Below are 72089 nucleotides of genomic sequence, written 5' to 3' on the forward strand. Positions count from 1 at the left end.
TGGATGTGTACATGGCTTTGTAGTCTAGGTGGGCAATTATATCTTACTAATTGGATCAGAGGTTATTGTGTTGTGTGTTCTTTAATGTGGCAATTTAAGTTCAAGAGAGTATGTGGTGGCTGGAGACACTAGGCTGCCATGGAATTGGAACGTATATGTCTGGCATGGTGGCAACCTGCCTTGGGAACTAGATGAGTAGAGAGATTGTTGCCAGGTTCAGAGAGTAACCATCAGCAGTGTGATTTGGGATAGAGCAAAGAGGGTGAGAGGCTTTGCTGACTGAGATGAAGATGTCTACCAGATATCTTGGGGCACTGCAGTGCTGGACCTAGTGCAGGGTAAAAGACACCATTTTTTATAATTTTACAGCTACAAGACACCATGACCTCATCCTTTCTTATAAAGGAAAGCATTTAACTGGGGCTTCTATATAGCGTCAGTGGTAACAGGGGAAAGTGTTTCCAACAAAGAATCAATGCCCAGACTGTTTAAAAAGAAGTCATTGGCAGAGGGAGAGTTGGGGATGGAAAGGAGGAAGAGACCAGAAACAGCAACAACGAGGACAACAAAACCTTAAAACAACAATTTTAACAAGCAATGGATCTAAACATGACTGGAAAAATGAAAAGCATTCAACATCAGGAATCACTAGCAGACACACATCATCAAATTCTCAATGAGCTATCGCCTCTAGTAAGAATCAGTATTTTTTTTTTTTAAGAAAGAAATGTTGATGAGGATGGAGAGAATCGGAACTCTTGAGCATGGTTGGTGGAAATGTAAATTACTAGAGCCACTATAAGAAAAAAGGTGTGAGAATTACTCAAAACACCAAAATTAGAATAAGCAAATGATATAATGAAGCTGCTGCTGAGTACAGTAGTACCCAAGGCCAGGAAGTGACTATGTCAAAGAGATTTATGCATCCTATGATTACTGCCACCGTAGTCATGGTAACCAAGAAACAGAAACACCCTACTCTTCTACTACCCAAAGAATGGGTCAAGGAAATGTGGCAAATACAGACTACAAAACACTATTCCTCTATAAAGAAGAATAAAATCCTGTCATTTGAGACAACATGACCAAAAGTAGAGATGATTACATTAAGTAGCCTAGGCACAAAGAGAGACAGTGCACAGTGTCACTGTGGAGGCTAACAGTTATTTCACGGTAGCTGAGAGGAGAGTCATGGTTAGCAGAGGAGAGTAGAGAAGAGAGGAGAGGCAAGGAAGGTGTCTTGGTGTTTTGTTCCACAGAAACACAGCTTCCTCGCATGTTTGTTACTTGAGTTACTACACGAGCAGATGAATTAAAGACATCTAGCCACTAGAATAAATAAACGTGTAGATTTAACATGTCCTTACGCAAGAATGATTTGTTAGTAGGTCAAAAAGAGTCAACCTGTGGTGAAGAGACAAGCTCAATTGGTAAATTGTTTGTCATACAAGCATAAGGACCCGAATTTGATTTCGAGACCTGATGGAAGAGGCCAGCGTTTGAAACTCCAGTGCTGGGGAAACAGAGACAGGAGGCTCCCTGAAGCTCACTGGCCTGATTGCCTAGTCTATTCATGAGTCTCAGCTCTTAGTGAGACTTTGCCTCAAAACGCTATGTGGATAACATATGAGGAACTAACACCCTCTTTATATGTGTGTATATGTTTGTGTGTCTGCACAACCTAAGCACAATTAATTGTCATTTTATTTTGTAATGATGCACTCATGAACATGCTTTTACTTTTTAATAAAGAATAACTGCACTGGAAAATCACATCCAAAGTTGTTAGAATTGAAAGTAATGTGTATAAAGGGTTTGTACAAAATTGCAAGTGAAATTCTTTTCTATTGGGATTGCAGTAATTTTCATTTGCAGTCCCCTTGGAACTTTCTAAATATATGCTTGGTTATGATCCTGTGCTGGGTAAGGACAATGGTTTTATTACTGCTTAACTGTTATGAACCATTGAATTGTAAAATGTCAGTCCTGTGATATATTTGCTTACAAATAGCTACACACTGTGCGGGATGTTGCAGTTGAATGGCTTAGTTCTCTAACGATTAACGGAGTGCAAAGCATTATTTAAGATAGTTTAGAGTAACTGCCAACAGTAAGTATTTGAACACACATGCATTATCATCAGAGAAATATGACCAGACCTTGTAGAAATTATGAAGGACTAAATTTTGATATAAAGGCCATCCAAGGACATAAAAGTTAGAGTTACAGAGCCAGATTAGATCAATGGCTCTGAAGCAGAGCTGTTTTAACATTGTTTTAATTTTTGAAGGATAAATTTCAAATAGTGCTGAGTGAGGTACTTCAGAAGTCTACAGAATCTAAAAGAAATAACAAAAAAATGTGGAGATCATTTAAGGTCATTAAGAGACTTAACAAAACTTTGACAAAATATATCCATTATAATCCAATGAATGAACATACTTAATGATCGTCAATCTATTAAAGTATCTTATAGATTTAGCGAGATCTGTAAAAGCAAATCAGAATTATTATTCTTCTCTTCTCAAAGCTGAAAAAGTTCAAACACTGCCTCATTCTAAAAATAAATTTATATAGTGTTATCAGTCAGGACCGCAGACACAAAAATCATGCTAAAGATGATAAATAAGGCTAAAAACCTATCTCATGGGGCTGTGGTTAAGAGTGCTGGCTGAATTTACAAAGGGCTGAAGTTCAGGTTCCAGCACCCACACCAGGCAGCTCTCATCTATCTCTAGTTCTAGGAGATAAGACACTGCTCCTGGACTCTGCAGGCAACTTCATTGTATCAGCACAGATACAGAGACACAAACTTACAGATACACACACATGGACATGCGTGTGCACACACACACACACAGACACACACATAGATACACACACAGATACACACACACACACAGACATACAGAACACACAGACACACACACACAGATACACACACAGATACACGAATACACAGACACACATGCAGACACACACACACACAGATACACACACAGACACACACACAGACATACACACCCAGACACACAGACACATACACACACAGACACAGATACAGACACACACACCCAGACACACACACAGATACACAGACAGATACACACACAGACAGATAACAGACAGACAGACAGACACAGACACACACACACACAGCCACACACACAGACACACACACACACACACACACCAGACACACACACAGATACACACAGATACACACACAGACACACATACAGACATACACACACAGACACACAGATACACACACAGACACACACACAGATACACACACAGGCACACATATAGACATACAGACACAGACACAGACAGACAGACAGACAGACAGACACACACACACACACACACTCTTAAAAATTCATCTGTTCTTAAATTTTCTCCCCTTAAGAAACAACAAACTGTTGGTACCTTACTATAAATGATGTAAGATGTCTAAATTTAACAAACATTTTTTTACTGTTAGGACCTATGCAACAGTAAAAACAGTTGGCCAGATTTTCTTTTGTATTTTGAGTAATTTTTTAAAGTTTTTCACATCTAAATATTCTGTGTCTGTAGTTTATTCTTAGATATTTTATCTTTATCTTTTGTTACTATAAATGGGATGTTTATTATAAATGCTTCAAGTTTCTTTCCCAATATACTTGCATTTGTAGACTTAAAGCCTCTCATCCATTGTGTATTATATATTTTAATATGCTACTGTATTTATTCTGTTGTTGATACTTTTAGAATATTTTCATAAAGTATATTTATAAACATGGTACGCACTGTGCATCAGGTGGTTTTTTAGAGAGCATAAAATTCATTGCTCCTTCAAAGGGTAACTGGATTTTCTGGGCCCTGTGACCATGGTAATGGAAGCAGCAATATGGGACCTATGCCAAGGTACAGAACCAGCACATTTCATCACATACCTATTTCTCTACAAAGGGGTTTCTGTATCATTTAATATTAATTTTATGCTAAAGTGAAAACCTTCAAGAGAGAAGATAAAAGTTAAAATACCTATGCAGCTATTATAGTCAGAGACTGCATTTAAAATTATAAACCACGAAACAAACGAACAATCTTCCATATTCTCTAAAAGAAAATCATTTTGTTATCAGGAATCAAACCTGAAACCTGTTTTTTCTCCAGAAGGAGTCAAGATCCTATCTAATACACCAACTGCAAGGAAGAAGAAAACAGAGGCAGTTCTAACAAGGGGTCAGAGAATAGCAAGCTATTTTATTGTGATGACATCATTCCTGGCCAATGGCTAACTGACAAAAATATTTGCAGAGTAAGTAATATTAAATGTTATTGTAGCGATTTCGTGGCATTAGTTACCACAGATTTTAAGGGAATAATAGTTTTTATGTATATTCTTTGAGTATTCTAAAATTAAAACGTGTGTATTTTCAAGCTGGACATGGTGGCACAGGACCTTAATCCCAGCACCTGGGAGGCAAAGGCAAACAGTTTGAGGTCAGCGTGGTGTACAAAGTGAGTTCTAGGGCATCTAGGGCTAGGCAGAGAAATCCTGTCTCAATAACAAAGCAATAAAAGTCTTGATGTAAAGAAGTAACGATTTAAATTCATAAAATGCTAAGAAGTTTAAAAAGAAATGTATAGGCATCATAGAGGAGCGGGAGAGACGGAGACAGAGACAAAGAGAATGAGAGAGACTATGAATATCATTCTTTCTCTGCTCTTGCTGTTATAGAAATTGATATGGAGGTTTCTCAGAAGGGTAAAATCAGAACTATCATGTGATCCACCTAAATCACTTTTGGGCACATACCCAAGGAATCTGTCTTTCCACAGAGATAGTTGTGTATCCATGTGAATTTGTCCTCTATTCAAAGTAACAGGGAAATAGTCAGTCTACACATTAACAGATTAATGGATGACATGTTTCTATAAGCACAATGGAATTTTATTCCACTGCAAAAAATAATAAAATTTGTAGGGAAATGAATGGTTGTGAAAATTATCTCAAGCATGGCTTTCTAGACTCCTGAAAACAAATAATACATGTTCTCTCTCCTATGCAAGTTGCATCTCCTAACTTTTTTTTAAAAAGGATTTATTCATTTATTATATATAAGTACACTGTAGCTGTCTTTAGATACACCAGAAGAGGGCATGGGATCTCTTTACAGATGGTTGTGAGTCACCATGTGGTTGCTGGGAATTGAACTCATGACCTCTGGAAGAGCAGTCAGGTGCTCTTAACCGCTGAGCCATCTCTCCAGCCTGCATCTCCTAACTTTTATATGTGCATATTATGTGAAAGTGAATATAGGAAGAAATCATAAAGCTAGAAAAGAGACCACCAGGAGGTAAAAATGGGTTTTCAGGAGAGTAATGGAGTTCATGTCATGATAGAGTGGAACGGGAACTACTTAAGGCAGAAGGGACAGACGTGGGAAGGAAGTAGGGCAAGAGGATTTGCTAAAACAAAGCAGTATGGATATAAACACCATGATGAAATCTGTTCCTTTCTATGCTACATTTAGAGAAAAAAATAAATAAAAGCCAGGCAATAAAATACTCATGAATGTTTAGGAAGAAATGAGGTAACATGTTGAAGTGCATTTTGTGATGAGTGAAAGAAAACTAGGCAATGGGCCTGAGCCATAATTCTCACAGACAGGTTTGCATTGCTATAACAGGTTTGCATTGCTATAACAAACGACCCAAGACTGGGTAATCTATAATGAAAATTATTTTATTTCTGTACTGTTCTCGGTCCTAGAAGCAGCAACAGGGTAAGCTACTAAGTGGCTCACCTACACTTCTGAAAAGGCATTTTGAACCTGTCATCCTTTAGAAGGGAGCAATACTAGATCCCCACATGTCAGAAGGCAAAAGTTCAAGAAATACACCATGACTCATTTTAATATAGCTTCCTATAATATAATGGGAAAGATCAGAATAAAATGTAAGGATAATTTTTTTTTTTTTTTTGTCTTTTCTTTTTCCTCCATCTTATTAACTTGGGTATTTCTTATTTACTTCAACGTTATTCCCTTTCCTGCTCTAGGCCAACATCACCTAACCCCTCCCCTCCTTCTGTAAGTGGAATGTTCCTCCCCATCCTAACACCTCCATGCTTCTCACCCCTTCCCCCTTAACAATCTACTGGGGGTTCAGCTCCCAGGACCTGGGTCTTCCTTCCACTGGTGCTCTTACTAGAATATCTATTGTTACCTATGAGGTTGGGTTTGGTGTCAGTCTTGGTGCATAGTGTTTGGGTAGTGGCTTAAACCCTGAAGTTCTTGGTTGTTGGCATATTTTTTATTTTTATTGATAATTTTACTATACTAAATGTTACCCCTTCCTGGTTTCCATCCATAAACCCCCCCTATCCCATCCCTCTCCCCTTTCTTCTGTGATGCTCCCCCACCCAACTACCCACCTTCCCACCTCTCTCCACCCCTGACAATCCCCACTTGGGGGTTCAATCTTATGCAGGACCAAAGACTCTTTCCCATTGGTAGCCAACAAGGCCATAAGAGGATATGAAAATTTTATTTACTCACAAATATTCCCTCTTCCACAAATATCAATGTTATTATTGAAATTCCCAAAGGTTTTCTAGAAATTAATGCATTCAGAAGCTTCACCTGCTGACACACTGGGCATTAAAGGACAAGTCACTGTGAAAGCTCACTCAAATCGAGCAGTTTTCTAAGCCTTGTTAAAGTATTTCATTTCATGTCAGAGTAGGAGCAAATCGCGTATTATGAAACAGTTCCTCAGTCCCAAAGAGTTTGCTTACAACGTGAGAAGTCTTATTGCTATCTTAAACACCATCCCATTAATTACCGCCTTCAAGTATTTGGTGTCAGCACATTCCTTCCCGAGTTCCAAGGACACTTCCAGATAAAACCATTTCGAGGAAGTTTCGGGCTGACTACTTTAGATGTTCTCAAACAGTGGGGCCAGGAAATCTCTTAGGGGAGAAAGCCTCCTACTGCACTTCTTATACTAAAATCCAATTTGCACCGAGAGAAGAGAGGGGCGGGTTAGATATCATGCTAGTTACATCTTTTAAGGGTCGTTCCCACCCTCCTTCCCCACTCCCAGAAAATCATGTAATTGAGGTTAAATTAAGCAAAACTTAAAAGTTTTTTTAAAGATTCCAACTCATAGAGTATAAAACCAGCACCAAATGATGTATTTCTAGCATCATGACCCTCTCTTACAGAGTGCATTCGCTTGCCTAAGAGCTGATAAATACTATCTGGGACTCTGATGGGTTTGCATATGTTATAAAAAAATCTTAAGTTCCATCTCTATGTTTAGAAAGGAACAAGGCAGGATATATGAGTGTGATCAGAGTTCCCTTTAAAGCAGCAACTGTGGATTGACCATTTCAGCTGAGCTTTGGGTCAGCTATCCAAACAATAAAAGCATTACACAAAGTGATAAGGCCTGCCTAAGGTGTTTCTCACGACCTCTGAAAATCTGTGTTCTTACACTTCTGTAGATCAACGTCCCATATGAATTTTCTGACCCTGCTTGCCCTTTTGCTCAATCAGCCCAATTTTATGAAATATTATTCAGCCTTTAGAGTTCCACACAAAGAACAAAATGCCATATACTCCTTGATGTGAGGAACGACTTTCCAAGGGAGAGGAGAACCAGTATGATCAAATAGCTGTATGAAAAATTTTAGTGAGAAAGAAATATCCTTCTTGGTGATTTCATATGCCACATAATCTTGAAACTTGAGCACATCTGTTAAACACCAGCTGTGAAGCGGGCATTCTGCTCACGAGAAGGGTTAAATCCTTCTAATTGCCTTCAAAGTTCAGTGGTTTTCCACCAGGGTTAGCCATCAGTGTCATTCTATAGGATCCTAAGTTCCTTCTTGGCAGACATAGCTTTATTTACCATTTTAATCTTCTAATGTTTAGCAGTTCCTTGCTTTGCATAAAACAGAAAGTCGGTGAACAGTACTGAGAGCCTCTTTTCCAGTGCTCATTCAGACTCGACAATACATTAGTCCTGAAAAGCATTTGCTACCATTTTATCAACGCCTCCCTGGGTGTTTGAAGTCCATGGCTGTTAGCTGCCTTTGGCAGGGCTGGATTTTTGTTGTTGTTGTTGTTGTTGTTGTTGTTGACTTTTGGAGCGTGATTATAACAGGTGCCTTGCAACTGCAATGCAGGTCTCCCTGCAGTTGTGCTTTTGACAGTTAACAGAACTTCTCCACTGAAGCAAAACTAAGAGGCCAAATTGTCTTCATGGATGGTGCAAGGGACAGAGAGAAAAATGTCCTACTTTAGAGGTCAAAGTGTCTTCAATTTCCTAAACATGGCTTTTTGGGGCTCATAATGATTGAGTTCCTATTTATATCACCAAGCGTTGGACACATGGTTCCTCTGTTTAGTCAACTCTCTGTCTCCTTTTCATTGCTCTTTTTCCCTACTTAGCTATTGGTCACAGCGACGTGTACTTTCATGTACCATGTAGACTAGACCACTGTGCTCAGATACTGGGCTAAATGTCACTCCAGATTTCTTTCTGAAGTTACCTTTAAACTAAAATTAACATTTAAAGAAGTCAATTGTCAGTAAGGAGGAATGCCCTCCATGGTCTGAGTGCATTTTGAATAAACAGTGGAAGAGCTCCCCAAAGTCTCCCCAAAGAGAAGAGAATTCTGCTAGAAAACTGTCCTAATGCAATTTTCGTCTATATTTCTTTCCTGGGCCTCTAGCCTGTTGATCGACTGTAAAGATTTTGGACTTCTAAGCCTTCATAATTACATGAACCAAATCCTTAAAATAAGTGTTTGTTCTGATTGTGCGTGTTTGTGTGTGTGTGCGTGTGTGTGTGTGTGTGTGTGTGTGTCTGCGCGTGCGCGCGTGCGAGTTGTGTGTGAAATATTTATATTAGTTCTCTTTCTCCAGAGAACCTTGGCTAATGAAGTCACCAGTTTATGTCTTCGGCCCTGAGCTCAGTGCCGAGGTGACATGGGAGATGGAATGAGAGTTGATTGCTCTGGGATAGCTTAAATCGATCTGACTTGCAGGAAAGAAAATATTTCAGAAATATTGTCAGGTCTTTTCTCTTAAGAGCCCACACTGCTGAAGCTATTATACTGTATTATACTATATGATTGATTTTTATTTGCCTTATGCTTCTTTTTTTTTTCTCTCTCTCTCTCTCTTCTGGTTCGGTGAAGACAGCTGAGAAAATGCAGGGCAAGGCAATTCCTGATCCAGTAATACTTCAGCCTCCGTCTGAGGACAAAATCTACTTTATCAATCACGGCCTTGCTGATCCAAGAGTCTTAAGTAAGAATAAGAGTCTATAAGAATTATAGGTCTATGAGGGAACGGTGCTACGCACTGGTCTTTGTGAGATTTCTCTGGGTTCCCAAGCTATTAGAAAGACCTAGACAAGGGACATTTTCTCAGATATCTCCAAACATCTTTGTCCTAGTAGCTTGAAATCTAAACTATTATTCGAAACTATAAAGCACTGGATACTTTCTAAAGTATCCAATGTGAAGGAAGAATTGACCTACCAAGATGCTTTTGTCAAACCATGGAAGTCCAGACTCTCCTAGAAAGAATACTGGGCAGTAACCACTTAGGGATGTGCCTGGACAGGTATGGACAACATAACTTCTGTTAGATCCCAGGGTTTAGTACAGATAATTTGATATTCTTCAAGTACTGAAGACATGAAGTCCACTGGTTCCAAATTTTAAGACTGTTGTTTTGAATGATTGTCTAGTTCTTCCTCTAGCATTGGTAAAAGAATAATCAAGATCTTAGTAAAAATACACAAAATTTAAAGCATCAGAGAATAAGAGATGACAGTAGAAAAGAAAAGTAAGGTTCCATGGTCACAAACCGTACAACCCACTCCTCTTCAAAATCGGTGCGGATGTTTTCCTAATAGATAACCTCGGTGTTGTTGATTCGTTTTTTTTTCTTTTGTTGGTTATTTTATTTATTTACATTTCAAATGGTATCCCCCTTCCTAGTTTTCACTCCACAAGGCCCCTATCCTTGCCTCCCTCCTGCTGACTCTATAAGGGTGCTCCCCCTGCCCCCTACTCCTGCCTCAGCAGCCCAGCATTCATTTCCCTATCCTGGGTCATCGGGCTTCCATAGGTCCAATGGGCTCCCCTCCCAGTAATGCCATTATTGATTATCAGCATTCTTTTTTTAATTTTTAAAAACCTGCCATTTTCTTTTTCTCTTTTCTTCCTTTCTTTCTTTCTTTCTTTCTTTCTTTCTTTCTTTCTTTCTTTCTTTCTTTCTTTCCTTCCTTCCTTCCTTTCTTTCTTTCTTTCTTTCTTTCTTTCTTTCTTTCTTTCTTTCTTTCTTTCTTAACATGTGTGATATTCTAATTGATCCTTTTTACACTCCAGATTCCTCTCAGTCCATCCTCCCTCCCCCGGTTTCCATCCCATACCTCCCCCCATCCCCTCCTTCCTTCCATCTCCACAAGGATGTCCCCACCCATCCACCCCACCAGACCTCTAAACTTCCTGGGGCCTCAGTCTCTTGAGGATTAGGTTGCATCTTCTCTGACTGAACCTTAGAACTGGTAGTCCTCTGCTGTCTATGTATTGGAGGCCCTCATATCAGGTGGTGTATGTTGCCTGGTTGATCCAGTGTCTACAAGAGAGATCTTGGAGGTCCAGGTTAATTGAGGCTGCTGGTCGCCTACTAGGTTGTCCTCTTCCTCAGCTTCTTCCCCTTTTCCCCTAATTCAACCACAGGGGTCAGCAGCTTCTGTTCATTGGTTGGGTGCACATATCTGCATCTGACTCTTTTCAACTGCTCCTTGGGTCTTTTGGAGAGCAGTCATGGTAGGTCCCTTTTTTTGTGAACATCTCATAGTTTCAGTAATGATTACCAGGATTCTTAAACTTTTATTCTGTTTGAAAAATTTTAATCTGGGACAAAATGGTTCATCTTACTTTATTTTTGGAACGACTTTCTGAAAGGTCCTACTAATAAGTAAATAAACTTTATCTTTTCCCCCCAAAGGCCGAGGGAAAAATCTCCTGCTCACGACTTTCACTGACCTTATGCCAAAGCATGGAGTGAGTGCAGTCTACAGAGTGTCGAGACGTCCCCAAGGTTATGTACTACCTGACACCATTTAACCACGCATTACCGAACACACAAGACCAAAAAGTAGTTTATCTGCCTCCCCAAAATGAACAGTCTGTATTACTGATTTCCCAAGCATTCTTACAATTTCGCAGTTATTTATAGTTTTTTCCCAGAACAGTTTGTAATTTAAATGGCCGAAGTTTAAAGCTACAGGAAATGACTTGCAGTGTCTGTCACTGTGAGATCTTTTCCCATTATTTCTTCGCCCATTTGGGTAGAAATAAGTCTATTAATAAAGTAATGCAGAGAGCTTGTGAGCGGGAAGCTTTGCGCCCCGTGAGTTAAGCAATACTAACTTTTATTTAGCCTTTCACAACATGGACTGTGGGGTTTTTGCATACATTACCATAATCACTCTCAAAGCCCATCCCAATGTTTTGTAGTTGTGAAGTGAGAAAGCATTGAATGAATGAGAGGAGAAAAGGGCAAGTTAACTATGATTTGCGAAGAAAAAATTTTTACAGAGAAATATTGGTCCCTCCTTTCTTCTTAAGAATCATCGTTGTCATCTTCGTCGTCGTCCTCCCCCTCCCACTCCCCCTCCTTCCCCTCCCCATCTACCTCTCCCCCTCCTTTCCCCTCCCCCTCCCCTCCCGGTCCTCCTCCGGTTCAGGAAGGCCTTTTATGGAGCAGCCTACTCTGAAGGCTTAACCCCCAGTGTTTCTCATTATAGAGAGCCGCCTGCTGTGGAGGTCGGTTATTTTTTTGCTTCCCTTGCACCTATAGGAGGCCTGCAGACATTTTTCTCTTTGCTGCCCACCTTTCTTTCCCACTTTTCTATTTTTAGATACTTGTTCACTTCCTTTGTGGATTTCCTATGCTCTTCTGTCTCTCTCTTCCTTTGGGATATTGTCTAATTTCCCTTTTGATGCTCCCCATCACTCGCTCACGCAAAGACAGATCCTAGTCTACCACCTTAAGTAGAAGTCACATACTTAATTTTTATTTTCTCAAGCATTTGAGAGAAAATACTTTCAGTGGCCTAATATATGGTGATAATAAAGATAGGTTTGTGAAAAAAACTCTCCATAAAGCATTTTTTTTTCCACAATGCTAGGTGTACAATTGATGCCCAATCAAGGTATTTTTTCTCTTTCTCTTCCCTTATTGTTTATAACATGATATTAAAAAGAAAACTGTTTACGACGAACTCAGGCTTCATGTTATCCTTGTCAATAGTCCCCTAAGATATACTCTAAGGATGTTATGTCAACTTTGCATATCTATGTGTAATAATGGGTAATCAGGCCCACTTCAATTTACGAATGTTAAATGAGACACTGATAGAAGGATAAATACTATTTCACTGCTCTTCTACTTATAAGGATCAGTTTGGGGAAAGAACGAGTAGATTATTAAATTTCCTACATCCTTTATAATTACGGGAAAAGGCCACACCCGTTCTACTATCCTCATCTCAGTCTCTTCTACAATTCACTGAAATGCGACAGCAGCTAAGACTGCTAGAGCAAACGTAAACCACATACCTCAGATATGTATGTTCAATGTGATTACTTTAAAAAACCTAAAATGTGCTATAACTACTGCATGAAATCGTATATGTAGATATCTTAGTTTTGTAATATATTTTCTCGCTGGTTATACAAAAGCCAAATCTTTAGTCTTTCACATTTTCTAAAATGTATGCATATCTAGAAATATGTAATGTCACACATTACTTCCAGAGGGAAAAAAGAACGAAAGAAGAAAACAAAAGGAAGGCAAAAAGCAAAGAGGGACAACAGAAAAATGGAGAGAAGGAGGACAAAGAAAGAAAAGAGAGGAAAAGGTGAGTAAGATAAAATTGGGTGCTGGGTGCTGGGTAGTACAGGGTGCTGTATTTGGTGTGAAACATTTTCAACTGTTAAGATTCTATACAGTTAAAAATAAATATCGAATAAAGAATTATACATTAGTATAGTTTTGTTCTTAGAAGTTCAAAGTAAGGTAGGAATGGACCAAAATGCTTTTAAATATATGTGATTATTTAATCACTAACGTCTCTAGTTCCAGTTTCAAGCCGGGATTACACTTTTAGGTACAACGGATTGTTATTTTTATCTCTTTTTGTTTTGGTAGTCATAAAAATTGTTTTCATTGTTATATTCAACACATAAAATTAATGTTAAAACTACTGCCTGTGATAGAAGTGGAAAACACTAAGTCACGCCTATTTTAAGAAAAAATAAGATCCTTTGACTCACATCTCTCATGTGCCTGCTTCTATTGATAAAAAACAAACAAACAAACAAAAAACCCTGACAATTCTATTTTAGTGAAGCTTTTCTTTTCTTTTCTTTTCTTTTTTTTTTTTTGAGAAAGATTTTTGGAATTGTCTGGCCAGATTCTTCTTTTAAAACTAAGTTCTCAGGAGGAGAGTCAAGTCCTAATGCAGTAAGATGTTTAGGTCCTGTGTACTCAACTAACCTACCTTCTATGCATGTAGAATGGCCCTGGTTTTGTACCACCATGGGAAAACTGAGCTTAGCGACCCCAACTTGTATTCCTCTGGCAGCATTTGATTCTCCCACAGGATGCCGGCTGAGAAAGTCTCTCAACTGGGAAACATGGAGAAGGATATAATAATAGTATGTGTTTAAAATCACGTTGCCAGTAAATAAAAGATGAGTGCAGTAAAATCAGATGTTAATGAATATGGAGAGTTTGTATAAGCTGAGGAAGCAGCGGTCTCAAATATTTGCTACACATTGAAAAGGCCTCTTTTCTCCAGAGGTCATTAACCCCGAGGTTGGAAATATACAAATTAAAAGTCAGCTTAGAAAGCCAAAGTCCATGTCTCTTAAAAAATTGTATAGTTATGCCATCAAGCCTTTTCCAACCTGATGTTTTTGACAAGAAGCAAATTAAAGAATAGATAAAAGAAGATACAGCAAACATGGGACAATATAGAAACCATAGGACAACTTTAGCATATGGCTGAACAAGGAGGAAAAAATGAAGACAGAAAATTACACATGTAGCCCCACATTACCGACTCTGACCAACACTTACCTTTCTATTGAGAGATGCACAGACGTTAGCTTCAGCCCACATTTCTCCTACCGAGAGTCAGTCTGTAGGAGAAAACTGCTTCCGGAGAACTGGCTACATGTGAGTCAGCACAAGAAGATTGAGTTAAATCCCTTCAACCTCCAACTCCATCTAATATTTGAGAGTAAGACTAATTGGCCAAAAATAAACAAAATCGGGAGGCTAGCGTACTAGTTAACTGTGTGAAAATATAGTCATAGCTAAAACTAAGTTAAGACCACATATGAACAAAAGCTAACATGCAGAATGTGAAAAAGTAGTCATGGCCATTAAAAGTATTCAGTTTCTTAAAGGGTTCTAGCTACTGGGGAAACTAAAAATATGAAACTGATAAACTGACTGGATTGTAGTAATCCATTGTAAGACAATCTGTTCATTGAACAAAATGGGGTTAGTAACACTTTTAAAGGGATTTAATGGGTATAGATTGCCTTTTCCATTTCACACACACACACACACACACACACACACACACACACACACACACACACACACACACACACACACACACACACACTTCCTCCTGCTGGTCTTTTCTCTGGAAAAACTTTCACCGATACACTAATTTTACCACCTAGTATTCTCAAATATGATTAACATGGTGGAAATTCAGCATTAACCATGTAGTTGACATGCCATAGAGGACAGAAAGTACCTTCCTTCACTATGTATGTAGTAAAAAGGGAACTTGTAAAAATGGAACTTCTATGCTTATGTGACTCAGGTTTTTCCTGAATAGAAATGTTTTTTATTAAAGCCAGTGATTTTGAAAATCTCTGTTACTAAGTAATTTAATGGCACTTTACAACAGACTTTAAGAAAAGGATAATCATTTGAATATCTGTTTTGTTAAATACTTATAAAAAGGAAGGACATCATGCCACACTAGCACCGGCTACTCTCTGGCCCCAGTGGCCTCATTGCCTCCATGGCTAGCCTCATGTACAGACCGCCAGTCTTGCAGTTCTCTTGTGGACTCTGCTCATATTCCCAGCCATCTGCCCCCTGTGGGAATTCACAATTCCCAGTAACCCGGTAAAATCAAAACTCTAGAGGCTTGTAATTTATCAGCCAGATTTATTTCAGTAAATTCTCAACTCACGAAATGTCCAAACAAAGAACTCAGAGTCAATTAGATTGGACAAATTGTCCTGTAATAATCCACCCTTTACATGATATTCATAGCTACCTGTGGCTATTTAAAGCCACATGGATCTGGGTCGTCCTTCTCTTCCTCCATCTTCCTTCCCTCTCCCTCTCCAGACTCTCTGTCCCATCTCTAAAATTCTCAGCCTGCCTTTCTATTTCACTGCCCAATCATAGGCTCTTGTCTCATCTTGTGCCTGCCCTCACCTGCTTATAGACAGCAATCTATAGATAGCCAAGATAGCCAAAGAGTGAGAGAGAGAGAGAGAGAGAGGGAGGACATGGGCAAATCCTTAATGATTGTGGCTTTAATGCCGAGGCAACCTGGCGAAATATCAGCATGCAATTTCTTCCTCATTAATTGTCACAAAGATCTGAAACATAGAAGATCATGTCTCCTGCATATATTATCTTTTCAATTTCTTCCTCATTAACGTCAGATGCTAAACATAGGCATCATCTCTCCTCATCTCTCTCTTCAATCCCTCTCTCTCTTCCTCTCTCTCTCTCTCTCTCTCTCTCTCTCTCTCTCTCTCTCTCACACACACACACACACACACACGCTTATTACAAACTTGTAAAATCCTTTTAAAACCATATGTGTTAATAACTCATACACTATGTGGATACACCTTGGGTAGTTGGAATCTTTCCAGCAGTATATGCAGCAAATGCATATGGAAAATATTCCTTTTATTACTAAAATAGTGCTGCTCACTCCACTAATGTGTATTTTCTTGATAATTACTAAGCAATTTCACCATCAAGAGAAATTTTGATGATTTATTTTTTCTCTAAAATAAAATGTTATCAGGCCTTTTTTTCTTCAGAATCAAATTCCTAATAATGTTGCCCCAGTGGAGCTGCTTTTCAAATACTTGTAAAGGCCTTAACATATTGAAGATGAAATCTGTGTTTTTCTATTCTGCACAACAGTTAAGAGCATAGATTTTCAAATTTTAGTGTTAATTAGAAATTATCACTCATTTAAAATATCAGTAACTCTAAAAACCATATAATCTACAAAAATTTAGCTAATTAAATACCTATAGCCAGTTTTTTGTTCATTCATTCATTTTTTTTTATTTTGGTGTATGTGTGTGCATGTATGAATGTGCGTGGCTATGCTCTGCTCATGCACAGGTGTGTAAGAGTACACACACAGATTAGAGAGCAGATGTTTCTGTCATGTCTGACATCTTGAAGGATTTCTTTCTTTCTTTCTTTTTTTTTTTTTTTTTCGGAGCTGGGGACCTGACAGGGCCTTGCTAGGCAAGCGCTCTACCACTGAGCTAAATCCCCAACCCCCATGTCTGACATCTTAATTGTTCTCTACCTTCTTTCTTTTTTTGATGGTTTTCAAAACTTTTATCGATTCTTTCTGAGCTTCATGTCATGCACTAGTCCCGCTCACCTCCCTGTCTCCTCATATCTACCCTTCACCTTCACAACCCCCGCCCCCAATAAAAACCACAAACAAACACCCAAAGCATAGAAAATGTCCCGTCATGGAAGCTGTAACATGTTCCAGTACACCACAGTATATCCCTCTGTCCACACATCTTACTTACAAAAATTCATTGCAAGGAATCATTGGTATGGCTCGAGGTCTCTGGCTTCCGTGACACCATCAATATTGGATCCTAATCAGCACTCCTCCCGGTTATCGTGTTGTTGCCCTGAGTCATGAAGACCCTGCTGCTTTGAATCAGCAGGACTGACCCTTTCAGGAGCCCTTTCAGGTGACATAGATTTAGGGGTGGGCCAGCGCTCCTGCTCTTGTTCACCTGAGCCTTCACCATCAGGGCCAGCTCTTCTGTGTTGCCCGGGTGAGGGGCAGAGTCCATTCTCCTGAGTGCAACAGCTGTGAGGGAGCAGTGCTAATTCTCCGGTTCTCATGCCCTTGGGGCCGACTCTCCAATGCAGGTTGACTAATGCAGGTTGTGAAGTGGGAGGAGGGAAGGGCATCATCACCCCACACCCAGGCCACCCTCGAGGCATCAGCTCTCCCTTGCTCTTGCCTTGGGGGCAGGCTCACCCGTGTTCTCTTGGCTGGGGCCAGTCCTACTGTGCTGCCCAGGCGAGGCATGCGTACTCTCCTGAGTGCTGCAGCTGGTGAGGGGCAGAGGTAACTCTCCCACACTCATGACCCTGTGGGCAGCTTTCCTGACTGCTGGAGGTGGTGAAAGGGTTGGACAACACCTCGGCACCCACGCCAACCCAAAGCAGATGAGTGGTGGGGTCAGCTCTCCCACACTCATGTTCTTGGAGTCAGCTCATCCACAACCCTGCCACCAAAGCCAGCTCCACTGTGCTGCCCGGGGCAAGGTATAGAGCCCTTTCTGCTGCCACTGATGAGAGAAATGTGGGGCAAGCGCTCCAAAGCATTGCAGCCAGATTTGGAGGGGGCAGTTATTGCATGACCCCTGGACATCCATGTGGTCCCAGAAACTGCCGTGACCAGCCATGTTCTCCAGTGGTAATAAGAGCTACGGACATGACCTCCTGTTGCTGCATAGTCACAGACCCAGACGTGGCACTCAGCAGCAGCTCAGGCTGAGACCTTACCATGGTCCCAGGTGGCAGAGCTGGCTACTCGCAACAGTGTACTCCTCTCCACCCTCAAGTCTCTAGTTCCATCTCTCTCTGTAATGCTCAAGCTGCTCCATTTCTCGTTCTCTCCCATTTGCTCACTACATGCTCGCACCTCGTGGTGCTCCTGCTGCAGGTTCTGGCAAGAGGTGTTTACAATCTGCCTGTGCTACGGGCCTGAGAGCAGGTCTGTTGGTGTCTTTCCCTACCGTCCCTGCACAAGGCAATGCAGAACACAGGTGTCTGTCTTCCTCCTCCTGAGATGTGCTGCCTGGATTTGACTTGAATTGATTTGATTTTGACGTGTCCTAGGCATAAAACAGATTTGGCCACCTAGCAAGCATCAAGCTAGGATGAACAAAGGACTGCCATTTGCTCTGCCCCTGACTGATAGAAGAATAACATCACCAACAAATCGTCTCTGCCCATTGGCCGGGAGGAGGGTGCCTCCACTTTATTTTTTAGACATGGTCTCTCATTGAATGTGGAGACTGTGAATTTGGCTAGACTAGCTGGGCATTAGATCTTAGGGATCCTCTGTCAGCCAGCTCTACTAGTCCTGGAATTACAGCTATGTGGTACTGTGTTTTTGTCCTTGTTGTTGTTGTTTTGGGGGTTTTTTTTGTTTTATTTTGTTTTGTTTTGTTTGATGCTACGGTATGAATTCATAACACCATGTTTTCCCTGCAAAGACTACCCAATAAAGTCATCCCTAGGCCACAATACAGATATTTGACTCAATTTCTTTTGAACATTTTTTCTCTTTTTTCCCTTTTTTTTTGTTCTTTTGAACTTTTGACCCACATTCGTATTGTATGTTGCATAAGATATCATGTAAAATATATTCTTACGCATCAAAGATTTTTAAAACATCTTAAAGATGCTTCTCTATAGCCAAATTATATATGCCATTAAAAAAAAGGATATTTGCTCTGATTAAAAGGCCTAAGGATGGAAATGTCTTCTGATTTGGCTATTACTATATTTATTAGTCATTAACCGTTGATCAAATATATCACCAATAATGATTATAAAATAAAAGAATCTTATTATAGTACATGTTTTGGTGATATAGACAAGGTCTTTAAAATATTTCTTTTGTCACTTACTATGGCTAATAAGAGTATATATCTTTTCATCTTATTGCTAAATTGGCTAGGATTCAGATCCATTTTCTTATTTTTCCCTTTTATGAGTGTAATCCCGAGAAACATTGATCACATAAGCAAATGGGAGTGGAAGAACTTTAAGTAATTTCATTCAATACATTTCCATGTAAGGTGTAGAAATGCATGTGCTCAGATATTATCAGAGTATTTTCCAACTATCTGACACTTGTCAACTATTCTTAACTAAAAGACAGGATTTTGAAGCCATTTGATTTCAAAAGTATTTCTAACCAGGTTATCCGACTCATTCATTTACTTTTTTTCTTTTTGAGATTGTATTTTAATAACAGTTCTTTCTTCCCTTTTCTCCCTCTAAGCCCTCCCATATCCATTTCCTTTCCCTCAAATACCTGGCCTCTTTTCATCTGTGTTATAACACATGTACACTTATGTGCATATACATAGATCTTCCTAAATATAACCTGCTGAGTCTATATAATATTACTTATATGTGTTTCCAGGGTTGACCAGCTTCACTCAGTTGACCATGTTCTTTGTGTAGGGTTGAGCCCTCATAGGTTTGGCATGTTCATTGATGTCCTCCTTGTTTAGCTCATGTTGTGTGGTCATGGACTTTGTGGGCTTAGCCTCTTATGTAACTAGGAGACACAGACTCACAGACAAGTATTTGATCTTCTGGCTCTCATAATTTGTCTGACTCCCCTTCCACAATGTTCCCCGAGTCGTATGTGTGGGAGTGTTTTGTAGATGTGCCCATTGGTGCTGGTCTCCCCAATTCTGTATACGGATTATGTGTGTTTTTCTGCAACGGCTCCTGTCCACTGCAAAGAGAAGTTTCCTTGGTGAGAGGTAAGGACTAGGTTTATCAGTGGGTGTAAGTGCAAATGTTTATAGATTGTTGCTAGGGATTGTGCCAGTTTAGCAAATTAGTGGCTGGAGCTGCTCCTCTTGATAATCATGAGTTTGCTAGCACCTAATGAGCTAGGTTTCTCGTGCCAGCATAGTGTACTTTTTGTGCAGCGGGTCTGAAGTCCAAGTAGAGGCAGTTGGTTACTGCCAAGATATATGTGCCACTACTGAACTTGTAGGGTTATGGGGCCAAGCTGCCTGTTGCTCATAGGTGTGCTTCGAAGGTGCCCTAGTTGAGTAGGACTGGTGGTTGTCTCCTTCTTTTAGAAGCTTGAACAGAGACGTCTGGTACAATGAAGGTCTTTAGGGTGTGAGCATTCGGGTCAGTTCCAGCCCATGTGTCTCAGGACACTGTTTCTGAAGTGTGTGGTGTCTTCAGGAATGGAAACTTAACTTCCACCTCTGGGAGGCCATGAAGTCAATAGCCATAGGCTGTAGTTTGGGACTCTCTTAGACAAGCCAGACCAACAACTCAAATGAAGGCTGCTCCTGTCTGGTTTGGGGGACTTTGTGGCTTTAGAAAAGGTCCTTTGTCTCTTCCTTTGGTTTTCTATCAAGGACTTCCACATCAAACCAGATACACTTAAACTAATAAAAGAAAAAGTGGGGATGCATCTTGAACACATGGGCACTGGAGAAAATGTCCTGAACAAACACCAATGGCTAATCTAACATCAGAATTGACAAATGGGATCTCATAAAACTGCAACTTCTATAAAGGCAAAAGGACACTGTGGTTGGGACAAAATGGCAACCAACAGGGGAAAAAGGTCTTTACAAATCCCCCACCAGATAGAGGCTAATATCAATAAAAAGGGAACTCAAGGGGGTTGAGACCTATTAAAAAAAATGGGGTTCAACTAAACAAAGAATTCATAGCTGAGGAATGCCGAATGGCTGAGAAACACCTAAAGAAATGTTCAACATCTTTAGTCATAAGGGAAATGCAAATCAAATCAAAACAACAACAACAACAACAACAACAACAACAACAAAACCCTGAGATTTCACCTCACACCAGTGAGAATGGCTAAGATCAAAAACTCTGTCAACAGCAGATGCTGTCGAGGATGTGGAAAAAGAGGAACACTCCTTCATTGTTGGTGGGATTGCAAACTGGTACAACTACTCTGGAAATTAGTCTGGAGGTTCCTCAGAAAATTGGACATTGAACTACCTGAGGACCCCGCTATACCTCTCTTGGGCATATACCCAAAAAAATTCCCCAACATACAACAAAGAGACATGCTCCACTATGTTCATAGCAGCCTTATTTATAATAGCCAGAAACTTGAAAGAACCCAGATGCCCTTCAACAGAGGAATGGATACAGAAAATGTGGTACATCTACACAATGGAATATTACTCTGCTATCAAAAACAATGACTTTATGAGATTCGTGGGCAAATGGGTGAAACTGGAAAATATCCCAAGTGAGGTAACCCAATCACAGAAAAACACACATGGTATGCACTCATTGATAAGTGGCTATTAGCCCAAATGCTCGAATTACCCTAGATGCACAGAACACAATGAAACTCAAGAAGGATGACCAAAATGCGAATGCTTCACTCCTTCTTTAAAGGGAACAAAAAATACCATTGGCAGGGAATAGAGAGGCCAAAAATTAAAACAGACACAGAAGGAACACCCATTCAGAGCCTGCCCCACATGTGGCCCATACATATACAGCCACCCTATTAGACAAGATGGATGAAGCCAAGAAGTGCAGGCTGACAGGAACCACATGTAGATCTCTCCTGAGAGACACAGCCAGAACAGGGCAAATATAGGGAAATGCCAGCAGCAAACCACTGAACTGAGAACGGGACCCCCGTTGAATGAATCTTAGAAGGGAATGAAAGAGCTTGAAGGGGCTTGAGACCCCCTATGAACAACAATGCCAACGAACCAGAGCTTCCAGGGACTAAGCCACTACCCAAAGACTATACATGGACTGACCCTGGGCTCCAACTGCATAGGTAACAATGAATAACCTAGTAAGAGCACCAGTGGAAGGGGAAGCCCTTGGTCCCACCACGACTGAACCCTCAGTGAACGGGATTGTTGGGGGAGGGCGGTATTGGGGGGAGGATTGGGTAGGGAACACCCATATAGAAGGGAAGGGGTAGGGGTTAGGGGGGTTTTGGCCTGGAAACCAGGAAAGGAATAACATTTGAAATGTAAATAAAATACCCAATTTAATAAAGATGGGGAATAAAAGAGGAATACTTTGAAAAGTGATTTTAATCTTTATTTCTAAGTTCTCCCTAAAAAGTTCTCTTTAAAAGATTTTCTATGGAAGTTTTCTATGAAAGTTCTAAAAGTTTCTTCTCTCCTAAATGTTCTTCATCAGTTCTGTCTTTAAACGTCTCTGTTGCTCTTTAAAAAGTTCTCTCTGCTCTCTGCTTCCAATCTTCTTCTCTCCTCCTGTTCCTGTGTAACAACAAATCCCTTGCTTCCAATGCTCTTACTTCAATACTATGCCATGTTTCCAATGTTATGCTAGGTAATAATTCCTAATCTTTTATACCTTTTCTGGAATACAACACATGTTTTATCCAAGCATCCCCCACATTTGTTTTTACAAAAGTTCATTAGAAGTTAAAAAATAAATTCAGATCATAAATGAATAAGTTTACAACAGTGTATGCATCTGTCACAAGCTCAACAGATTCATTGAAAGTTAAAAATACAATTTTTGCTATTAGGTTATTAGTGAAGTTTCATAATAGAGAAACCCATTCAATATTTTATTTTATGTCCTTGCACCTCTAACAAATCCTTAGTTTCCTTTTCTGAGCTTTGGTTAACTGTTTTACAGCCTCTTGGAATGTGCTCTAAGGTGAAGATGTCTGTCTTGCTATCTCAGAAGTCATTAACTAGTGACACTTGAAGACTGGCAGAGTTCTCATTATAGTTTTGACATCAAAAAAAACTTAATATATAAAAGAGCTTAATAATTACTAATATAAATTTAGGAATTCCTATAGGATAATTATTAAGGACTAAGAAATCATCTATTTGTCTATATAGCATCACTACAAGACAGTACATCTTCATTGTCCTGAAAAATCTGCTCAAAAGGGTGGACAAATATTTAGTGATATATATATATATATAAATATTTAGTAATATATATATAAATATTTAGTGATATATATATAAATATTTAGTGATATATATAAATATTTAGTGATATATATAAATATTTAGTGATATATATATATATATAAATATTTAGTGACATATATATATATGTGTGTGTGTGTGTGTGTGTGTGTGTGTGTGTGTGTGTGTGTTACTTGTTAGTTTTTAGCTTCTCCTTGCTGGCTCCTGGCACAAAGTTGAAGTTTTCCATGTAATGGCATACTATGAACAACACTGTACATACTACTGTTTGCTTGGTGATTTTATTCTATATTGTAAAACAATTTTCTTTTCGGGGGTTATCAGCCTCTGGACTTTGTGTCCATTCCCACCAGGCCAGGCCTGCATAACACCCACAATCCAACTTAGTCTCTCCTGCTACCTCTTTGAAATTTTACTTTACAGTGTTGGTCGGATTAATTTCTCAAATGAAACTACTGTCTTCATAAAGAAGAGACTAACTAGGTATATAGTAAAGTCTCTCCAAAGCCTAATGCTGTAGGGTTCCAAGTGATTTATCTTTTGCAAATTTGAGCAGTATAGAGGATAAGACATTTCAAAATATTTTTCTAATTTGAAACATCTGTTCCTTAAAAGAGGTTTTACTTTTAAAACAGAAGTCATTTGATCGTGGATTAAGACCTGAAATATGATTTTCCACTTAAGAGCCAATGTTTATTGATTTTATGGCACATGTAAAATTAAATTAAACATTATTTGCTTATCATAGAAAAGCTAAAATATAATTAACGGTGTTTACAGTGGGATTAATATTTCTAACAACTTTTATTTCTCTAAGTTATTTTACTTTAGTATATAGGCCATTGCTTTAAACTTACCTTCCAAGTGAGTTAATTATTATTGTATATACTGTTTATTTTCAAACTATTAGTTTTTACCGTTTGCTGTTAATGATAGGCAAATACTTAACATGATGTTTTATTACAATTAGCATTACTTAAAAATGTAAAATATAAATTTACATAACTTATGTAATCATTGATAAAAATCATATTCATCTGGTGATTTTAAACTTTATGTTAAAGTTGTAGATTATCTTTACTGTGTTTTAACACAATGTTAGTCACCATTTCTTACTTCTGTGCTTCTGTTTTGTCATAATGTCAAAGTCAGCATTTTCCTGTCATAATGAATTAGGAAAACAGTTCTTCATTCTACTAACAGGATTACAAAGCTTCAGGAGAAACTAAATATCTTACGTTTCACTATTCTGTGTTAAGTGGCTCACATGGGCTATACTAGACCATGCTGACAGGAGTTCAGTCTCTGGGGATGATCTGAGATAGTGTGTCCAAGGGAGTCCATGCATATGTCAAGTGGGTGGCTGTGTGCTAGGGCTTCCCTGTGTGGTGTGGGTTTGTTGTGATATGATCTTTGTTTCCCACTGCCTGGGGATCTTGGTCTTGAGTTCCAACAGTGAGCATTCCTACAAAGAGGAAACACGCAGTGGATACTCTTAAAATCTAAATTGAGAGTGCTACTTCCATTGCTTTTACTGGAAAAAGCTTTAGTAGGACCTAACTGAGAGGAGGCAAAAGAAACTGCATCCCCTGTTAGTAAAATAAGAGGTTTCCCCTCTATCTGTAACCTCCAATAATTATGTAATTTGTACTTCTATTTGCCTCAAAACTTGGAAAATTTTGAAATAATATCTTTTACAGAATTTAGCTAAAAAGATATATAGTCTAAGTTTAAATACATCTATGCAACTATTCTATCATCTGTCATCTATTGTCTATCATTTATTGATTTATCATCTATCTATCATCTATCTATCATCAATCTATCATTTATCTATATCTAACATCATCTGTCTTTTTTATTTATATATTTATTGATTTTAACCTATTTAGAGTTCTTGAACTTTTAGATTCAGAACTTTTCTTTAATTTGAAATATTTCTAGAAATCTTTTTCTTCAAATACTTGCAATGGCTCATATGACTTCTCCTATCTTCTTGAGCCCATATTATATTCAAGTAAGGGTGGCAGATTGGTTCCCATTAGAATATATGTAGAGCAGTGGGTTTCTGTGACTTGTAGTTAGATTAAGGTTGCAATTTACTAAAAGTGTGATAATTTTCCATAATATTCTTTTAATGATCCCTTGTTTATAAAGGTGCTTCACATCCCATGAAGAATTTCAAATGTTACAATAACTTCTCAAATGTCTCTCTCCTAACCACTGGGGTATTGAGTAGCTCTTTCCTTCATGGAGGGGAGAAGAAAGCTATGTGAGACTCATTTATTCACAAAAATCTTTTGAGACTTAGCAGGTATCCCTTGTGACAATATGAGCTGTGACAATTTCAAGAGGAGGAAGATACCTCTGGTGCCATAGCTGCCTGAAAGTTGTACAGGAGGTTCTAGCAAAGCAACTTTCATGAGCTATCACCCATGCTAGTATGAGCCTTTTAGTGATGTCTCTACCAAAGTCACTCACATAATAGCAGTTCGACTCATTGTTAACCAAGGTACGTTTGGACAGAATTTTTACTTTGGCTGTCTTTGCTTTCTATGTCCAACGCAAATAGAAGTAGACTCCACAAAAAGAGTAATACAGAAAAGGGTCTATGGAAAATTATCAGAGAATTTCGTTAGATGGTAAAATTTTTAAGACTTTTGGTTTACTTTTTTTCATCTGTCATTGCTAAGTGGTATATGACAGGGAGTGACTAGACAATTATCACTAGAAAAAAATCTAAGTAGCACTCTGCATGCACAACAACGTTAAAACATTGCCATATAAAGACAATACAATCAAACAACTGTGCATAATTTAAAGATTTTGACAGAAAAATACTAAAATTGTTCCAGCTCTTAAACTGCAGTAAGTTTGTAAAAGTTAATTCTTAGTTCCTGATTTGCAGTTCAATACTTTTTTTTTTTATTAACTTGAATATTTCTTATATACATTTCAAGTGTTATTCCCTTTCCCGGTTTCCAGGCAAACATCCCCTTCCCTCCCCCCCTTCCTTATGGGTGTTCCCCTCCCCACCCTCCCCCCATTGCCGCCCTCCCCCCGACAGTCTAGTTCACTGGGGATTCAGTCTTAGCAGGACCCAGGGCTTCCCCTTCCACTGGTGCTCTTACTAGGATATTCATTGCTACCTATGAGGTCAGAGTCCAGGGTCAGTCCATGTATAGTCTTTAGGTAGTGGCTTAATCCCTGGAAGCTCTGGTTGCTTGGCATTGTTGTACATATGGGGTCTCAAGCCCCTTCAAACTCTTCAGTTCTTTCTCTGATTCCTTCAGCAGGGATCCTTCTCAGTTCAGTGGTTTGCTGCTGGCATTCGCCTCTGTATTTGCTGTATTCTGGCTGTGTCTCTCAGGATGATCTACATCGGCTCCTGTCACTTCTTTTCTTTTTCATCCATCTTGTCCCTAATTGGGTGGCTGTATATGTATGGGCCACATGTGGGGCAGGCTCTGAATGGGTGTCCCTTCGTCTCTGTTTAATCTTTGCCTCTCTCTTCCTGCCAAAGGTATTCTTGTTCCCCCTTTAAAGAAGGAGTGAAGCCTTCACATTTTTGATCATCCGTCTTGAGTTTCATTTTTGTTCTAGGCATCTAGGGTAATTCAAGCATTTGGGCTAATAGCCACTTATCAATGATTGCATACCCCATGTATGTCTTTCTGTGATTGGGTTAGCTCACTCAGGGATGATATTTTCAGGATTCCAACCATTTGCCCTACAATTTCATAAAGTCGTTGTTTTTGATAGCTGAGTAATATTCCATTGTGTAGATGTACCACATTTTCTGTATCCATTCCTCTGTTGAAGGGCATCTGGGTTCTTTCCAGCTTCTGGCTATTATAAATAAGGCTGCTATGAACATAGTGGAGCATGTGTCTTTTTTATATGTTGGGGCATCTTTTGGGTATATGCCCAAGAGAGGTATAGCTGGATCCTCAGGCAGTTCAATGTCAATTTTCTGAGGAACCTCCAGACTGATTTCCAGAATGGTTGTAACAGTCTGCAACCCCTACCAACAATGGAGGAGTGTTCCTCTTTCTCCACATCCTCGCCAGCATTTGCTGTCACCTGAGTTTTTGATCTTAGCCATTCTCACTGGTGTGAGGTGAAATCTCAGGGTTGTTTTGATTTGCATTTCCCTGATGACTAAAGATGTTGAACATTTCTTTAGGTGTTTCTCAGCCATTCGGCATTCCTCAGCTGTGAATTCTTTGTTTAGCTCTGAACCCCATTTTTTAATAGGGTTATTTGTCTCCCTGCGGTCTAACTTCTTGAGTTCTTTGTATATTTTGGATATAAGGCCTCTATCTGTTGTACGATTGGTAAAGATCTTTTCCCAATCTGTTGGTTGCCGTTTTGTCCTAACCAGAGTGTCCTTTGCCTTACAGAAGCTTTGTAGGTTTATGATATCCCATTTGTCGATTCTTGATCTTAGAGCATAAGCCATTGGTGTTTTGTTCAGGAAATTTTTTCCAGTGCCCATGTGTTCCAGATGCTTCCCTAGTTTTTCTTCTATTAGTTTGAGTGTGTCTGGTTTGATGTGGAGGTCCTTGATCCACTTGGACTTAAGCTTTGTACAGGGTGATAAGCATGGATCGATCTGCATTCTTCTACATGTTGACCTCCAGTTGAACCAGCACCATTTGCTGAAAATGCTATCTTTTTTCCATTGGATGGATTTGGCTCCTTTGTCAAAAATCAAGTGACCATAGGTGTGTGGGTTCATTTCTGGGTCTTCAATTCTGTTCCATTGGTCTATCTGTCTGTCTCTGTACCAATACCATGCAGTTTTTATCACTATTGCTCTGTAATACTGCTTGAGTTCAGGGATAGTGATTCCCCTGAAGTCCTTTTATTGTTGAGGATAGTTTTAGCTATCCTGGGTTTTTTGTTATTCCAGATGAATTTGCAAATTGTTCTGTCTAACTCTTTGAAGAATTGGATTGGTATTTTGATGGGGATTGCATTGAATCTGTAGATCGCTTTTGGTAAAATGGCCATTTTTACTATATTAATCCTGCCAATCCATGAGCATGGGAGATCTTTCCACCTTCTGAGGTCTTCTTCAATTTCTTTCTTCCGTGTCTTGAAGTTCTTATTGTGCAGATCTTTTACTTGCTTGGTTAAAGTCACACTGAGGTATTTTATATTATTTTGGTCTATTATGAAGGGTGTCGTTTCCCTAATTTCTTTCTCCGCTTGTTTCTCTTTTGTGTAGAGGAAGGCAACTGATTTATTTGAGTTAATTTTATACCCAGCCACTTTGCTGAAGTTGTTTATCAGCTTTAGTAGTTCTCTGGTGGAACTTTTGGGATCACTTAAATATACTATCATATCATCTGCAAATAGTGATATTTTGACTTCTTCTTTTCCGATCTGTATCCCCTTGACCTCCTTTTTGTTGTCTGATTGCTCTGGCTAGAACTTCAAGAACTATATTGAATAAGTAGGGAGAGAGTGGGCAGCCTTGTCTAGTCCCTGATTTTAGTGGGATTGCTTCAAGTTTCTCTCCATTTAGTTTAATGTTAGCCACTGGTTTGCTGTATATGGCTTTTACTATGTTTAGGTATGGGCCTTGAATTCCTATTCTTTCCAGGACTTTTATCATGAAGGGGTGTTGAATTTTGTCAAATGCTTTCTCAGCATCTAATGAAATGATCATGTGGTTTTGTTCTTTCAGTTTGTTTATATAATGGATCACGTTGATGGTTTTCCGTATATTAAACCATCCCTGCATGCCTGGGATGAAGCCTACTTGATCATGGTGGATGATTGTTTTGATGTGCTCTTGGATTCGGTTTGCCAGAATTTTGTTGAGTATTTTTGCGTCGATGTTCATAAGGGAAATTGGTCTGAAGTTCTCTTTCTTTGTTGGGTCTTTGTGTGGTTTAGGTATAAGAGTAATTGTGGCTTCATAGAAGGAATTCGATAGTGCTCCATCTGTTTCAATTTTGTGGAATAGTTTGGATAATATTGGTATGAGGTCTTCTATGAAGGTCTGATAGAATTCTGCACTAAACCCGTCTGGACCTGGGCTCTTTTTGGTTGGGAGACCTTTAATGACTGCTTCTATTTCCTTAGGAGTTATGGGGGTTGTTTAACTGGTTTATCTGTTCCTGATTTAACTTCGGTACCTGGTATCTGTCTAGAAATTGTCCATTTCTGTAGATTTTCAAGTTTTGTTGAATATAGGCTTTTATAGTAAGATCTGATGATTTTTTTTATTTTCCTCTGAATCTGTAGTTATGTCTCCCTTTTCATTTCTGATTTTGTTATTTTGGACACACTCTCTGTGTCCTCTCGTTAGTCTGGCTAGGGGTTTATCTATCTTGTTGATTTTCTCAAAGAACCAACTTTTGGTTCTGTTGATTCTTTCTCTGGTCCTTTTTGTTTCTACTTGGTTGATTTCAGCTCTGAGTTTGATTATTTCCTGCCTTCTACTCCTCCTGGGTGTATTTGCTTCTTTTTGTTCTAGAGCTTTTAGATGTGCTGTCAAGCTGCTGACATATGCTCTTTCCTGTTTCTTTCTGCAGGCACTCAGCGCTATGAGTTTTCCTCTTAGCACAGCTTTCATTGTGTCCCATAAGTTTGGGTATGTTGTACCTTCATTTTCATTAAATTCTAAAAAGTTTTTAATTTCTTTCTTTATTTCTTCCTTGACCAAGTTATCATTGAGTAGAGCATTGTTCAATTTCCACGTATATGTGAGCATTCTTCCCTTATTGTTATTGAAGACCAGCTTTAGGCCGTGGTGGTCCGATAGAACGCATGGGATTATTTCTATCTTTCTGTACCTGTTGAGGCCTGTTTTTTGACCAATTATATGGTCAATTTTGGAGAAAGTACCATGAGGAGCTGAGAAGAAGGTATATCCTTTTGCTTTAGGGTAGAAACGTTCTATAAATATCTGTTAAGTCCATTTGGCTCATGACTTCTCTTAGTCTGTCTCGTCTCTGTTTAATTTCTGTTTCCATGATCTGTCCATTGATGAGAGTGGGGTGTTGAAATCTCCTACTATTATTGTGTGAGGTGCAATGTGTGTTTTGAGCTTTAGTAAGGTTTTCTTTTTTATGTAGGTGCCCTTGTATTTGGGGCATAGATATTTAGGATTGAGAGTTCATCTTGGTGGATTTTTCCTTTGATGAATATAAAGTGTCCTTCCTTATCTTTTTTTGATGACTTTTTAGTTGAAAATTGATTTTATTTGATATTAGAATGGCTACTCCAGCTTGCTTCTTCCAACCATTTGCTTGGAAAGTTGTTTCCCAGCCTTTCACTCTGAGGTAGTGTCTGTCTTTGTCTCTGAGGTGTGTTTCCTGTAGGCAGCAGAATGCAGGGTCCTCGTTGCGTATCCAGTTTGTTAATCTATGTCTTTTTATTGGGGAGTTGAGGCCATTGATGTTGAGAGATATTAAGGAATAGTGATTATTGCTTCCTGTTATATTCATATTTGAATGTGAGGTTATGTTTGTGTGCTTTTCTTCTCTTTGTTTTGTTGCCAAGACGATTAGTTTCTTGCCTCTTCTAGGGTATAGCTTGCCTCCTTATGTTGGGCTTTACCATTTATTATCCTTTGTAGTGCTGGATTTGTAGAAAGATATTGTATAAATTTGGTTTTGTCATGGAATATCTTGGTTTCTCCATCTATGTTAATTGAGAGTTTTGCAGGATACAGTAGCCTGGGCTGGCATTTGTGTTCTCTTAGGGTCTGTATGACATCAGTCCAGGATCTTCTGGCCTTAAAAGTCTGGTGTGATTCTGATAGGTCTGCCTTTTATATGTTACTTGACCTTTTTCCCTTACTGCTTTTAATATTCTTTCTTTATTTTGTGCATTTGGTGTTTTGACTATTATGTGACGGGAGGTGTTTCTTTTCTGGTCCAATCTTTTGGAGTTCTGTAGGCTTCTTGTATGCCTATGGGTATCTCTTTTCTTAGGTTAGGGAAGTTTTCTTCTATGATTTTGTTGAAGATATTTACTGGTCCTTTGAGCTGGGAGTCTTCACTCTCTTCTATACCTATTATCCTTAGATTTGATCTTCTCATTGAGTCCTGGATTTCCTGTATGTTTTGGACCAGTAGCTTTTTCCGCTTTACATTATCTTTGACAGTTGAGTCAATGATTTCTATGGAATCTTCTGCTCCTGAGATTCTCTCTTCCATCTCTTGTATTCTGTTGTTGAAGCTTGTATCTACAGCTCCTTGTCTCTTCTTTTGGTTTTCTATATCCAGGGTTGTTTCCATGTGTTCTTTCTTGATTGCTTCTATTTCCATTTTTAATTCCTTCAACTGTTTGTGTTTTCCTGGAATTCTTTCAGGGATTTTTGTCTCTCCTCTCTATGGGCTTCTACTTGTTTATTTATGTTTTCCTGGAATTCTTTCAGGCATTTTTGCAATTCCTCTCTGTAGGCTTCTACTTGTTTATTAATGTTTTCCTGTGTTTCTCTAAGGGAGTTCTTCACGTCTTTCTTGAAGTCCTCCATCATCATGATCAAATATGATTTTGAAACTAGATCTTGCTTTTCTGGTGTGTTTGGATATTCCATGTTTGTTTTGGTGGGAGAATTGGGCTCCGATGATGTCATGTAGTCTTGGTTTCTGTTGCTTGGGTTCCTGCGCTTGCCTCTCGCCATCAGATTATCTCTAGTGTTACTTTGTTCTGCTATTTCTGACAGTGGCTAGACTGTCCTATAAGCCTGTGTGTCAGGAGTGCTGTAGACCTGTTTTACTGTTTTCTTTCAGCCAGTTATGGGGACAGAGTGTTCTGCTTTCGTGCGTGTAGTTTTTCCCCTCTACAGGTCTTCAGCTGTTCCTGTGGGCCTGTGTCTTGAGTTCACCAGGCAGGTCACTTGCAGCAGAAAAGTTGGTCTTACCTGTGGTCCCGAGGCTTAAGTTCGCTCGCCGGGTGCTGCCCACGGGCTCTCCGTGGTGGCAGCAACCAGGAAGATTTGCGCCGCCCCTTCCGGGAGCCTCCGTGCACCAGGGTTCCAGATGGATTTTGGTGTTTTCCTCTGGAATCAGTAATGTGTGCAGAGAGCAGTCTCTTCTGGTTTCGCAGGCATGTCTGCCTCTCTGAAGGTTTAGCTCTCCCTCCCACGGGATTTGGGTGCAGAGAACTGTTTATCCGGTCTGTTTCCTTCAGGTTCCGGCGGTGTCTCAGGCAGGGGTCCTGCCGCTCCTGGGCCCTCTCCCACCAATGTTACAATTTTTAACCATACCCAATAACTTAAAAGCCAGTAACCTATAGCCAAGACATGTAGAGCATATTGTACATTTAAAACCAATCAGAAACAAAAAATGAAGTGGCTACACATATATTTAATATTTAGATCAAACAGCATTTCTACTTTTTCTAGCTGTAATTTTAAGAGAAGTACCTTGTCAACTGTTGAATCCAATAATCACAGTCAGATTTTTCTAAGAGAAACAGCCATTAGCTCCATTACCATAGAAGCTGTGAAGTTCCTGGTGCATTTAGGATGGGCTAGTGTAAACATTTAGCCAGCCCCCTGGGGAGCTTCCCCAGTGGACCTAGGCTCCTAGCTACAGATGCAGGACTCCAAAAGCCAATTGAAACTGCTTTTTATTAATTTTCCTTTCTTGAAAGGAGATAAAACTAAATCAAGGGGTGAATCAACCAGCATTTAAAGTTTAACCATTTTTTTTCTTTTAAACATGAAACACAAGACATTCAAGCAACGAGAAGCAAAACCCAGACATAAACTGACATATATGGACAGCTTGGTGCACCAAGGACAGACAATAGACAGAGGGAAAAAATTAGGACTAGATGGTGTCCCACCAAAGGGACCCAGATATCCTACCTAAAGGACCCAGAACCAGAAATAAGCACTTCTCCAATGTGATCCAGCAAGGAGGCAGTACTTCTCCCGCCCTCCTCCTGTCCCTAGGAGAGTTCTTAAAAAGCTTAAGCTCATTTTCCTTCTCTCGCCAAAGCATCTGTGGAGAGTCCAGGAGGATTGTTTTTCTCAAACCCATTCTCTCTCTTGTCTAGGGTATAAACTGTCTCTAGTCAGGGTCCAAAGACTAAAATCGTCTATGAGAATTGACTTCGCTTCTCTAGATTTTAGCATAACTCTAAAAGAACACACACACAAAAACAGTTTGCCATTATTACCTTGTCCCTTTTTGCAAGGTTTACTCACCACTAGCTCAAATCTTTATTTTTCTTTGCACGTGCTTTCAATTCCTGTGTTCCTTCTGAATCCTGTTTTCTGAGGCCTTTCCTGGCCAGTTTTCCCCAATTCGCCCCTCCTCCTCTGTCGGTTGGCTTCCTGGGATGATCTCGTCAGGTTGTCCTCTCTTTCCCAATCTCCGTGGGACCACCATTTGACGACGCCTGCATCGTCACAACACTGAGAACCAGGCGTAGGCCTGTGAGATTTAAGAAGAAACACACACTCGGGTCATTCATGTTAGAAGAATGCGGTCCTTGCTTTACTGAGATCTCCTTATATACCAGAGACGGAAAAACAATAATGCAGGTGAAAATCCCCAAACAGGAAAAATCTGTGTCATGGAAAGTCCTGGCCCCAAACAACTTCTTAACAACAAGAAGCTGAAAGGCTCAGCGAGGGGGAAGGGTGTCATGGAAAGTCCTGGCCCCCAATCAGGGGTAGAGAGCAGCTGCCAAGGGTGTAAACAACTTCTTGCCATAGCAGGCTGAAAGGCTCAGTGAGGGGGAAGGGAAACACCCCAAGGTAGGGCCCAACAACCATGAACATATTAGACACTGTGCACTTTCCAACAAAGCTATCCTGATTGTCCTGCAGGTGAGGAGCCAGGAGTCAGTGAGTGAGTCATTCATAATGTACTACACAGAGCCATTCAGCAATGGGCATTGACAATGGTAGCACTTCATATACATCTGCAATATTTAGGTCTACTCTGGTGTTTGGAATGAAGGATGTCCCCAATAGATTCGTGGTGGTAGCACTGTTTGGGGAGGTTGGGCTTCAAGGTTATGTAGACTTGCCCTACTTTCTCCTTGATGTAGTATGAAGCTGAGATGTGCTCAGCCAGCCAGCTTCCTGCTCCAACCACCTGATACAATGCCTTCCCCACCATTGTGGACTAACCCTCCGGAGCTGAAAGCCCAAATAAACCCTTTCGTAGTCTGTTTTTGGTCAGAGTGATTTTTCACATTATAAAGGTAACAAATACAATGGGCTGTCTTGAAATCACCCTACTCCCATAATTTTAATTTTGATACTGTCATCTTATAGTAAGTTAATGCATAGATTGCCATGATGTAATAATTAAGTCCAAGTCACCAATAATGCACTGGTGTCTCTTAAGGAAAGAAATAAAAGTGCTTCCCCTGGGAGTTGTGTATCCAAGAATGAGTCCAGATTTGAATTTTCTACTTCATGCTACCTCTCTTCTGTTCTCTGTTGCATATTCCTCAAGACAGTCTTGTGAATGCTTTTCCCTATTTCTCTGTGTATCTATCTCTGTGTCTGTCTGTCTGTTGGGTTTTCTATTTGACTTAAAGTGTGAGTGGTGTCTGTCTATCTGTAAGTGGCTTGAACAGTGTAGGTAATATCCCATGGGGAAAGGAATGTGATACTTTACAGAAATTTACAGTTTAACAAGGGGTTAAGTCACTGGGTTCCAGTTGACCCAGATAGCAAACATCCTTGTTTATCAACCAATTACCATAAGTGGTTGCTTCTAACCTTTATAGTAGGTTTGGGGGAGATGCTTTCAACATCTGTATCTGCCACTTTCAGCAAAAGGAAATTAAGGTTGGTTTTTTCCCCCCATTGTTCTCTTAAAGGCAGGTTAAACAAAGTTTAAATATACACTAAGCTAGCCCAGTCCTGTCTTAAATGACTTCAAGGTGTATTATCAGCTTTGTTGTGAGATCCAGCAAAAGTGCCAGTCAGACCAACAGATTGGGAAAAGATCTTTACCAATCCTACAACTGATAGAGGGCTTATATCCAAAATATACAAAGAACTCAAGAAGTTAGACCGCAGGGAGACAAATAACCCTATTAAAAGATGGGGTTCAGAGCTAAACAAAGAATTCACAGCTGAATCCAAATGGCTGAGAAACACCTAAAGAAATGTTCGACATCTTTAGTCATCAAGGAAATGCAAATCAAAACAACCCTGAGATTTCACCTCACACCAGTGAGAATGGCTAAGATCAAAAACTCAGGTGACAGCAAATGCTGGCAAGGATGTGGAGAAAGGGGAACACTCCTCCATTGTTGGTGGGATTGCAGACTGGTACAACTATTCTGGAAATCAGTCTGGAGGCTCCTCAGAAAATTGGACATTGAACTACCTGAGGACACAGCTATACCTCTCTTGGGCATATACCCAAAAGATGCTCCAACATATAACAATGACACACACTCCAGTATGTTCATAGCAGCCTTATTTATAATAGCCAGAAGCTGGAAAGAACCCAGATGCCCTTCAACAGAAGAATGGATACAGAAAATGTGGTACATCTACACAATGAAATATTATTCAGCTATCAAAAACAATGACTTTATGAAATTCATAGGCAAATGGATGGAACTGGAAAATATCAGTCTAAGTAAGGTAGCCCAATCACAGAAAAACACACATGGTATGCATTCATTGATAAGTGGCTATTAGCCCAAAGGCTTGTATTACCCTAGACACACAGAACACACCAAACTCAAGAAGGATGACCAAAATGCGAATGCTTCACTCCTCCTTTAAAAGGGCAACAAGAATACCCTTGGGAGGGAATAGGGAGGCAAAGTTTAGAACAGAGGCAGAAGGAACACCCATTCAGAGCCTGCCCCACATGTGGCCCATACATATACAGCCACCCAATTAGATAAGATGGATGAAGCAAAGAAGTGCAGGCTGACAGGAACTGAATGTAGATCTCTCTTGAGGGACACAGCTAAAATACAGCAAATACATAGACAAATGCCATCATTAAACCACTGAACTGAGAACGGGACCCCTGTTGAAGGAATCTTAGAATGGATTGAAAGAGCTTGAAGGGGCTCGAGACCCCATATAAACAGCAATGCCAACCAACCAGAGCTTCCAGGGACTTAGCCACTACCCAAAGACTATACATGGACTGACCCTGGGCTCCAACCTCATAGATAGCAATGAATAGCCTAGTAAGAGCACCAGTGGAAGGGGAAGCCCTTGGTCCTGCCAAGACTGAACCCCCAGTGAATGTGATTGTTGGGGAAGAGGGTGGTAATGGGGGAAGGATGGGGAGGGGAACACCCATACAAAAGGGGAGGGGGAGCAGTTAGGGGGATGTTGGCCTGGAAACCAGGAAGGGGAATAACAATCGAAATGTAAATAAGAAATACCCAAGTTAATAAAGATGGAAAAAATAAATAAAAAATAAAAATAAGTGCCAGTCAGTCTCTTAGAATGCAAGAGATATTTTCATAGTACATTGTCCCAGGTTAAAATAATTAGCACAGTTTATATGAAGTTGGTAGTGCATCAAAGAGCTCTCTCTTTTACATGACAGGTCATCGGTTGCTGCCATGTAACAGGATTTTAAATAGTGTTCAAAAAAGCACCCTATTCCCAGAGAGAATTCTGTTTTGATTCAACAAACATTGAGTGAAATATATCCCCTTCACATTAAAAATTATAGGATCACTCTTTTCTTGGACTTCATCATTTACCTAAGTCCTTTATATACTGCCAGGAGTGAATATATTGTACTAGAGACTATAATGTAGTCAATTCATTTAAAGAAGCCTCAAGATTTTTATGAAGCAATAGCAGGTGAAAACCATTTAAAAGTCTTCATGGAGTCAGTTTTACCTTGATTAGAGAGAGAGAGAGAGAAAGAGAGAGAGAGAGAGAGAGAGAGAGAGAGAGAGAGAGAGAGAGAGAGAGAGAGAGAGAGCGCCTAGGCAGAGTAAAGAGCGGGTCTGAATGAATACTTTTGAGCAGGAAGATGCATACTAAGTCTGGAGAGAAGGCTAATGGAGCCAGAATATTGAAAGGAGAACAGGTTAGTGGAGGATGTGGCAAAGGCAGGTGAAATCACACATGTATGTGACATTTAGTATATATACATAATGAAAACACCATGTAGTACAAATTCATATATTTCAGTGGCTAAGAGTGCATGCCAATGATTAATTCTCCAGAATATCTGCTATAACACAATTAGCCATGCCATTTTGGAATTTATTTCTACTGGTCTTTTAAAAACCGCTGATCCTTACCTCAACATGGTAGTGTATGCCTTGACCATTTAACCTGGATCCTTTTAAATCCTTCTGGAAGTGCAAAATCCTTAGCAATGGGAACTTTGTTTTCTTCCATAATGATTCCTAGTTCATCCTCTAGTTGCAGGTAAGAGCAAGACAGATAGAGATTCTCAAACTAGCCATGCTTGACGCAGATGCCTCTAGGTCAGCCTTCAGTGATAAAGTGTTTGGGAGGCACAGGATAAGATTTTTCTATAACATGGGCCATACATGGAAAGAAGCAGATAATGGTGCTCATTCTGTAATGTACAGCTTTCTCCTGTTCACAAAATAATGATTTCTTTTTTTTCTTTTACATTCTTTCTTTTATTGGATATTTTTATTTACATATCAAATGTTACCCCCTTTCCTGGCTTCACCACAAGAAACCTGTATCTTGCTCTGCTTCTATGAGGGTGCTCCCTAATCCCCACCCACTTCCTCCCACCTCCACACCCTGACATTCCCCTACACTGGGATATCAAGCCTTGACAGGACCAAGGGCATCTCCTACCATTGATGCCCAAGAAGGTCATCCTCTGCTACATATGCAGCTGGGGCCATAGGTCCATCCCTGTGTACTCTTGGGATGGTGGTTTAGTCCCTGGGAGCTCTAGGGGGTCTAGTTGGTTGATATTGTCTTCTTCTTATGGGGGTTCAGACCCCTTAAACTCCATCAGTACTATCTCTAACTTCTCTATTGGGGACCCCATTCTCAGTTTAATGATTGGCTATGAGCATTCGCCTCTGTATTTATTAGGCTCTGGCACAACCTCTCAGGAGACAGCTGTATCAGGCTCCTGTTAGCGTGCATTTCTTGGCATCAGCAATATTGTCTGGGTTTGGTGGCTGTATGTATATGGGTTGAATCCCCAGGTGGGGCAGTCTCTTAATGGCCATTCCTTCAGGCTCTGCTCCATAATTTTTCTCCATGTATCCTCCTGTGAGTAAATCCTGTTTCCCCTTCTAAACAAAGGTCGTCCTTCTTCTTGCACTTCATATGGTCTGTGGATTGTATTTTAGGTATTCTGAGCTTTGGGGCTAATATCCACTTATCAGTGAGTGCATAACATATGTGTTCTTTTATGATTGGGCTAACTCATTCAAGATGATATTTTCTAGTTCCATCCATTTGCCTAAGAATTTCATGAAGTCATTGTAATTAATAGCGAGTAGTACTCCATTGTGTAAATGTACCATATTTTCTGTATCCATTCCTCTGTTGAAGGACATCTGGGTTCTTTCCAATTTCTGGATATTATAAATAAGGCTTCTATGAACATAGTGGAGCATGTGTCATTATACATTGGAGCATCTTTTGGTTATATGCTCAGGAGTGGTATAACTGCATCCTTAGGCAGTACTATGTCCAATTTTCTGAGGAACCTCCAGACTGATTTCCAGAGTAGTTGTTCCAACTGGCAATCCTACCAACAATGGAAGAGTGTGCCTCTTTCTCCACATCCTCGCCAGCATCTGTTGTCACCCAAGTGTTTGAACTTAGCCATTCTGACTGGCCTAGGTGGAATCTCAGAGTTGTTTTGATTTGCATTTTCCTAATGACTAAGGATGTTGAACATTTCTTTATGTGCTTTGCAGCCATTTGAAAATTCTTTGTTTAGCTATATACCCCATTTTTAATAGGATTATTTGATGCTCTGGAGTCTGACTTCATGAGTTCTTTGTATATATTAGATAATTAGCTCTCTGTCAGATATAGGATTGGTAAAGATCTTTTCCTAATCTGTTTGTTGCTGTTTTGTCCTATTGACAGTGTCCTTTGCCTTACAGAAGCTGTGCAACTTTATGAGGTCTCTTCTGTCAATTCTTGATCTTAGAGCATAAGCCATTGGTGTTCTGTTCAGGAAATTTTCCCCAGCACTTTTTTATTTTCTATTAGTTTGAGTGTGTCTGGTATTATGTGGAGATCCTCGATCCACTTGGACTTGAGCTTTGTACAAGGAGATAAGAATGGGTCAATTTGCATTTGACATGCTGATCACCATTTGAACCAGCACCATTTGTTGAAAATGCTGTCTTTTTTCTATTGGATGGTTTACTTCTTTTGTCAAAGAAAAGTGACTATAGGTGTGTGGGCTCATTTCTGGATCTTCAGTTGTATTCCATTGATCTACCTGCCTGTCTCTGTACTAATAAAATACAGTTATTATCACTATTGCACTATAATACTGCTGGACATTAGGGATGGTGATTCCCACAGAAGTTCTTTTATTCTTCAGAGTAGTTTTTGCTATCCTGAGGTTTTGTTATTCCAAATAATTTTGCAAATTGTTCTTTCTAACTCTATGAAGAATTGAGTTGGAATGTTGATGGGGCTTGCACTGAATCCGTAAATGGATTTTGGCAAGATGTCATTTTTACTATATTAATCCTGCCAATCCATGAACATGGGAGATCTTTCCAGCTTCTGAGATCCTCTTTGATTTCTTTCGTCAGAGACTTAAAGTTAATGTCATACAGATCTTTAACTTACTTGTTCAGAGTCACACTGAGGTATTTTGTATTATTTGGGACTATTATGAAGAGTGTCATTTCCCTAATTTCTTTCTCAGCCTTTTTATCCTTTGAATAGAGGAAGGCTATTGATTTGTTTGAGGTAATGTTATGTATCCAGTCACTTTGCTGAAGTTGTTTATCAGGCTTAGTAGTTCTCTGATGAAACTTTTGGGGTCACTTACGTATACTATTATTTCATCTGCAAATAGTGACATTTTGACTTATTCCTTTCCAATTTGTATACCTTTGACTTCCTTTTGTTGTCTAGTTGCTCTGGTTAGTACTATATTGAATAAGTATGGAGAGAGTAGTCCCTGATTTTACTGGGATTGCTTCAAGTTTCTCTCCATTGGCTACTGGTTTGCTGTATATTGCTTTTACTATGTTTAGGTATGGGCCTTGAATTTCTGATCTTTTCAGGACTTTTATCATGAAGGGGTGTTGAATTTTGTCAAATGCTTTCTCAGCATCTAATGAAATGATCATGTGGGTTTTTTTTCTTTGAGCTTGTTTATACAGTGGATTAGTTGATCGATTTCCAAATATTGAACCATCCCTGCATCCCTGGGATATAGCCTACTTGATCATGATGGATCATCATGTTGGTGTATTCTACGATTTGGTTTGCAAGAATTGAATTGAGTATTTTTGCATCGATATTCAAAAGGGAAATTGGTCTGAAGTTCACTTTCTTTGTAGGGTCTTTGTACAGTTTATGTATAAGCCTAATGGTGGCTTTAAAGAACAAATTAGGTAGTATTCCTTCTGTATCTATTTTTAGAGAGTATTCATTCTGTATCAGATATTTTAGTATTGGTATTAGGTCTTTTATGAAGGGCTGATGGAATTCTCCACTAAATTCATTTATTTGGTCCTGGGCTTTTTTTGGGGGGGGGGTTGGGAGACTTTTAATGACTATTTCTATTTCTTTAAGAGTTATGGAACTCTTTAGATGATTTATCTCATTCTAATTTAACTTTGGTACCTGGTATCTGTATAGAAAATTGTCCATTTCAACACGAATTTTCAGTTTCCTTGAGTATAGGCTTTTGTAGTAGAATCTGATGATTTTTTTTTAATTTCCTCAGTTTTTGTTGTTATGTCTCCCTTTTCATTTCTGATTTTGTTAATTTGGATACTGGCTTTATGCCCTTTGGTTTGTCTGTCTAAAGGTTTATCTATCTTGTTGATTTTCTCAAAGAACAAGCTCCTGGTTTTCTTGAATCTTTGTATAGTTCTTTTTGTTTCTACTCGGTTGATTTCAGCCCTGAGTTTGATTATTTCCTGCAGTCTAATCTTCTTGGGTGTATTTGCTTCTTTTTGTTCTAGAGCTTTCTGGTGTTCTGTCAAGCTGCTAGTTTATGTTCTCTCCAATTTCTTTTTGGAGGCACTCAGACCTATGAGTTTTGCTCTTTGCACTTCTTTCATACCCTTAAGTTTGGGTACATTGTGCCTTGATTTTCATTAAATTCTAAAATGTCTTTAATTTTTTTCTTTATTTCTTCCTCGTCCAAGTTTATAGAGCATTGTTCAGCTTCCATGTGTATTTGGGCTTTTTGTTGTTTTTATTGTTATTGAAGACCAGCTTTAGTCCCTGGTGATCTGATCGGATGTATGGAATTATTTCTATTTTCTTGTATCTGTTTTGTGATTGATTATATGGTTGATTTTAGAAGAGGTACCATGAGGAGCTGAAAAGAAGGTATATTTTGTTTTAGGATGAAATGTTCTATAGATATCTGTTACATACACTTGGTTCATAATTTTGATCAGTTTTACTGTATCTCTGTTTAGTTTCTGTTTTCATGATCTGTACATTGAAGTCTTCCACTATCATTGTGTGAGGTGTAATGTGTGCTTTGAGCTGTAGTAAAGTTTCTTTTGTGAATGTGAGTGCCCTTGCATTTGGAGCATAGATATTCAGAATTGAGAGTTTACCTTGGTGGATTTTTCCTTTGATGAGTATGAAGTGTCCCTCCTTAGCTTTTTTGATAACTTTTGGTTCGAAAGTCTATTTTATTCTATATTAGAATGACTACTCCGGCTTGTTTCTTGGGACCATTTGCTTGGAAAAGTTTTTCCCAGTCTTTTACTCTGAGGTAGTATCTGTCTTTGTCACTGGGGTGTGTTTCCTGTATGCAGCAAAATGCTGGGTCCTCTTTAAGTATCCAGTTTGTTAGTCTATGCCTTTTTATTGGAGAATTGCATCCTGATGTTGAGAGATATTAGGGATCAGTGATTGTTGTTTCCTGTAATTTTTGTTGTTAGAGGTGGAATTATGTTTGTGTGGCTATCTGGCTATCCTCTTTTGAGTTAGTTGAAAGAAGATTAGTTTCTTTTTCTAGGGTTTATTTTCCCTCCTTGTGTTGAAGTTTTCCATCTATTTTCCTTTCTAGGATTGTATTTGTGGAAATATATTATATATATTTGGGTTTTTTCATAAAATATGTTGGTTTCTCCATATGTGGTAATTGAGATTTTTGCTGGATATAGTAGCCTGAGCTAGCATCTGTGTTCTCTTAGGGTCTGTATGACATCTGCTAAGGATCTTCTAAGTTTCATAGTCTGTTGAGAAATCTGGTGTAATTCTGATTGGTCTGCCTTTATATGTTACTTGACCTTTTCCCCTTACTGCTTTTAATTGTCTTTCCTTGTTTCGTGCAATTGGTATTTTGACTATTATGTGATGGGAGGAATTTCTTTTCTGGTCCAATCTATTTGGAGTTCTGTAGCCTTCTTGTATGTTCATGGGCATCTCTTTCTTTAGGTTAGGGAAGTTTTCTCCTATAATTTTGTTGAAGATATTTACTGACCCTTTAAGTTGGGAGTCTTCATTCTCTTCTATACCTACCTATTATCCTTAGGTTTGATCTTCTCATTGTGTCCTTGATTTCCTGTATGTTTTGGGTTAGAAACTTTTTTGCATTTTACATTATCATTGACTGTTGTGTCAATGTTTTCTATGGTATGTTCTGCCCCTGAGATTCTATCTTCTATCCCTTGTATTTTGTTGGTGATGCTTGTGTCTGTGGACTCCCAATCTCTTTCCTAGGTTTTCTATCTTCAGGGTTGTCTCCCTGTGTGATTTCTTTATTGTTTTTATTTCCATTTTTACTAGAAAGCCATACTGGATGGCTTTGTTCAATTCCATCACCTGTTTGGTTGTGTTTTCCTGTAATTCTTTAAGGGCTATTTGTGTTTCCCCTTTAAGGGCTTCTACCTGTTTACCTGTGTTGTCTTGTGTTTCTTACGTCATTCTTAATGTCCTCTAACATAATCATGAGATGCAATTTTAAATCAGAATCTTAGTTTTCCAGTGTGCTGGGGTAACCAGGACTTGCTGTGGTGGGAGAACTGGGTTCTGATGATGCCAAGTCACCTTGGTTTCTGTTGCTTAGGTTCTCGTACTTCCCTCTAGACATGTGGTTATCTCTGGTGTTAGCTGGTTTTTGTCTCTGGCAGTGGCTTGACCCTCGTATGTAAGCCTGTATGTCAGCACTCTTAGGAGACCAGCTGTCTCCTGGTGATATTGGTACAGAGAGTTGTGGCACAGATTCAGCTCTGGGCGCAGACAGAAATCTGTCCCAGATTGCTCCTCAGCTCCTGCATCTCAAGGGCTGCAGGCAGGTCCCTCTGAGCAGTAGAGGTAGTCTCACCTCTGCTCTCAGGTGTGTCAGCACTCCTGGGAGAAAAGCTTTTTCCTGGCAGGATCTGGGTACAAAGAACTGTGGCACAGGGTCAGCTCAGGCACAGACAGAAACTGGAATGATCAAAAATAATGCTTTCAAATCCATCAAGTGAATCTTACATAATTTTTGTTTCATGTGTTTTAAAATTAAGGTGAGTTTTCTATGTTGGATCTGTTCCATATGGATCTGTTTCGTACTTTAACATGTATCCTCAGTTAGTTTTCCTTGTTTTATGATGGACTGCCATTTTGGAATTTTTCACCCTTCAGTGAACTGATTCATCAGCTCTTTCAAAATAATAGAACTGATTATGGAGTTATTTGGCTGTAAGGTTTATGCCATTTTATTATCACTTATTACTTATGTGATGACTTGCAGGAGAGAAAACTGTTTTTGACTGTTTCTGACTCTTCTTGAAGAGCAAAGTTAGATTTTAGAGTATTGTATGAGAGAAAGCTGTTTTTGACAGTTTCTCTTGTTGTAGAATGAAGTTAGATTTTGACCATCTAAATCACCATAGCCTGCTTCGATTTCCATTCTCTTCACGGGTTTCTCTCTCCAGTTCTGTACTTCAAGTGTGCCAAATGTTACCACCAACTCTGATGCTCTTTCCTGCTATTCAGATTGTTTATCCCTTTAGCTTGTCTTCCCCACAAACCTCCGCATGACTTTGTAACTGCTTACCACTCTTCTGTGTCCTCCTGAAGCTCCCATCCTCACTCCTTCCTTGGAATCTTTAACCATCAGCCTCAGGCTCTCAGAACTTCAGGATAGCATCCTACATGATCCTGTTCTCCAGACTGTCCCACACAAACACATCAGCCCAGCCCCTATTCCAGCTGCACAAACACCCAGCGTGTGTACTTCTTGGTTTCCTAACTCAATAACTGTATGCTGCACAGCTCTTTCCCCAGAGCATTCAAAAGAATGTGTCCTGCACCTGTTCTTTCCTGTCTGTCTCTAGGGCTTTATACTGTTTGTTATGGAAGGACATGATTTCATTACTCTGAGTGATTTCTCTTCCTTAGAGAGCACAAATTGGTGCTACCTTGGGGTACTGCATACTAATACACATGTTGCAATTGTTCTCTGATGAGAGGGCTTAAACCTAACCCATTTGTCTGAAAAACTTTTGAGTTTTGTCTCGGTAATTCTTGGAAGGAAGAAAGCCATATTTATTTTTTGAAGGCTAAGGGGATATTGATATACAGAAGTAGAGTTGTAGTGTTTCTATTGCCCTCCACATACAATTTTCATGGAGAAAACATATATATGAGTGACTGAAAAATTCAGTAAGCATATATTTAGGTCAGCATAAACTTTTAAAAACTGCATTCTTCTAGAAAGAATCCTACTGTCATTGTGGAAAGTAACAGCCGGCACTGCTGCCTAGGAACTTTTCTCCTGCCAGCTTTGCTCTCGGATTGCTGCATGAGTGCTTCATTCTGGGTGAAAACAGACACTATTAATTAAAGGTAAATGACAGGTAAGTATATAGGGAGAAATATATGGACAGTTATGAAGAATAATAGGCTAGCATATATGTCTATAAAAGTATGATTTACATAATTTAAATAATTGCCCAATTTTCTTCATAATAGAAAAACTTTAATATATATTATTTATTCTACAAAGTATAGAATTTGAATATCCTTTTCAGCATTTCTTTTAAATGGCAAGGAAAAAATATTCAACACCTAACTTGGCTTTCAGTAAGAGTCAGAAACAGTCAAAAGACAAGTTACTGTCTATAATGTGAACAACTTTATCACAGTTAATAAAAAGGCACATGAACCCTGGGGCCAAATTTTATCTACCTCTCTAGTTGCTTTTTCTCTCATCTGTTTCCATGTTAGCTGGTTCCTGTTTGTCAAAATCCCCCCTTGTATTTCAGTAGCTCTGTTCTCATCTCCCTCTCTGTCATCCCTTTCCTATGGTCTAACTCTTCCAGATGCCTTGATTATCTCCAACTCACATTGATCTCTAGAGCCTCAGTTCTGCATTCCTGACATTATTCAGTGATGGAACACTATCATCATTTCAGGGTGTCGAACACTGGAGGAACTTTCCTGGTGGTGGTGTCATTCCTTACAGCAACAAGGCTAACAACCTCATCCCAGCTTTCTCATTGCCCCAGAGGTCAATGCGGACTTCCATCTGATACCTGTGCTATAGCTGTCCCTATAAGAAAGAGGGCAATGATGAGATGAGGAATTCCCAAATAGCCACTTGGACAAGAGTGGATGCCCTTCCCAGACCACCTTCTTCTACCTCCTCCTAAGCTACTATGTCAAAGAGGAATTGAAGGATTTTATTTGAGTCACTACATGACTTGATCTCTTTTTACAATCTCTTTTACTCTGAAAGTGGTAAAGGCAGCTTCACAATTAAAACCTGTGAATGATGCTAAGAGTTAAGTGGCAAGTGAAGACTGAAAGATAGAAGGAGAAAGAAAATGATACTTCCCTTTATGTTCAAGGCTGTCTTTGTCAGCCTTGGTCACAGAAGCTTTTAATTCAGAGGCTCCTAGTTGTTCAAAAGGGCTGAAAACTAGGCAGCAGTGATTGTTCAGCCATATGTGGAACATCTAAGTCAACCCTCACCCTCCCAAGGTTCAGGAAACATCACAGGAAAGTGTGGATGAAGAATGTAGTAACTGGAGGATGGAGAGCAGTGCTGGGAAAGACTCTCTGCTGCCTGGCTGATGCACACGTGGAATGGTGGCAGCTGTGGAAACAGTTCCCTCCTTATGCTACGGCACAAAGAACATCGCAAACTCCAGCAGAGCTGGAGAGTTGGTGCACTGTTACTCTTAAATATACTGCTTGCCTACAATCATTTCAACAAGCTTTCCCAGTGCCATGTGAGATTCCCTTGGGTATAACCGTAAACAAAAGACCTTAGAAGTTTATTCACTCATAAACTCTAACATCATCTGTACAAGGTTAACTTTAGACTCCTTTTCAACATGAAGAAATGAACTCAGTTTGAAGGTCATTTCATGAAGTGATAGAATTTAACTCTTGTTTTCTGACTTCACGTTTAGTTTCTTCCCATGTGCTGTCGTTTTATAATGCCTAAATGATTATATGACAGTGATAGAAGAGGAAATTTTGGACAAAACTAAGGCCATTTTTAATTTTTAGACAAACATATGCAACCCAATACTATATGCATCTAACTATATAGGGTAGATGTTGAACGCGATCAAATAGAAACTGTGTTGAGGCATTTAATGAAACGAAATAAAAGCTTTGTGTTGCATCAGAAGCCTGAAGGTCATAACTCAAGAAACTATATTGCTAGTTAAAAAAAAATAAGAGTCAGGTCCCCATGTTGACTACCTGAAAAAAAAGAAAAAAGGAAAAAGGAAAAGGAGGAGAGCAAGAAGTTCCAGAAACAAAGGATTCTGTGTAAATAGTCAGGAGTGTGGGAACCTTGTTTTGAAGCTGAGACTGAAATGAAAAACCCCATTTAGAAAGGTGAGGGATTATATAAACAGAGTCATGTGGAAACAAAGAAATGGCCTTCTCCAGCAGGGACATGGAACGTGGGAGCCATAGGCAATAACTTGGAGCAGACAGTTAAGGAGTAATTTACATCGCTAATAGATAAAGACACAGTAGATGAAATTGGCAAAACCCAGCTATATAAGCCGGCCACAGAGAAGGTAAAAGAAGCACCAGGCACAGATCTCATTGCTTATAATATAAAATCTAATAAAATGGAAGAGTAGGATGAGAGCGGGTGACAAAAGAGGGTTTCTAGCTAGCAATTTTAAGCAAGGAGCCACAGCTTCAAGTGGTGCTAATTTCACTGAGAAAACAGCTGGATTGTCTGTGGTGTTGGTCAGAGCATCAAGCATCTCCCGCTGGGTAAGTTAGGATGTTTTAAACATGCCAAAGTGTTTTCACTAACAAAAATTCTCTCTGAGTTATTAAGCTGATTAGTAATATTGATTTAACTATCATAATGTCACAAATGACTTTGTTATGGTCTAAGGGACCTCCCACAGAGATTTTCTTTCCAAAGAAGAAGATATTAGAAACCACCATTAAAAAAATAATGATTGACAAGGTCAACTATTTTGGCCTTACCTGGATAATGGAGATGATTACATCCGTGTGACGTCGACCTCACCCACCTCTCTGTCCCAGTGAGTAGAGATTTGTAAGCTGTATTAGAGCTCTGCTTTCAAATAACGTTGGGACATGAATCAAAACAAAATGTGTTTTTGGTGGTAAGACAGGGTCATATAGCCTTTAGCCCAACTATAAATTGTTCCACAAAGAGATGAAATGAACTCCTACAGAAACAGGAGTATGTGTTGGGGGAGCTATGAGGGACATGGGTTTTGTCTGGGTCATGGGAACATGGCCCAGCCTGCAGTGCGACCTATGAAGAAAACCATTTCTACAGAGAGACACCAGTCAGGCATCATCCAATAACTGTGAACACCAGCTAACACTAAAATTCAACTTTCCTAGGGCTGAAGAGATGGCTCAGCTAGTGTTTGAATGGCTAATCTCTCTCTAGCCCAGTTGTTTCTCCCTTCCAATCCTCAGGTCTACTTTAACACTTTTGTCTTTTCCTGATGCTTCCACATCCTAGAAGGCAATGCAAAAATTTAGAACCCAGGGCAATTAATGTAGGAAAAGATTCTCACCTTAAGGACTAAACCCTTCTTTAGTACTTGTGACCCTTTTGGATAACCAGAGATAAAATTTATAAAAGACCACCCTGGCTCTTGGGAAATGTTACTGTCCAGTGGCATCTTCTATGAACTGTTCTCCCTAAGGGTAACATGAAAACGAAACCTGAAAGAACTGTCATTTGACGCAGCCACCATTTCCCCCTGGGACCTCTGGTGATCATTCTATATACCAGGAGAGGAGAACTGTGTACTGGCTTGGCGAGTGACTTTATTATCTGATCGTTAGTTTACAACATCACAGGTGGGGTCCTTGCTGTGTTTTGGAGAAACTTGTTACATAAGTTTTACTCATCAACGGTACTAGAAATCTATGGAAAAGCAAGTTAGTTTGGGCAGCTCAAAGAACAGCAAAGTAGGAAGAACATTATGTAAATATACAGAAATTCTTAAATCTGAGACAAGGAAAACGTTATAGTACCTTAAATGCTTTCTTATAAAATTTTACTTTCTATATTATTACTGCTGTTTCTATGCTGTGACTTTTAAAATACCTGTTTTACGTTTATAGTAAAAAAATAGCAGGTGCTTGATATGGTATCAGCATTTGTGAGTAAATACAGGATTTATGATTAGAGGGATGAGGGATAAAACGTGTCTCTGGTACATAGCTTATATGTGAACTTTGCAAGGGTACTCACCCTTGGGATTTTTTTCATTACTTATAATTACACCTAATTCATTGTGTTTGAATAGAACTAAAAATAATTTTATAACCACTGTACAACAAAAAAGCATAATGAATTTCTCAAACCTTAGTTTACCATTCTGGCAACTTTGGTACCTTAACCTTTTTTTTTTTAAAGTTCAAGTTCAAAATGAATGCCAAAATTTTAAAATATGGTATATGAGTTTCTATATTAATGATATAACTTTCTCTTGGAAATTGAGGTAGAGATTTGATAATCAACAGCTCACCTGACATTCACCATCAGACTGTTCTTGTGCTAAACATAAGTAACTTCATAAGAACCCATTTCAGCCAAAGCATAGTTCTGCCTAATATGAACCACCACTGATTCTAACCATGCTCAGTTCTTGCCACTTTCAAGATGAGACTTACTAGGGCAACCCATCCCAAAATCACGGCTGCTTCTGCACTGTATTCAACTCAAATAAATTTGCTTCCTTAAGAGCCCCTGAATTCATCAATACAAACTTTGTTATGGAATCAGTTCTTATAGAAGGAAATCACAAGGCTGGAATGATTGTTTCTTTTTCTTAAGAAACTTATTCTGAGTGAACCTAATATTCATTCTTTGTTTTCAGAACTTCCATTCAGAAACCCTACAGTGTGACTCTTCACCCACATTAAATCACTTGGCTGTGTGTGTGTGTGTGTGTGTGTGTGTGTGTGTGTGTGTGTGTGTGTTCCCACTAATAGTTTCAACCGCATCTTGCTTTTCTTATTACAGCATCCTCAAAGAGTAAGTGAGAAAGCGAACTTAGTAGAACTCATCTCTGCTTTACCAGTCCAGGAAAGCATATGTTAGTCTCTTGATGTCCTTTATCAAGATACCAACTACATCATGCTTGGCAATTGCCTTACTATAAGATTCAAAGTTGTTTTCTCTTTTTTGCTATTTTTTCTGTTGTTGCAATTATTTTAAATAATTTCAAGATCAAGATGCTTCAGTTCAGCTAAAAATATTATAGTTTTGTTTGAGAGTTTTATATGCAGTCTTGGCACAATGATGGCGTGGTTTGATATAATGATGTCCTCTCTGACCACTGTTTCATGCCCCTACATTGTATAGCAGTTCAGTGATTGGGGAAGCTCAATATCATATGGTATGGCATAGCCAATAGATACGATTGGTTCAGATGTGGCCATATGACATTTGAAAAGTCTCTGGGAAGTATTTCCCCATCTCAAAGAGACTACTGGGGAAAAAACAGCTTTCTGTTGTGGTTCTTACTGTTCCTGTCTGGCTGGGGGTTTTGGATATGTGGCTCAGAAGAACTGCAGTCCTGTTATTCCCTCTCAAGAAGAAGGCTAACATATGGCATATGCAGAGAATAGAAACTGCCTTTGTTTCTTTTCAATTTCTGGGACAAAACACCATTACCAAGGCATCTTCTAAAGGACAGCATTTAATTTGGGGCTCCTGGCTCCAGGGAGTTAGCATCCATGACCATCATGGAAGGAAGCAGCCAGGCAAGGCTCTGGAGCAGGAGCCAAGAACTCACATCCTGACAGAAAACCAGGAAGCAGTTTGAGAGAGAAACTAGAGAGAGCTGGAGTCTTTTGAAACCCCAAAGCCCAACCCCTAGTGACATGATTCCCCCAACAGACCACACCTACTTCCTAATCCTTCCCTAATAGTCCTACCTCACCTGAGGTATCTGAATATATGAGCCAATGGGAACCATTCATATTCAAACCACCACAGGAACCAATGGTAAAGAAAAGAGATGTACTTCCCTATGCTAACCTTTAAGCTGGCCTACCTCTGGACTTTTAGTTATTCTGACAGTGCCAGTACAATCCCTTAGTGCTTTAAGTGTATTAGGTTCTCTGATATGTCTAAAAAACCATTCTATTTAACATTTATTTTGATGTGTTTCTTGTTTTTCCCCAAGAGGTATGTCTGGGATACTGACAGTCTGACTCAGGGAGTCCACTTAAGAATATGCCAAAGCAGATCAGATAAGCAAGATAATAAACAGCAAAGGTCGAGTGTGTTAGTTACTCTCTTGCTGCTGTGATGAAACACTACCACCAAAGCATCTTACAGGAGAGAGGGTTTATTTGAGAGTTTCGGTTTCAGAGGTCTGTAATGGTGATTGCAGCAGGTAACGGACATGGCAGCCAGAGGCTGAAGGACCACAACTCAAACCATAAGCATCAAGCCCAGTGGGCACACCTCAAACAGCTCCTGGCTTCCGAAGTCTCCCCCCACACCGCCCCAGTGACATACTTCTTCCACCAAGGCCATATCCCTTAGTCCTGCCCAAATTGTTACCAACAGGGACCAAGTGTTCAGATGCCTGAGGATATGGGACCTGTCTTATTCAAACCATGACACTGTACTCCTTGGCCCGATAGTCTTGTGTCCATATACAAAACAAGATTCATTTAGTCCAACTTTGACATCTTCAAAGTCTATCCCTCAAATGGAAACCTAATACAGCAGAAGCTTTCTAAAATATGCATATATGAAGGGGGTCTAGATGAAAGGGATCAAGATGAACTTGCCAAACAGTGGGAAAGACAGAGCCCCAAATGGACATCTCTTGTTAACAGATGAAGATTCCAATACCAGGAATGGGTTACACTGAGTTTAGCAAAGGAGTCCGATAGGAACCCCTAAACAGCCCAGGCTCTTGCCAAGACTATATATAGAGTCCTCTCCACAAACTTATGATAAGGACCTATTGCTGAAGACAGCACCTATCCAACTCATTGAACACCGAGACATCCAGCTGTTAACTACTCAGCGCTTTCAGCCAGGGGTTACTGTCTTGGATATAAGAAGATACTCTGCACATTACCAAAGAAGGAACATGAACACAAAACCCTGCTCCAAAATCGTCAGTCTCCAAAGGTGTCTGGGCTACAAGACAATCTAGAGCACTGGTGGCCCAAAGCCTGTGGGAGTAACCAACCAATATCTGATTCCACTGAAGGCGAACTCCAAAAAATGGAACCCGTACTAAATGCTGCTTTGAGTGATCAAGAACCTAAGACTAGGTAGCCCAGGGTCCTAGGGTAAAACCAATGCTACTCTTGTTCTACTAAAGAGACGTTGCAATAAAATGACTGCTGATAACATCCTACTATACTCATAGATGAGAATGGTGCTCAGCCATTACCAGAGAAGCCTCCTTCAGCAACAGAGAGAACAGTTACAGAAACACACAGACAGTATGTAGCGAGTATAAGACTCGAAACACTTGGCCCTAAACAGTGTGTCTCCTGTCTTCCTGTCTTTAGGTCTCAGTGAACCCTGTGAAAGAGGAGGCAGAAAGAGTGTAAGAGTCAGTCGGTGGAGATGGAGGACAGCAAGAAAGCAAAGCCCTCTAAATCAATGGGACCAACACACATACGAGATCACAGAGACTTAGGCTTATGGGGCCTACCTGAGTCTGTACCAGACGGGGTCCTAAAGGAGGTTCCCTGCCTTATAATGTCAGACCAAGACTTCTGGTTGTCTGCCTTGTTTGTTTGTTTGTTTGTTTGTTTATATTTTTTTGCCTATATATTATAGATTCCAGCTTTGGTGCTGTTATGGGATTCCTGAGTGAGTGTATCTGCATTTCTTAGGCCTTTTCTTGGGCTCTTTTCATTCTGTTTGTTTTGTCCTATTTCTGTGTGTTTGGTATTACTGTTGTTTGTTTTCTAGTGAGAGACAGAAAGGGGGTAAGTCTGGGTGGGCGGGAAAGTGTGGAAGAATTGGATGGGGGGGACCTTAATCAGGATATTTTATACGAGAAATCTATTTTCGATAAAAGAAAAAAGTGTGAACTGTATAAATTACTGGACAAGTAGAAATGAACAGATTCATAGCTCATGTCAAATTAAACCAAGACCCAGTGGCTCAGGATATGAGAAGAGTACTGGCAAGAAGTCATGCCCAAAGTTATTTGTCTTATTTATAAACTCTGTTGCTGTCTATAATTTTACAGTTTTAAGTATGTGATCTTCAAGGCTATAACTGTTTAAATAACTCAATAAATGCCATTTTAGTATTGAAAAATAAATAATAAAAAATAAAAATTTAAATAATCCCTAAAGTCTTTCACAGTCTTGACCCTGTTTAAAAGTCAAAAGTCCAGTCCCTCTTCTGAGACTCAAGACAGTTTCTTAACTGTAACCACTTGTAAAATAAAGAAGTAAATTCCATTCTTTCAAGGCACAAGGGCACAGAATGTGCATTCCCACTGCAAATGGGAGGAAGGCAACACAGTGAGCAAACATTTGACCCTAGCACCAAGGCTAACTCCATCCTATAACTCCATGTCTGATTTCGAAGGTTCTTCCCTTCCAGCTTTGATGCCTCCAAGATATATCTCTTAGGTTTGACCCACTCCCTTTGTGTAGCTCTGCTTAGAAGAACTCTCAGTTCTGGCACCTTTAACATCTTGGAGTCTCCAATACAACTCAAGCTTCACCTTCACAGCTGCTTGCAATAGCTTTCGTGCATAGTCTCCTCCCAGCTCCCACCTTTATGCTAGGGACTACCCTATGCGATAATTTCTGCTGTTGCAAATGGGTCTGTTCCAGATGTGGTCCTAGAGCTGAAAGGAGAAATGACTTTCCATAATGTGGAGGAAGATTTTGGGACCCTTTTGTTCATGTATCCTGTCATGAGTCAAAGGTCCCACTTCGTGGATGATTCTGGCATATTCTGCTGCCAGCTTGGTATAGAACATTGGGCCCTTGATTGACATGTTCAGATGTTTTAGTTTGTTGTTTGTTTCTGGGAGCAGAAGATCCCTCAGACACTTTGTCTTCACAACCCGGAAGATTAATTGCCTGTGGTCTTTGCCTGGGAGCATCCTTCCCTTTATTTCAATAGCTCCTCCTTGATGGCATTAATCTCCCTAACAGTCCCTTTCAGCACAATCCTTGACTGTCTAAATGTTCCACTTGTCCTTTTACTTTCCAAACTGGGTATGTTGTATTTTTTTCTTTCTGCTCCACTTGTTTTATGTGTATGATTTTTTTTTATTGTAAGCTTGCAACAGAGTGATTATGAATAACCATGCAAGAGTCAGTTTTAGATGTTTTGAAATCTCCTCTACCAGAAATTTATTTAGTCTCTTACTTTAAAATGTATCCCCAGACAAGTTTTTGGTATATGTACAGAAAGCAACTACCAATGAAAATATTACAAGAATGGTCCAGTTGCTAATATTTTCCTCCCCTAAACTTCTTGAGCTGGTTGTCCCTGGTCCATGTTGTCCTCACCTCTGTTTTCTGAGCTCCTAGGACATCCCCTTAAATTCAGCTAACAGTTTTTATTGTTTTTCTACTCCAAAGTCCAAAGGTCTACCACATTTCTCAAAAACAAAACAAAACAAAACACCTTACCTCACAGTAAGCTGCCTTCTAAATACCTCTGCTTGTGCTCATAGATACAAGCCTTCATCAGAGAAGGCTGTCTTTACAACAAACAGTGTTGAATGCACAACCTCTTAACTGCCCTGGGTTCACAGAATAAACACCAAATATGCAACCAGCCCTGAACAAGACACTTATACTACCATCTCCAAGCTCAGAGAACACTGCAGAAGAGGAGGCATTCTCTAGTCACAGAGTGGACATTCTGATTAATAATTCGCAATAAGTATGGTTAAATTAGGCCCATACAAGATAAGCTCTCCCACCTACTGATCAAGGGAGGGTAAAGCGCAAACGGGACCTTTCCCTTCATCTCTGAATTTTTGGAAATTGGTTCTGGAAGAGGGGAATTCCGTCTTTAGTTGTGTGCCCACCAGTGACCCCTCTAGGCTCCAACATGTAGCTCCAAACTCATGGCCACAAGATGCCCCTCATTGGTACCAGTAGGTCATAGGCAATACAATCAGCATGAACACAGAGAGAGAGGTGTGGAGAGGGGGAGGGGTGAATAGGGATGATAGGGAAGTGGGAGGTAAGCAGGTCAGTGCATTGCATACATGTGTGAAAATATCTAAAAACAAATTTACGTAAAAAAGAGAACACTCTGATTCAAAAAGAAATCCCTGAACATGGTGTAATTATTTTATGAAACAAATTATATAAAAGCCAAAGATTAACCCTAGCACAATGGTAGTGAATAACTTTACTGTCCAGTTCTCACGAACTGACAGGTATTCCTGACAAAAAAGAAACATATGAATTAAATGACAACCTAATCAAATAGTCTTATCAGACATCTACAGAAGATTTCATCTAAATGTTTCATGACACAAAACATTCTCAGGAACCCAGAGAACGTTTTCAAAAATAGATAATATGTTAGTACATAACAAGTCTCAACAGATAGAGCAATTTGAACTAGTTTTTTGTATTCTGTCTGATCCCGATGGGAAAAGACTGTAAACAAGCAGCCGAGAAACCCCAGAACATAGGCGAACTCATGGAGGTTAGACAACACTGTACCAGTGATAAATCAGTCTTTAGAGAAACCAAGAAGGAGCTTTTAAAAATTCTAGAATAAAATGAAAATGAAAACACAATGTTCCCAAACCTATAGGACATAATGAAAGCATTCCTAAGAGGGAAGTTTGCAGTTTTGTTCATAATAAGAAATCAGAGATCTCAAACAGTTTAATGACACACCTTGGGGCCCTAGAAGAAGAGGAACAAGCAAACAATAAGTCAGTAAATAGAAATAAATTGAGATCAAGCATTAATTAATGAAATGGAAGCAAGCAATACAAAGAATCGATGGAATAAAGAGTTAGCTCTTTAAAAACATGAACAAAATTTACAAACCCTCAGTCAAACCAAATGAGAGAAAAGAACAAGTTAGTAAAATTTAAAAGGAATGGGGAGCCATTAAAACAGTTACCAATACAATTTTAAAAGGTCATTAGGTCTTACATAATATTAAGCTGGGAAAACATAAAAGAAATGAATAATCTTTATATATATATATATATATATATGACCAACCAAAATGGAATTAAAAATTTAAATATATCAATAAATCATTGAGATTTAAGCAGCAATTAAACACCTCCTGAATTAAACAGCCCAGACCTAGATGGATTAACTTCAAATTTTACTAAACCCTCAAAGAAAAACTAACCCTAATGCTACCCAAACTTTTCTATGAAATAGAAAAGGAAGGAAACTAAAAGAATTTTTATGAAGCTACAATCACTTTAATACACACACACACACACACACACACACACACACACACAGGGAAAGAGAGAGATGCAACAACCAAAGAAAATTACATCAAGTTTACTTGATGAAACCTATGCATGAAAAATTCTCTTTTTATATGCTGTATAACATTTTTTATTAGATATATTTCTTTACTTACATTTCAAATGGTATTCCCTTTCCCAGTTTCCTGTCCATAAGCCCCCATCCCCTCCCCCCATACGAATATCCCCCCCATACATCCCCCTTTCTGTCCCCCCCATATTCCCTTGCACTGTGGGTCCAACCTTGGCAGGACCAAGGGCTTCCCCTTCCACTGATGCCCAATAAGGCTACTCTCTGCTACATATGCAGTTGGAGCCCTGGGTCAGTCCATGATTTGTAAATTGATCTAAATAAAATATAAAAAAAATCATTCACTACAATCAAGCTGTCTATATTATAGAGATGCAAAGATAGTTCAGTATACATAAATGAAAGATGGTTGTATATTTTGTAAGTAGACACAAAAAGAGAAATCACACTGTCCTCTGTTTAGATGAAGAAAAGTCTTTTGAAAATAAAAAGATAAACATCCTTTAATGTTGAAAATCCTGAATAAACTTGGAAAAGATGAAACATTTTTCAACATAATAAAGTTTATATATGATAAACCTAGAACCCACATTATAATAAAATTATGATAGGGTTCAAAACACTTGCACTTAAGTCAGGAAAAGGACAGGGTATTTTTTTCTCAACTGTTATTTAGTATACTACTGGAAATTTTAGCTAAAACAATAAAATTAAAATAAATAAGTAAAAAAATAAATAAATGGGATGTAATAGAAAATGAACTCAAAGCATGTCTATTTGCAGTTATTAAGATTCTACAGATGACACCTAGAAGTTTCCAAAATCCAAATAAACTAAAACAAAAAACAAACAAAAAACCCTCTTACAGCTAATGGACAGCTTCAGCAACACCCCCCCCCCCAGTATAAGGGAATATCAGGGCGGGGAGGCAGGGAGGCAGGAACATGTGGGTGATACAAATTTTAAAAATTAGGAAAACAATTCTTTTCACAATAGCCTAAAAAATACCTTTTAATAAACCAAACATGGATATGAAAAATATCTCTACAATTAAAACTTTGAAAAGATGCTCCAACATATAACAAGGACACATGCTCCACTATGTTCATAGCAGCCTTATTTATAATAGCCAGAAGCTAGAAAGAACCCAAATGTCCCTAAACACAGGAATGGATACAGAAAATGTGATACATTTACACAATGGAGTACTACTCAGCTATCAAAAACAATGACTTCATGAAATTCATAGGCAAATAGATGGAACTGGAAAATATCATCATGAGTGAGGTAACCCAATCACAGAAAAACACACATGGTATGCACCCGGAGATAAGTGGATTTTAGCCCAAAAGCTCAAATTACCCAAGATATAATCCACAGACTACATGAAGCTCAAGAAAAAAGATGGCCAAATATTCATAGGAGGAGATACAGAGACAAAGTTTGGAGCAGAGACTGAAGGAAAGGCCATCCAGAGACTGCCCTACCTAGGGATCCAGCCCATACGCATACAGCCACCAAACACAGACAATTTTGCTGATGCCAAGAAATGCATGCTGACAGGAGTCTGACATAGCTGTCTCCTGAGAGGCTGTGCCAGAGCATGACGAATACAGAGGCAAATGCTCACAGCCAACCATTGAACTGAGAATAGGGTCCCCTTTGGAAGAGTTAGAGAAAGGATTGAAGGAGCTGAAGGGGTTTGCAACCTCATAAGAACAACAATACCAACCAACCAGAGCTCCCAGGGACCAAACCACCATCCAAATAGTTCACATGGAAAGACCCATGGCTCCAGCTGGATACTGTAGCAGAGAAAGGCTTGGTTGGGCACCAATAATAGGAGAAGCCCTTGGTCCTGCCAAGGCTTGACCCCCCCCCCCAGTATAAGGGAATATCAGGGCGGGGAGGCAGGGAGGCAGGAACGTGTGGATGAATGGTTGGGGGGAAAACCTCATATAAGAAGGGGAAGGGGTAAGGGATAGGGGACTTCTGGACGGGAAACTGGGAAAAGGGGATAACGTTTGAAATGTAAATTTAAAAAAATCCAATAAAAAAGAAAACAATAAATCTTTTTAGTCTTTGAAACTAAAAAAAATAAATTCAAGAAGACACTGGAAGATAGAAAGTTCCCCCATGCTCGTGGTTAGGAAGAATCAATATTATAAAGAACATGTCCTACCAATCGTAAGCTACAAACTCAATGCAATCCCAATAAAAGTTCTAGCAACATTCTTTACAGAAATGGAAGAAAAACAATATTAAATGGAAGCAGTGGCTTGAATGAGAACGTCCCCCATAGGCTCAGATGTTTGAATATTTAGTCCCCAGTTGGTTGTGCTGTTTTAGTAGGTTTAGGTGCTGTGCCTTGTTGGAGAAAGTATGTCGCTTAGGGAAAGTTTTGAGGTTTAAAATGCATGCCTTAAAAAATTCCCACCTCATACTCTGCTTTTGCCTTCTTCAAGATGTGAGCTCCCAGATATTCCAGCTACCACGACGGCAGCCCCTTGCTACTATGATTCCCTGCCATTATGAACTCATCCCTCTGGAGCCTCAATTCCAAATAAACTCTTATATTTTTATAACTTGCCTTGGTCATGATGCCTTATCCCAGCAACAGAAAAGCAACTAATTCAACCCTGCCCCAAAGCCATCCTTAGCAAAACAGAGCGGGGCTGGAAGTAACACCTACCCTGAACTCAAGTTATTCTGAAGAGCACAGTAATAAACATGGCGTGCTTGATACTGATACAAAAAGAGGCCCAGAGTGATGGTGTAGAATGAAGAAGATCCATGGTTCCTTGGCCAAAAACACACAAAGGGCAGAGTTGTACTGGAAAAACTGGATATTTACATGAAGAAAAATGAAAGTCGATCCTTATCCCTGGCCCTGCACAGATCAACTTCAGTTGGTTCAAGTATCTCAACGTAAGATCTGAAACCATTAGAGAAAACTAAGTAGTAAACATCTAGATATAATCACAGCCAAAAACTTCCGGAATAAGATTCTACTCACTCAGGAAATAGGAATGGCGGCAAATGGCATATCATGCAAGTAAAAAGCTTCTGTACAGCAAGAAACTGTCTGTAAAGCAAACTTCTACAAAGCAAAGAACCTGTCAATCAAATAATGAGACAGCCTACACACAGAGATAAAAATTTTGGCTATAGAAACAACAGAGAATTGGTATCTAGGTTATACAGAGAATGTAAGAAACCAAGTGTCAAGAACACAAGCTACTTACTCAAATGTCGGGTATGAAACTAAATGAAGAATTTCCAAAAGAAGGAATTAGTCAAGATGTGCTAACTAGTGAAACAGTTCCTCAACTTTTATGCAGTTAACGTCCTGTCCCTGATTGGATTTTGCTCCACAGGAGGAAAAAACATGCCTGCTGCTGTAAACCAGTCTAAAGTCCCTGGCTAGGGAGGTCATAGGATCTAGTATGGTGAACTTATTGCTGATATTTTATTAAAGGGACATCTTGCTAAACTGCTTTCTAAATATTTATTAGTGCTTCTCTCAACGTTGGTCAGAGAAGCTTCTTCTTGGGTTGGACAGCAGTCAATGCCAAGACATAACTGGTCAAAGTACTGAGAATAAATGACCACTGAGGACTCCATTCTAAGTGGGACATTTAGGTCACACCCCCAGGGGTTTGGGAACATTGTGGAAGAGGAAAAAAAGAAGCTAAGGGCAAGGAGAGTGTGAGATGCTTTTTCTGGACATGCATGCCATTACACTCGTGAACTCAAAGCAGCTGTTCCTGTCTGCACGAGACTTGTGTGAGATTTGGCATGCCAATATTCTATCACAGATCAGAGAAGGAATTATGAGACACCCCACTACCGCCCCTGATTGAGGAGCTAGTGGCAACTGATGGATCCTAGAGGAGGCTCCCATTTCTCTTGAGGAGTGGGGCTGCTGGTGGTCTACTCATGTTCCTTTGCAGGCAGACAGGTTTAACTGGACTGAATGTCTTATAAAAAGAGTGAGGAGGAGGAGAAGGGAGGAAGAGGGAGGAGGGAGAAGGAGGGAGGAAAAGGAAGGAGGAGGACAAAGAAGAAGAAAATCTGGTAAGTCTAGGAGTGTGGAATGCATTATGTGGGTTGGATATGATCTAGATACATTGTCTGCACATATAAAATTGTCAGCTAACAATTTTCCTAAAGTAAGAAAGCAGGTACTTATCAGAAAATTGGAAAATAAAAATGCATTTTTTTTCCTTAGCAACTTCGTAGGTTGAGACAATGTCAAAGCAATCATAAATCAAAGGGGTCAAAGGCAGGAATGGCACGTGCTTTGCAGGGATACCGTTTGCCTGCTGCGGCCAAGAGCAGGGATTTCCAGCTTCTTTTCTACCCACATTTCCATTTCAAGTTCTCATCTCTGAACAGTGTTTCAGCACTTAGTCTGTTCAGTCTGGATCTGGAGGTGATCTCCCATCAGGCCGGTTGCCTGAGAAGGTGGTTGTATCAGCCTTCATTTTTGATGGATTTGTGGTTTCCTGGGACACTTGGTTGTGACTTATCTCTCACCGCTCTGCTGTGTGGTCTCTATTTCTACCGTCTCCCGCGTGTCTCTGGGAAGAGAAGAACTTCTTTCCCAGACAGCTGCTGAGTCTCTCATCAGAGAAACCAGCCAGCCTCTTTGTCTGCCACTGAGAAGACCTAGAAATCCGCCTCTGTCCTTTCATCTCTCATTCCTTTGTACACAGATCAAACTAAGTGAGCTATGTCTGAAATCCTCCTAGATGTGAAAGCCTAAACAGCACTTAGCCCAAAACAAGTGCGTGGCTCATTTCTGCTATTGTTGCTGTTGTTAAGTTTCCCCTGTGTATTAGTTACTTTCTCTTACTGTGGTAAAATGCCAGCCTTCAAAGCAACAAAAGGAAGAAAGACTTTACTTTGGCGTACAGCTACAGAAGAACAGAGGCTATTGCGGTGAGAAAGGTACAACATGACGGGAGAAGCAGGAAGCTGGCAAATCGCACACTCATTGCCGCACCCAGTGCAGGAAGTGGGAAAAGCCTTTAAACCCTCGTGTCCCATACTTACCCAACAGGGCTTTACCGCGATGCTGTCAACTGAAGGTGAAGCTTAAATGCATGAGTCTGTGGAGAACGCTTTTCATTTAGATTTCACACTGGGCCACCTGAAGCAGTAAAAAAAATGTTCAAAAATTTTATATGTGGAGGAGTTGAGGGAGCAAAAGGAATAGGATCAAAATATATGAAAAAGTTAAATATATTTCCCTCAATTAAATTCATATTAGGACTACTTGTTCTACGTGGAAGACCAGCAGCAAGAATTTTCCAAGCCTATAGAAAGTTTGATTCTAGGCTAAGGAATTATGCCCAGTCCTGAGCTGAGAGCACTTCTGACACCCCACTCACACAGCAACACAAAGTGATCTCTTAACACTAACACTCAACATCATTCGGCTAGTCCACAAACGGCACGTTGAGGTAACAGCAAACAAAGATCCAAACACCCACTTAAAGATGAGAGTAGAGGTCCGTACCAAGGGACAAATGGCCCAATTCCAGGCCTCTGTTTCATCAGAAAGCTATAAACAACATTAAATCAAGGTGAAGTAAATGATTTGAATAGATCGATAACTATCAATTAGATAAAAGCAGTTATTAAAAATCACCCAACTTTTAAAAGTCCAGTATCAGAAAAATATATCACAGAAGTCTATCAAACCCTCAAAAAACATATAACACTGTGGCAGGTTTGTGTGTTCACACAAGGACACTCACCCACCAAAATGACTCTTTTCTGCTTTACTTCCTCTTAGCTATGGGGGTTTCCTATCACAGTATCCCTTTTATGGAAAAAAGTCTCTGTGGGTGTTAAAAAGCACCATCTCAGTTTAGAGATTTATATTTCTATAACATCATAATGTGCATAGCCATTCATTTTTTGACCATGCATCTATGAGGCCAGAAACAAACGTACACTTCATGGGCTGTCTATGCAAGCTAAAGTCTAGCAGGCTCCTAGAATCAAATGCATAGCATCTGTGAGGGCCTTGACTCTCCCCCAAGTTGAAAACCATATTCCAGATAAGTTATCTGGGTTTTGAACTTTCCAGATCTGAACCAGGATACAGCAATGTTTTCATCTTGTCTATGTGAAGTTTTGTGTGTGTGTGTGTGTGTGTGTGTGTGTGTGTGTGTGTGTGTGTGTGTGTGTGTTTTGGTTCTTTCTCTGTGACCTTTCTGTCATCAACTATTTGTAAACAGTAGTTGCTAAGACTAAACTTTCCACAGAATCCCCCTTCAAAGGGGAGAAGACAGTCCAAAGCTAAGCAGATTACATAATATTGTGCATCTCGATAGATATGCTAAAATGTTAAGGGCCTTGGTGGTTTTATTGGTCATGATTATAACTGTAGCTTGTAACCAGATGATACAATTCAGATACAATTTCAGATATACACAAGAGCGTGCTAATCCCACTCTTCTGCCCATGTGGTTGGACCACATAATAGATTAAACACCTAGGGAGGTATTCATGATCTTTCCAGTACCAATTTACATGGCCTGTTGTTTCATTCAGGTACCCTAGTCCTCACATACCTGTGCTCCCGACTGTACCCCTCTGTCAAGAGAGAACAGGAAGGTCCCAACACACAGAATCATGACCCAGCTTGGGAAAAGCAGAGCATAAACTGTTCACCAACACACCCAACACAGCTTGCCGTATGACATGAGTATTACCACTGTGCCATACCTGTCAAAGATGAAAAACGTTAGACAGGGCTGTAGAACTGGCTCTGAGTGGTTTGGGAATCATTGCCCTCAGGTCTTTGGGGCAGGTATGTTATAAAATCTTTGACCTTGACAGATAACAATCCCAATAGAAATATTGATTTGTTTTTCTCATTGAGCAAATGAAAAAATTCCCAATGTTTGAGGTTTTTGAGCAACCAAACCCCTTTCATCATAAGGTTGAGGGAGTTCAGCTCTGGAACTTCCTAGGGACCTTGGTCCCCCATGTTAGTTTCTCCAAGTACAAAGCAAGAGGCAACCTTTTAGCATTTGAGCTATCCCTGTGAGGTACAAAAGCAGGTCTCTTGGGGTGGTGGATGGTGAGAAGCAGGTTTTATTTCTTCATAACAGGAATGAAGGAGCTTCTTGAGATGAAACCTGAATTGGAACTGTGACCTTCTTGAAGCTATACTATGGTTCTTAGGTGTGTGTGTGTGTGTGTGTGTGTGTGTGTGTGTGTGTGTGTGTGTGTGTGGTGTGTTTGCACTCACTCGTGCATGTCAATTTTGTGGACATTCTTTATTTCAAGTCTTCTAGTTTAATGACTGTAAATTGGAGGGGGCCACAGGTTCCAAATTTACAGCTGGAAGTAGTAACACTCTTTTGGGGAAGCACTATTTTCTCTTTGTCCTTCCAGGTGGCCCAACAAACACAGCTCCAAGTGGGACAGCGAGCCCAGTGATCACTGGAACACATGGCTCAGGCTGAGGCCTATGACACTTATATTTATCATTGAGCCTATATTCCACCCTCACGACAGGCTTCCATAACTGATGATCAGCAAGAGTTACTGCTAACAGTCACGCACCTATCAAAAGTACTGACACTGGCAGGTGGGGATCTGGGCTCAGCTAATACATGTCACCCATCTCAGGAGTGCCAGACCATAAGCTATTCTCCACTAGGGAAGTACCGTGGGTCCAAACAGTGTGTTGGTTTTCCTACTGGCAGATAGAATACTTAGTCTTGTTGTTCAGACAGCCCCTAACATTCTCCGTTGGCAAGGGAAATCATGTGGTAGGCTCAGGATTGGACTATGCCGAGGCCACACTGTATGGAATGGATGCAACAACCTTAAGAGGAGGCTGTAACAGTAAACAGTAGCTACAAATCCTCCCCCAAAGAAGAAAAAAGGGTGTTAAAAGGAGCCGTTCTTGGTTATGTTTTCTGTTGCTGTGGTAAAACAGTCACCAAAAGCAACTGAGAGGAAAGGGGTTACTTCATCTCACATTTCCAGGTAACAGTCTATCCCTGAGGTAGTCAGGACAGTAACTGAAGTAGAGCAGGAGTTGATGTAGAGGCCATCGTGGAGTACCACTTACTGGGTTACTAATCATGGCTTGCTCAGTCTACCCTATTATAACAATCCAGGACCATCTACCCTGGATTTCCACCACCTCAAGTGAGCTGGGACCTTACAGATCAATCACCTGGTCAATAAAATACACCAGAGGCTTGCCCACACGTCATTCTGGTAAGAGCATTTTCTCAACTGAGGTTCCCTTTTCCCAAATGACTCTAGCTTGTGTCAAGTTGACATAAAACTAGCCAGAACAGAACCATTCGTCACTAGTTCAGTTGGCTGGGCCCACTTCTGCCAAACTACTGTGCAAGCTGAAGTGAGGATCAGAGCAATAGGTAATGCCAAAGGGTAGCCGAGCACCACAGTGGGCCAAATACATTCACTATGCACCTGGTGGTTGACGTGGTGACTCTTTAAGCATCTGCTGTGTGAAGACTGGTCAACTTCTCAAGTAACCTGGACAAAGATGTAATCCTTGGGTGTTGTCATCTTCTGGTTCATCAGATCCTTTGAAATCTCCAATTGGCCTCTCTGTAGAGTGAGATGACACAGTGTTAATAGGTCAGGAACATATACATACTTTCCATAAGCTGTGTTTACTGTACCATGATATATCTATGTAATCATCCCTGCCACCTTTATGCAGTAAAAATGGATAAGGCAACAAACAGTGAGCAGATGTTTCCAGAGATATTTCAGGCCACTTCAATTCTCTAACCCATACTGCATCTCCTGGTTTAAAGAGGTGGGTATCCATGGTCAAGTTTACAGACTTGTGGACACACTGTGATGTACGAGATGAGCCAAGAACCGGCATCTCTTGTCTTAAAGTGCTACTACCTAATTCTTTCCCCACATATATCTAATAATGGGAGAAGAATATCTGTGAAGAATTTCATAAGGAGGAACACCTGTCTGCTTGGTAAGGATAGAGCTAATTCTAAACGAATCAATTGGCAACAGCTTGCGTAAGTGAGTCACTTTGACATCGTTTGCTTAACTGCAGCTAATGTCCAGTTCATGCACTCTACCTAAGCAATTTCTAGAACAGTTTAGCTACCTTGACCACAAACACAGGCCCATCGCCTGGTGATAGGAATTGAAGGGAAGACCTTCTTTAAGGGAAATTGGATTGCCTCTTATACCTTTTCCATGTGGGTAGATCTGTGTTACAGGTTGTTCTGGACACAGTCTTCACAGTGTTCATGCACCAGTAGGATATGCCAGGGGCAGAAGAATAGAAGAGTGTTGACCCAGAGTAGTCTTGAAAGCTACCGGAACCGGTACCAGTTGAAAGCCGATGGAACTCCGAGAGGAACAAGGAGGGAGGCCTTGGGGATTGCTCATCGCCCATCCTCAAACTTCCACCACCACCGGGGAGATAGTTTCCACTTCAGCCTCAAAAATAATCCTATGCTGGGAGTTGCTGCAGTCCCATTTAGCTAACAGTCTGGGGAGCAGAGTGGCAGTTCAAGCTGTTGACTCTTCCCATCCATCCGTTCCTCTATAGGTGGCCAGATTTGTCTCCTGATCTACTTCACAACATCCACAGCGCAACTGTGTCATTTCCCTTCTTGTATCCCCAGCAATGCATGACGACTACTCTTTTAGGGTCCAGCAGAGCCTCTAGAAGTTCCAAATTTCCTTGCCGAGTTCTTTGATATGCTTTATGTCTTTTGCTCTAGAGCCGAACTCTAGAGATTTTGCTTAAATCCATGGATTTTTCCTTGTAGAAAGTCCTTGTACATAGAGTGGTCAAGGCATTCTTAGATTCTATATACACATTGACACTTATCCTTGTTTCCAGTTGGAAGACTTGGGCTTTAAGTTCTGCCAGGTTTCTGACCATCCTGGCATTTGGTGAGCCAGTACTCTTGTGTTCCATTAAAGTCATTGCTACTGAGTCACCCAGATTCTAAAGCAGTTAGCTACCTGAGGAATTTCTGAACCTGACATGATGTTCTTGGGATTGGAAGAAAGCAAATATTCTCTGGCCCAAGCTGATGCTACCCTTGGACAAATAGAACCCAAGATGCTTGACCTTTTGCTAACACAGTTGAACCTACTTTTAAGCAACCATTTTCCCTCATTCCAATCCTCTTCTGTTGTTCTGGCCAGCACTAAATCAACCCTTTATTGAAGGAGTATAAAATTATGTTTATCTTCTGGGAAAGTTTTAAATTCGAGGCTAATATGGTGCCAAAAATAGTCAGAGAGTTTCTCCTTCCTTTCTTTCTTTCTTTCTTTCTTTTTTATTAACTTGAGTATTTATTATTTTCATTTCGATTGTTATTCCCCTTCCCAGTTTCATGGCCAGCATCCGCCTAACCCCTCCCCCTCCCTTCTATATAGGTGTTCCCCTCCCCATCCTCCCCCATTACCACCCTCCCTCCAACAATCACGTTCACTGGGGGTTCAGTCTTGGCAGAACCAAGGGCTTCCCCTTCCACTGGTGCCCTTACTAGGCTATTCATTGCTATCTATGAGGTTGGAGCCCGGGGTCAGTCCATGTATATAGTCTTTGGGTAGTGGCTTAGTCCTGGAAGCCCTGGTTGGTTGGCATTGTTGTTCATATGGGGTCTCAAGCCCCTTCAAGATCCTTCAGTCCCTTCTAAGATTCCTTCAACGGGGGTCCCGTTCTCAGTTCAGTGGTTTGCTGCTGGCATTGGACTATGTATTTGCTATATTCTGGCCGTGTCTCTCAGGAGGGATCTACATCCAATTCCTGTCGGCCTGCACTTCTTTGCTTCATCCATCTTGTCTAATTGGGTGGCTGTATATGTATGGGCCACATGTGGGGCAGGCTCTGAATGGGTGTTCCTTCTGCTTCTGTTTTAAACTTTGCCTCCCTATTTCCTCACAAGGGTATTCTTGTTCCCCTTTTAAAGAAGGAGTGAAGCATTCACATTTTGGTCATCCTTCTTGAGTTTCATGTGTTCTGGGCATCTAGGGTAATTCAAACATTTGGACTAATAGCCACTTATCAATGAGTGCATACCATGTGTGTTTTTCTATGATTGGGTTACCTCACTCAGAATGATATTTTCCAGTTCCATCCATTTGCCTATGAATTTCATAAAGTCATTGTTTTTGATAACTGAATAATATTCCATTGTGTAGATGTACCACATTTTCTGTATCCATTCCTCTGTTGAAGGGCATCTGGGTTCTTTTCCAGCTTCTGGCTATTATAAATAAGGCTGCTATGAACATAGTGGAGCATGTGTCTTTGTTATATGTTGGGGTATCTTTGGGTATATGCCCAAGAAAGGTATAGCTGGGTCCTCAGGTAGTTCAATGTCCAATTTTCTGAGGAACCTCCAGACTGATTTCCAGAATGATTGTACCAGTCTGCAATCCCACCAACAATGGAGGAGTGTTCCTCTTTCTCCACATCCTCGCCAGCATTTGCTGTCACCTGAGTTTTTGATCTTAGCCATTCTCACTGGTGTGAGGTGAAATCTCAGGGTTGTTTTGATTTGCATTTCCCTGATGACTAAAGATGTTGAACATTTCTTTAGGTGTTTTTCAGCCATTCGGCATTCCTCAGCTGTGAATTCTTTATTTAGCTCAGTCAGAGAGTTTCTAAACCCCGGCCTGGCCAAGTTGAAGTTCCCACTGTCTAGATTTTTCCTGTTAAATGGCAAAATTCAGCTGGCTCTGAGGAGCAAAGTAGATACAAAAATGGAATCTTTAAGCACATGAAAACAACTTTATTTTCAATAAAAGGAATAAATTGTAAAGAAAGAAAGAAAAATATAGCTTTCATAGGGATTAGAACCCAAAAACATGTAAAGACTTGGGACAACCAGCTCATGGTCCAAGTTGTCCAGTTTGCTCTATAAGCTCCAGACTGGCCTCTGAACACTCCAAGCATTCATACCAACAAAGCTCTGTCATTCTTGCCACATGCACCTGCTATCCCCTTGGGTCTGGCCTGCCAAGGCTATATTAACCATCCACTGGTTCTCAGCTGCTCTCAGGGGGATTGGGGAGTGACAGAAGGCCTCTCAGATTCTTATGTAAAAGTGACCTGTAATGTCCCTGGGTCCCCAAAATACCTGTGAGATCTTTATCATATCTATGCCCCTCCTACCCTCTTCTTTTATGCTGTCTAAAAGAGCCTCCCCGTCACATTTCAGTCTCTATGAACTCACCTCATCATGAGGGTCCCAGGAGTTCCTCATCATGAAATAGACTCTGAGCATTCCCTGAGTTGAGACATTGACAGAGGTTCTCCTACCCATTTTAAACTGCCTGAGTAAAATGTCTCTCCTTGATGTTAAACAAGAATCTGGCAGTAGTCCACTCATATGAGAATGAAGATTTAGAAAATGGGCTACATCAGGTCTACTAGAACCTGGGGCATTTCTGCAAAAGAAGGCATGTGATACTTCAGTGGTGGAGAAGGGCTGATTAAGGAAGGTCCTCTGTCCCCCTTGCACCTGCCTTTCCTCATCGTAATAGATAGGTCCCGGGGTTCCCTCAATGGAATTTATAAAGTACTTTGGAGGCCCCTATAGACAGGTGGCTGATGACTCAGCTCTCTCTGTCCTCCCTTTCATAGTAGAAGGTGTTAAAACTGGAGATTCCAAGGAGACAGGCTTAAGGGAGAAAGAAGGCAGCTCAGCTGCCAGAGAGACAGGCATTGGTGTGGTAGAGGGATTTCCTCTGGTTCCTCAGACAAAATGAGCTTCTGAGGTTCCAATCTGCTTTACAGGATTACATCATAATTACATCATAATTTTGCAGTTCTTCTGCAGACATGTTTCTAACCATTGTGAACAAGAAATGACTACATCCTGTTAGCAATCAATGTAAGGAAACTAGCTGGGGTGCCTTGGATTCACCATGACAACCTCTGTGTAATACAGATGAGGAAAATGGAAAAGAAGCATATTTTCCTCAGCAAAATAATACATGTTGAACAGTAAGTAGAAATGACACCCTAACCAAAATTATGCATGATTTAATAAATGTGTGAGCATGTAATTCTGAATTCTTTATAAACCTTGGCAAAAGTCTCACAAGAATAAGAGAATGAGAGAGAATTGTAAAAATGTGATCATAAATGATTCAGCCTCTTCTTGCCTTGTGCTTAATGTGTTAAAATTTACTGCAGTGCATTCATATCATGGCAAAACAAACAAGCTTAACACATTTTATTGTGATTATTCATTATTTTTCTTTAAATGAGTCTCACATCAATACTTGGCGATCTACTTACAAGATGCCATGGAAGGACCCCGTAATCACTGGAAAAATGAAACCTAGTCTACAGATTAGGTAACAGTTAAATTATTAGACACATAATAGGTTAATGTGTTTCATCTTTCCCCCTTTCCATTTAAACATTTCCCTTGATGAGAAAATATTGAAATAATTAGACGGTAATTTATAGACCCATTCAAACAAGAGTTTACAACTAGGGACCAGAATGTTAAACAAGCCCACAAGGAATTCTGACGCAATTTCTTTCTATGCAACCCAGGCTAGAATCTTACAAAATTTCAACCACGCTAATATCCTACTTCCAGCCCTCATCTCTTAGGACTTACTTTCCTCCAATTGCATGACCACCATCCTGGCTGCTGTAAGACACTTGCATTGAGCACTGTGATTTTGTGGTTTTCTAGGAACATGGTTTGTAGCACATGAAAGAATTTGTGATATAAAACCAGGGAAGTTTCTCAGTCAATACAGTGCTTATCATATAAACCCAAGGATCTGAGTTTAGATGGCTAGCACCCATATGAATCTCAGGTGTGCTGGTACAGTTGAGACTGGGATGCCTAAGGCCAGCTACTTTTGCAGAATTGATGAGTTTTAGGTTCAATGAGAAACACTGTCTCAAAAAATAAGGTGAAAGATTACCAAGGAATACCCCCTCCCAATAGTGTTGTGATTTCAGTCACAATTCAATTCATTAAAAAGATAAAAATTCAGTTTTCACTCTCAACAATAGAGACCTGTCTACCATGACTCAGCTTCTGTTGGCTCCTGCACTACCAGTCTAAGGCAGGCTAGAATCTTACATCAGACACAAAACCAACAAAAGAAATTCATATGCCCAGGTCACATCACAAAAATAAGCAATATGTATGAGAAAAACAAAACAAAACAAAACAAAGCAAAGAAAACCTTCTGGTCATGTAGAAATGTTCTCCAGTGATAATCACCTAGTTGAACCCCAGGACTGAGAATTGAAAAGAACAGTCATGAATCTAATCAAAGGTCTCAAGGAGTTTAAAGAAGATGCAAACACCTTGTGAACTTGAAACAGATGGGAATAAATTCCTGAGCAAAGTTCAGTGAAACAGAAATGTATACAGGAATTAAATGATGGAAATAATTCAGAAGTTGAAAACTGAATTGAAAAATGAGGTAGAAATAGAACATTCAAGTTAAGATGGAAGAAAAAATTTAATAATCCATTGAAAAAAATTGGTGGGAAGCCTAATCAGTAGAATGGATCAAATAGAAAACAGAATATTGGAGCTCAAAGACAAAGTAGAGGAATTTGAGTACTTAGTCCAAGGATAAAAAAAAATGATTTTTATTTAAAAAAAATGTAAAAAGAATGTAAAGACACTTTGAAACACCTAGAAAGGACCAAATCTACAAATCTTAGGTCTAGAAGAAGAATCCCAGCTCAATGGCATAGACCAGATCTTCAACCTTGATCATAGAAGAAAACTTTCCCAAACTAAGGAAAAGCACACCCATACAGATATAAGAACACTGAACACCAAATAAAAGGGTCCAGTACTACAGATGCCAAAGCAGACTACTGAATCCAGTAAAACTATCCAATTTAGTTCTATAAAGAAGACCAGAGACAATACTTCAGACTGAAGAGGACTAAGAACAGAAACAGAAAAAAAAAATGGAGAGCAAATAACCTGTGCCTTTCAATAATAAATTTAAATATTACTAGCCTCAACTCTCCAATCTATACACATAAGCTAATTAGATAAATCAAGGAACAAAATCCACCTTGTGGTTTATAAGAAATTCATTTTACCTTCAAAGCATAGCACCTCTAAGTTTAAAGGATGGGGGAAAAAAAACATATTCCAAACAAATGAGACCAGAAAGAAGCATGTTGATAATATAGACTTCGAGCTTAAAGTAATCAAAAAGATAAGAATGCTTCATTAGGATCAAGTGAACAATTAACCAAGAAGATATTATAATCCTAAACATATTCCAAACTCTAGACCACCCAAGTTCATACTAAGCATACTATTAGATAGTAAGAGACAAATAAATGCCAACTTAGTAAGATGCCTTCAGTGTCCAACATTCTGCAATAGGTCATCTAAATCATGCTCATTTCAGATGCCCACAGTCCCAAGATACTCATATTCTCAGTTCAGTCTCACAAACCCTCTCTGTGTCCTTGTGCTACATTTTGGCCAGCATCTCAGCCACCTTCCTATTTGTCATTTGATGATGCCACCATTTGCTTATTAGGCAAATGTATTTTACTGCCTCAAATACCTAGCTTCTAACCCTCAACTATCCTTGTAACACTTAAGAAGAGAGGACTAAAGATTGCCAATTCATGGATGAGAGAATTGATGGTATTGGTTAAAGGAAAAAAACAGGGCCCTGTATCTATGTACAAAGATGATGGCAACAGGAATCTGTAGGGAGCTGCGACGTGCCGCACCTCAAAGATGGCGCTGGTTTCTGCCTTCCACCCTCCCAACGGTGAGCACTCCTTGTAGTAAACAAGTCCTTATTTGGCTATGCCTGCCTGGCCTGCTAGCTTCCGCATAGTGACAGCCTATCTGCATGACCCACATG

At 39.8% G+C, this 72089-nt stretch overlaps 1 non-coding gene across 1 annotated transcript; it reads right to left on the reverse strand.

Moving 5' to 3' along the window:
* Positions 1–18247: 18247 nt before the first annotated feature.
* Positions 18248–18389, reverse strand: LOC116890499. Its single transcript, XR_004386685.1, has one exon. It is a non-coding gene; the product is annotated as a small nucleolar RNA SNORA48 (small nucleolar RNA).
* Between the last annotated feature and the right edge of the window lie 53700 nt (positions 18390–72089).

This window comes from Rattus rattus, chromosome 1 (genome assembly GCF_011064425.1).
Source record: "Rattus rattus isolate New Zealand chromosome 1, Rrattus_CSIRO_v1, whole genome shotgun sequence".
NCBI lineage: Eukaryota > Metazoa > Chordata > Mammalia > Rodentia > Muridae > Rattus > Rattus rattus.